This window comes from Typha angustifolia, chromosome 8, assembly GCF_048772165.1.
Source record: "Typha angustifolia cultivar Huaian chromosome 8, ASM4877216v1, whole genome shotgun sequence".
NCBI classification, from domain to species: Eukaryota; Viridiplantae; Streptophyta; class Magnoliopsida; order Poales; family Typhaceae; genus Typha; species Typha angustifolia.
Genome location: NC_133246.1, coordinates 6,272,905 through 6,344,993, shown reverse-complemented (window position 1 = coordinate 6,344,993; position 72,089 = coordinate 6,272,905). Strand labels below are relative to the sequence as shown.

At 38.0% G+C, this 72,089-nt stretch overlaps 4 protein-coding genes across 7 annotated transcripts in view; 1 reads left to right on the top strand and 3 right to left on the bottom strand.

Annotated features, from left to right (window-relative positions):
• LOC140765540 (exonuclease 1-like) overlaps positions 1-2,536 on the bottom strand; it is a 14,522-nt gene extending 11,986 nt beyond the window's left edge. For 2 of the 4 annotated variants that reach the window (XM_073104677.1, XM_073104678.1), the window contains exons 1-4: positions 2,384-2,536; positions 2,271-2,307; positions 2,004-2,178; positions 1,813-1,891 (exon numbers count right to left, since the gene is read on the bottom strand). In XM_073104677.1, the coding sequence (XP_072960778.1) occupies positions 1,813-1,891; positions 2,004-2,178; positions 2,271-2,307; positions 2,384-2,461 (369 nt within the window). In that variant the 5' untranslated portion in view covers positions 2,462-2,536. Of the gene's footprint in view, positions 1-1,812; positions 1,892-2,003; positions 2,179-2,270; positions 2,308-2,378 lie in introns of all 4 variants that reach the window. The other 2 variants (XM_073104679.1, XM_073104681.1) reach the window with 2 other exon arrangements.
• A 1,006-nt stretch (positions 2,537-3,542) lies between these two features.
• Positions 3,543-5,751, bottom strand: LOC140765818 (putative E3 ubiquitin-protein ligase SINA-like 6). The gene is made up of 2 exons (XM_073105071.1): positions 5,317-5,751; positions 3,543-4,303 (listed from the first exon to the last, which is right to left on the bottom strand). Exons 1-2 carry the CDS (start codon positions 5,662-5,664, stop codon positions 3,647-3,649), a joined length of 1,005 nt encoding a protein of 334 aa, XP_072961172.1. The 5' UTR covers positions 5,665-5,751; the 3' UTR covers positions 3,543-3,646.
• Positions 5,752-9,357: 3,606 nt separating this feature from the next.
• On the bottom strand, positions 9,358-9,843 carry LOC140764513 (uncharacterized). The gene has a single exon (XM_073103110.1). The coding sequence runs from the start codon at positions 9,841-9,843 to the stop codon at positions 9,358-9,360; it is 486 nt and encodes a 161-aa protein (XP_072959211.1).
• Positions 9,844-19,578: 9,735 nt separating this feature from the next.
• LOC140764245 (uncharacterized) lies at positions 19,579-48,134 on the top strand. Its single transcript, XM_073102707.1, has 6 exons — positions 19,579-21,120; positions 39,793-39,860; positions 41,061-41,398; positions 41,489-41,659; positions 41,788-44,477; positions 44,746-48,134. The coding sequence occupies exons 5-6, from the start codon at positions 43,839-43,841 to the stop codon at positions 44,767-44,769; spliced, it is 663 nt and encodes a 220-aa protein (XP_072958808.1). The 5' UTR covers positions 19,579-21,120; positions 39,793-39,860; positions 41,061-41,398; positions 41,489-41,659; positions 41,788-43,838; the 3' UTR covers positions 44,770-48,134.
• The last annotated feature ends 23,955 nt before the right edge of the window (positions 48,135-72,089 follow it).

The window sequence follows — 72,089 nt, the reverse complement described above, 5'->3', positions numbered from 1 at the left end:
TCCTAGGAAGTCTGGAACTACCCATGGTCAATAGTTGAAAGGAGTCTTCGTCACAAAACTTTGACAGAATATAGGCTAATGTGATATGGACCAAAAATCAGCCTAAATCACCACTCTCAAGTCCAAGCATTTGAACGCCTGGGCCGGACATTCAAACATTAAAACCCAAGAACGAAAAACCATCAAGGACGTTCGAACGCCTTTGATGCCTATTCGAACGCCCAACAACAAATTCGATTTCAGCCTTGTTTTCATATTGTTTTAGCACATGGGTTAGCCTATAAATAGGTGTTGAGGCAACCCATTTGGATTATACATTGATTATTTGAGGATTATTTATATTTATCTTATCTCTCTCACTCTTTTTCTCTCTCGTTCGACTAACCCTAAATTTTGGCCAATCTAGCTTTAATCTAGTGGCATCACTACTTCCTTCCTCCTCCACCGATTGCCCCCCTTGACCCTTAAAAATGATCCAACTTCTCTCATCCTATCTTCCGAACCAAGTTATCATCACCTACATAATCTGCCCTAGTTTACCATGTAACCTTTACCCATAGTTATTATCTATTAAATTATATCCTTCACCCAAACCATCATCACCAACGCATTCCTCCCGTCTTTCTCATCAATTTAGACTACTCATATGCCGAAATCCGTCACCGATTTCATATTCTATGGCTTGCCCTAGCCTACCTACCATAAAATCTAGAATTGAAATCTAGATCAATTGAAACCCTGATATGTTCTTAATCGGAACGTACCATAATGCCTAGTATCTCATTTTAGCTGGATACTTGAAATCTTGATCACAAACTGGTTTGTGCTTATGGAAAATTATCGTGGGAATCAATTGGATAAACCACTTCCTGATTTCCATTCTCTGGTTCTGAATCATCAAAAATGCCACAGCTTTCTGACTATTTCTCATTGCCTTTCCAGGTCTGTCAAATGATCCATATGTGTTGCTGGAATGGAAATGCATTCTTGGAATTTGTATGCTTGGAAGAATCTAACTAGGGCAATCAGAAAATGACAACTTTTACTCATATACCTCAGTTTCTGCTTCTGCTCTTGAGTACTTGTTCTAGAAAAGAGATCAATCTTGTTTCAATACCAGCAGTAAACTAGCTTCTACTAAAATTTAGCAGAGCATTTCCTCAATAATTTTGCAAAGATCAAAAAAATCCAACTATGTTATGACTAAATCAGTTGTGGTCTAATAGTATCTGAATAAAGAATCATCTCATCATCGAGAACCACCCAATGAGATCCACCAAGAACTTTGCTCATTACTATCTGATAGTACCCTCACTATATTCTTGCAGCAAGTTAGTTCCAAATGGCCTTCTGATATAGCATTGGTTGAGAAATCTGTCAAATCAAATGGTTAAAATATGCTTCAACAACATGGAACAGGAAAACTTCTAAATGGAATAACTTTTCATGCAGATATTAGACTCCACTGATTCTGTGATCGTTGCAAAGATCTTTTTGAGAAGTAAAGCTCTTACTACATATCATTGGCCATTATCTAGTACTCTAGCATTCCAAAACGTGGTAAAAACATCTTTATGTAATTCGATTGCAAATTTAGGCTACTCTATAATTTAGGAATCTTTGGTTATGTCATGAGTTGGGACTTCCAAGTTTATCACAGTTTCTTTTGCTTACAATCTAGCTTACAGCTTATTTAGAGTAGGACCAACAAGACTAGCTAGAGAATGGCTTGTGAGTATGTTTATATCTCTAATATTAAAGAATAATGGAATTTTGAATTCTACATAAACTCCAAAAAGAAAAGAGCATTACTTGGAAGCACTCAACGGCAGCACTAACATTCCCTTCCTTGAGCTTTTCTTTTGCAAGCGCAAGATTCGTCTCCCTTCTCCTAAACAAGCGAGAAAAAAAATCCAGTATTTGATTTCAACATGAATTAATCCAGATGGGCCTCCATTCCTCACAGAGAATGAGCTGATGCAGAATAAAGGAATAATACTTGCCTATGGCGCACATTCTCCGTGGCCGCCTTACACGGCATGTTTCCACCATCAAAGACAACAACGGGGATGACCTTGTAATGCCGGAGGAGATTAATGTGATGCATAAAGTACTTCAAATAACGCCTCGCGGCATTACTCTGAGAGTTGAGACACAGCTCCATGCTGCAAGAATAAGCTACAAAAAGTAACGCACAACTTATCAAAATCCTACCTTTCTCAACTAGGCTTGTTGGAAATTGCTCAGGTTCGTAGGTTCTAAGCGCTCACCTCCCTTGTGAAGCCATGAATAGGCGTCAATCCCAACCTACCCACAGAGTAAAATTAGGGGGAAACTGATAAGAAAATTAAAAGAAATTGGGTATTTTGGAGTCTAACTTTACCCGTTCTCCGGCGTATTTCTTGATGTGGACGGGATCGATGAACGGCTTCATGAATCGGAGGAGATTTTGGATACCCATGCCTCGCGAAATGCAAATATTTTGAAGCTCTTTTTCACTCCTTTTTTTTTTAATCGTGCTTATTCCTGGGGCGGGAGCAGAGAAGAAGAGGTCCATAATTTGGGCGTGTTATGTGGAAAGGTTTGGCAAATATTTTTCCCGCGCGTAGTGCGGCTTCTCCCGCGCTTTTTTTAATGGTATTTTTGGAACTTGCTATAAATGATTTTAAAAAAAAAAAGCTTTTCAATCTGATGCAGACTAATTGCTACATTATTATATATCATTTGTTCAACTAGTTACTTTAGTTAATAGCAGAAATCATATAATGGATTTAGGTCGCTTCCAAGAAGAAGAAAGCACAAGGCCCTCTTCTATCCACACCGCTAGCAATGTTTTTTAATCCAACAACCAAACAAACAAAAATGCTCAACCATTAGCATCATTAATATAGAAGCCCAAATGCACCTTCATGGCATCATTAATCTATTATAATCTTTCATCTCCACCGGTCCTATTTTTCACTTCTTCCATCCTTCACAAGCAGCATGAGATTAATGATAAAAGCAACATAAATCTAAAATAAAGACATTGCAGCTCAAGTTGAATCTGAAAAGCTCTCACAATTTCAGATAAACTAAATATATTACAACCGACCAAATCTCTACCTCTACACAAGGATTAGGCTAGCTTGATTACAATCCAAACAACAAGCTGAGTGAGCAATATCCAACAGCTTCCACAAGCATAGAAACTAGAAAGTCTACGTAAAGCCACCAGCAATCAGAAACACAAACTTCCAAGTATTTCAAGCTAGATTCAATTTCCAGCAAAGATCATCAAAGGAGTCTCATTTTCATTCAGCATTCAAAAAAGGTTCCAGGAAGTAACTCTGGAAGCCAATCTTCAAAAGGAAGCAGTTGTTAAAACAGAGAATAGAATGAGCACGCCTTCAGAACCACTAAGAGAGGAACAAACAGCTTCGGGAAAGGGATGCATTGTTGCTAGTTGCAGAGAAGGCGCAACCAAGCTGGCTAGTGAGAAAAGTATATAGTAAAACTTGTTTGCTGACACTTGACTGATAATGCGAAGATTCCTCAGCACATTTTCCATAGTAAAAGAGCATTCATATGTGTGATTCGACATTATTTTCAAACAATTTACAACACTTTTACAAAGCTGTGAATGTAAGATCAATGTTAATTTACATCAACATCTTATATTCCGTATAATAATATTAAGTGCCATATGCCCAGAAGAATGGAAATCATTGGGCACCAAAAGAAAAGCATCTGTAGGGTGGATTCCTTTCCACTCCCTAGTATTTGTTACAGAAGCCTTCAACCTTACAGAGCTTCCATCATGGGATGTTGACTTAACTTCATAGGAGAATTTCCAACGCAAATCTCCAGGCCGGAGGCATACAATGGAGAGAGCATTCCCCATAGGCACAACACACTTGTTAAGGAGGAGGAAGAGATGGTCATCATGTCCTATAAGAGCTAAAAATGGCTCAGTTGCCCTTAAATTCACTTCAAAATATTGGTTGTAACTGAATCTCTTATAAGACATATTATGCTCCCTAATGAAGTGGTTTAACCACCATCCTGTGAAACCCTTGTAAGTGCAGTTGGGGCATGGGCAGTTGGATGAAGCATAGATGCATGCTTCTTCGTGCGCATGCCTTTGCGCATAAGAAATAGTTTTTAGGCAACCCCATTTGGCATATGAGCAGGAAACCTTGATCGACTCGACGATCTTCTCAAGAGCAATATTACGACTAGATTTAACTTCGCAAGAGCAAAGATGGCACCTATTATGAAGCTTGGACCAGCAAGAAGAACATGCTATGTGGCCATATTCACACTATAAAACAAACATATCAGTCTGGATGAAGCAGATGTGCAGAAGTGCTAGAAACACCAATTTGAATTCAAATGAAGCAAAGTGCACTTTATTATCAAATACATTAGATTTAACGACGGAGAATCAGTTGATAAAATTCATGCAAAACCTCTATATAAGAACTCTAAGATAAAGAAATTCTCGCAAAGTACAACCATCAAGGCTCCAAATTCTTAAAACCCTCAGTTCTCCAAACAAAATCACAACGTATTGACTTTACCAACTTAATACGATAAGGACATCAAAGAGTTAGGCAACCAAACCAACCAGTTAGAGGGGAGGGCACAAGGGCTTGAAGCAAATAGAAAAATAATAAATTTACAAGAAAACTGGTATAAGCTCAGTTTAGTTAATTTAACATAAGTACTTTGAGCATCAGAAACACTAATTTGCACCAGAAAGAAGCAGAAGCAAAACTTAAACAAATTTTGTACAGAAATTATTGGCAAGACCTAATTGCTCTAAATGCGACAAAAATCAGCGAGAAACCGAGATCAAAGAAAGGTAATTACTGCAAACAACCAAATTAAAAAGGCTCACCAAGACCATCAGAAGAGCGAAATAGTTTAAAACCTCAATTACCTAACCAAAATCACACCGCATCCAAATCAATTATTTCCAAATTCCAAAAAAATCTCATCTTTCCCAACAATCTGATGATGGGGGCGAAATGACATTGAAATCGGAAATCAACGTCGGATCCTGGCTAGAAGAAAGAGGCATCAATCAAGACAGCCAAACCTAGCTAAGAGAGGGATCGACGCAAATATAACAGCAACCTATCAAAGATCCCAAATCTTGAAATCCTCAATTCCCTAAACCAAGGTAACACCAAACCTAAGTACCCAATCCATTTTTTCCCCAAACCAAACAAGATCCAAGTTTTTTTAAAAAATAAAAATCTCATCTTTACAAACAAATCGACGATGACCAACTTCACCAGAAGGAAATCAAAAAGGGGCAAAACACCAAACCTGATAGAGAGGTGGGCGCAAGGGCTCGAAGCAAATGGAGCAATCCAGAACATCTGGGTCTATTCTAGCGCTGATTCCATCGCCGTTCTCCTTCAGAGGAAAAGCATTCACTTCTTCGTACTCTTCCTCTTCTTCTCCTTCGTATTCTTCTTCTTCTCCTCCGTCGTCATATTCTTCTTCTTCGTCCTCGAGAATCTCTTGCTCCTCCTCCTTGTCTACTCGTTTGATCTTCAACTTTTTCCCCTTTTTTGAAGAATTCGCATCGATTTCTTCACCTCCACCCCTTACTTTTATGCGTTTCTTGTCTCTCATCTCTTCTTCTCCTTCCTCTAACGAGAATTTTGCCATGATCACAAAAGCCGAACGAGAGTGTCAATGGTGGGGGCTTAATTGCCGCCTTTATTCGGGGAGATCGGTACGTCTGCCACGCGTCGATGGGCGATTATGGTATCAGGCGAGTGGATGTCTTTTTTTTTTTAACCATTCAAGAGCTTGAAACGTTGACAAGAGTTGGAGTAAAGAACCCTCCAAAAATTAGATGTATTTAGGCTCAGTTAATCATCTATTGCTACGAATTGAATATCAGATATATAAGTTGCTATTCTAAATTCCTATATATTTGGGTTAGAGTCTGACCTTACAATCTCCTTACTCATATGAGGTACCTACAAGCTTTACAATAGTTAGTTAGTGCAGAATGGATGACTCTTTTTGTCTATTAAAATTGAGAGTTACATTTAGCTTAACACCTTACCCAACGGGAGTTAGAGAGTCGTCCAAATGAAGAATATTATAGAAATCATGGGAGACTGAGCCCAATGGCCTAATCATAGTACAATCCAAACCTAATTGCCTAGTCACCTACCCGATTTGCCTCACGAATTCTTTTAAGAGATAGACACACTCATCTGCTAGATTCTTGATTCTCCAAGTACTAGATAACTCATCCCAAGGTATTATAGACGCCTCTAGCAAGTCTATATTCAATGATGACATCCACCACCAAATCCATAGCCCTAGACCCATCCTGATAACCCAAATTTTTAGGAGGAGGGCGAAGGCCTTAGGACTTGGCTCCTTGGCTGCCCAAAATAGTTCCCCTACTTCTTTCCTTGAGATCACGTTGGTGCTGCCTTAGTAAGCTTCCACTGTTATCGTGTCATCCATATTATTTCTTTATCCACCCCAGATCTAGCACCATCCCCTTAGCATCCTTCCTATCATAAGTCATGGCAGGTTTCTTATGACACCTTTCATATTTTCTAGCCAACTACTAAGCCAACTATACCACCATCCTCGAGCTCACTAGAGTCTCGCTGAAAGCCGCCACATTCCATTACTTCTACATACACCACCACATTGTAGTGATAAAATCTTTCATCCGCATTGTATGGCTCGATTCCCCATGCCATGCAAAAGTAAGCCAATCTTGGCCTATAGCCAACCCAGACTCTTGCATGCTTTTTCATGTAAGTGTTGCCACACTAGGCTAAATTTATAGGAGAAAAAGAAATGATTGTAAATCTGGCTGAAAAGACCACACAACATGCAACTCTCCACCGACTAAATATGCATGGCTTGGAGAGAGCTTTTTATCGGCAACCTGTTCCAGACGATCTTCTAATAAAAAGTGTGAATCCTTGGCGCCCCTGACAACATCTTCCACCCATTCCACCGATCTGGGTGCGATGGTGCAAGGAAGGCTTAGATCGACTGAGTAATAGGTTTCCTCTTTGAGTGTGACGACCAATTTCAATATTCGGCGGTGGTGATAGCATCCATTGGGAGCGATTCGTATGCTATCCAAGATCCCTCCTCCCATAATAGTTGCTATGGCCGCCATTTGAGTTCATCGAAGAGGCTTGCCACCATTGGGTCTTCATCCAAAAGCTCCACATGCATGACCCAAGGTTATTTGCACCAAGGGACCGCTGACAACTATGGGGGTAGCCGCCTTAGTTGTCTGGTTGTTACCAATCAAAACTCAACAATAGCTTAAGGTTTCCTATTGTCCTTGTTAAATCCCGCCACAAACAAGAGGCTGTAGTAAGCACTTTTGGTTCCCATGGATTGAGGTTGCTATATTCGGCTAGTAGTTACACTTACGGTGTGCTGCCTAGTTCAACACTTTGAATACAATCTTGCCAAGCAAGGCCTACCTGGCCACCTTCAACGAGCCAACACTATCTCAGCTCAACTCAATTATGTTTTCGAGCTTAAAATATCAACTCAGCCTCAAGAGCCCATAATCTTTTTTAATAATCCTACTTGAGCTTGTGGATGGCCAAGCCACCATCTTATTTAGTGCGACTGAGTCCCAATTGACAAGGTCCGCAGGCACTACCATTGTCCCAAAGGAAAGCCCTCACCTTGTTCGTGATTGTGTCGAGGACGAAATTCGGCAAACGTGTGCTAACTAGCCAGTAAGAAGGTATGGCTGAATAAGTGTTTTAGGTTATAATAAATAAATAAATAAATAAGTCAAATAGGGAGTTTTTTTTTTATTTTTTATTTTTAAAAGTGATAGAATATTTTTTACTCCATTAGCTGTTGTTGTTAGTGTTAATATTAACTCGTTATTATGTTATTGAGACATTAAAAGCAAATTGTCGAATCCATGTATTAGGGTGTGAACAATAATAATGTCAAAATTATGGTGTTGTTAATAAATTAATCTAATTTTAATATCAAATCAGAGGTATTGTAGGTATGTGGACTTTTAACTTTCAAAATAATAAATATTTCTAATTTTATTGTTTTCAGGTGAAAATTAACTCACAGGTGTTTTTAAGTTGTAAGCAAATATATCGGATAATAAATATCCGTATAGTAAAATGTGAAAGATAATATAAGGAAGTTAGGGTAGTTTTTGTAATTTTGATAACCTAGTCCGTCTCGAACTACGATTACAGTAAATTAATAGAGACAGAAGATTAGTAAATTTTCGAGTAACAGTTTTTGACTTTCGGCGAGCAAGATTTCCGGTGCCAATCCTTCTCTCTTCTCGGTGGGTGTCAAGATGATACAAAGGGTGGCTGCCGGCGTCGTCACGGACGACGACAAATCTTCGAAGGGCAGCTCTGCGGCTACTGTTGCTCCACTCTTCGTCGATTCGCCAAGACCCGTTCTTGACGGAGGACGCGACGAAGCCGTCAAGAAGGAAGAGGAGATCGCGGCTTCGCCGCCGCCGGCCCTCCGCGGATCCAAACGACCTCCTGAGTCGGTCGAACCTCTCGAGTGGGGCCGCAGAAGGAAACGAAGTGGGCAGAGGAAGAGAAAGCTCGCTGCAGGCAAAAGCGATGTCAAAGTTATCTGCCGTCGGGAAGAAGAAGGTCCTGCGCCGCAAAAGAGACGTCTGATGACGTCGGCACAGGAGGTACGAGCGGAGGAGGCTCATTCTTTGGAGCTGAAAGCTTACAGCTATGCCGTGAAGGCGGTGTACTTGTCGAAGGAGCCCCTGGCTAGAGAGCAGCAAGCTTTGCTGATGTCTTTCCGGCGTCTTCTGCACATATCGCCGGAGGAGCAGAGAGCGGAGCTTTTGCGGGTGATGATGTCTATCCAGAGGGAGCGTGTCTGTCATGAGTTGTTCGGCTGTTAGTTTTGTCAGGAGAGAAGCTGTTGTAGTTGTTAGCATTGATAGGTTTGGCATGATGTTCTGTTAAATTTTTTAATAAAGAATGTGTATATGATTTCGACTTTTTAGTTTAATTCGCAAGAACTTCGATTTTGATGTATGAAAATTTCTTAAATTTTCAATATCTCATTTGCCCCACTTATCAATATATATATAACTTACCATGAGAGGAACAAGCAACTCGTGTTGAATCTTGTTGGTCGCAGAGGTGCAAAAAGGACCACCGGTGAGATAAGTACACAACTAAGCTGTCATACTGGTACTACTTGACATATTAATATTTTAGCAGCAAGTTTCCCATACGATGAACAGCATTTGCATCTACCACCAGAAGACAGCAATTCAAGAAAGAGAATCAAAATTATCTTCCAAACAATTCATTAAGAGCTGTCGATGTAAAAGAAAGGTTATACATCATAAGATATAATTTTCCGAATGAGAATAGTGAGTGCCATTACGTCAGAATACAAGAAATTATTGGGAATCAAAAGAAAAGCATATTTGTTGTTGTCGATATCCTTCCAATCCTTAAAATTCATTACGGAAGCCTTCAACTGAACAGAAGATTCGCGACCGAATGCCATAAGATCGTAGTAGAATTTCCACTTCAGATTTCCAGGCCGAAGGCACAATATGGAAAGGCAATTCCCCATGGTATCAGCACAATTGTTGTTGAGGAGGAAGAGGTGGCCATCCTGTCCTAGAAGAGCTAGAAATGGCTCATATCGCTTTAAGTACAACTGAAAGGATTGCTCGTAACCAAATCTCTTGGCAGACCTCCTGTGTTCCCTAAGGAAGTGCCGCGACCACCATCCTGTGAAACCCTCATAGTTGCAGTCGGGGACAGGGCAGATCGATGGAGCATACAGGCATGTGTCTTTGTGTTCATTCATTTGTGCATAGCATAGAGTTCTTCCACACCCCCACTTAGCATATGAGCACGAAACTATTATTAACTCAATGACCTTCTCAAGAGCAATATTGCGACTATAATTAGCTTCATGATGGCACTTGTGGCAATAATTCTGGAGCATGCACCAGCAGGAAGAGCAAACTACATGACCACTTTCGCACTAGAAAATAAACATATCAGTCTGGAGTAGCGCAGGACTGCAGTACTCATAAAGATGCAATATTGGCATGTCAAATCATCATAAGAGAAATAGGAAGAAAAACTAGCACTCGTGAGTTTTATAAAAAAAATGAATATGATAATAATGGAGTGTATCACTGGGAAGCATGTTATTTAGATCTAAGGCAGTTTGACAATTTGGCCGCAATGTAATTAAAGAAATACTTAATATGTTAGCCTTGCTATAATAAAAGGAGTAGATGCAGATTATGAGGTTGCTCAGATGTGTCTGGTGGAATTCTGAACAGAGCAAAGCTCATCTGAGGCTTGCCTCATGGGAAAAGTAAAAAGCTCTTGTTGGAAACTGAGACTTCGATAAAACTCACAAGGGCTTCGCAAAAGGTGCCCACACCTTGCATCTATATTTTACAGGAGTCAATGCTCCTCTTGCATAGTTTCCATGATTCTGCATCTCATTCTCACAAAGAAGAAAGAGGGTTCAACTTAGGAAGAACAAGTTATTTCATAAACATATGATGGATGAAAGTGAAGTTTGGAGATATAATGACTCTTGATGTGTGTCATCATTCATAAGCCTGAGATGCTAATTGCCAATTATAGAACTCAGTGATCTTACCTAGAATTCACATCATTGCAGTTAAATCTTACTACTAGTAGCCATATGTTACATAGAATATGAAGAATCCCGGCTAGGAATTGACAATGCAAAGCATTTCTAATGCATCATCCTTCTCAATACTGAACCAAGCATAACAAGAACTGGTAAGAGAAAAGGATCCATCTCCTCCATGCATCAGATTCACATATAATAATAAAAGACTATTGAATTGTATGGTTGTAAAGTATCTATGCAATCACGTTTAAAATCTTACTAAGACAGTTATCATGCACCAGCATCATGACTTGAGCACATCAACCATAAATGCAACACCTGAGAACCTCATCTTCTCAAATACTGCCTAGTTTTGGGTGTCTAGGAAAACAGTGAGACTCACTCATGGCTTTCTATTACACTTCATTTTTTTGATAGTCCATATATCTGAACTCAGAAGAAGTGTAGACGCATTAGGAATGATCCCTTTACGCCTTTCTCCAGGTTTTATCAACATAAAAAAAATGGAACAGTACAATTACTCCAGACTGACAGGATAACATCGATAGATTGTCTCAAGAGTATGTGCTCAGCGCGCAACACAACAAGACAAGCAACCAAAATCAGCCCTTCAGTGTATTGCAGAAAAAAATTTCTAAGACATGTTCAGCTCACTTTGATTCCTCCGTGAATATCCTTTGGCATTTTAGATATTGAGTAATTTCTTTCAAATTACATAGAAACTAAAAACTTTGGAGATATAAAATTTTGTAAGTCCAAGACTGCCCTTATTGAATACTTCTACACACTGGCTTCATAACATATTCAGCTGATGTAAGTCACCAATTACTCTATGCTTAAACTGTTATGTAATATGTCGTTATGTCAGCATGATGTATGAAAACAAAAAATCCTCTTATATGATTGAATGCGATATAAGATATGACAAACTAGTTGAGGTATCAAGACACTGATAAGGAAATGCATCAGTTTAAAAGAGCTAAAACCACTGGAAAAAGCTTGTCTTAGCAAATCTCCCAGATAGAGAATACTCTAAACAGAACATCTCTAGAAGATCACCGAGAAGAAGCCAATAATAAGAAAGCCAAATAGAAAACCCTATCAGCTACGAGCCTACGACCTCTCAAATATCAATCAAAACCCTGAGTTGCTAAATTCAATTATCCCAAGATAAACAAGACGCAATTCCAAAATCTCTCTTCCCAAATCTAATGATTACCAACTTAACCGTAAGATAACCAATAGAGAGGTAAGCCAATCAAACCTGATAACATGGCGGGAACAAGTGATCGGAACATTCTGAGCAATGAAGAACATCCCGACCTATTCTAACGCTAATCCCGTCATCGTTCTCTTTCGGAGAGGACTCATCCAGATCCACTTCCGCTTCTTCTTGTCGTACGTCTCCTCCATATGGTTCTCCTCTTCGTCTCCTGCGTCGTTCGTCCTCATCTCATCCTCTCCTCGTTCCTCGCGGGAGATCGTCGCCATGACATCGCAAGCTAATTGAGTCGGGGAAGAGCGATGCTAGGTATCAGCTTTATACGAGAGGCGGGTGCATACGTTTACCGCGAGTTGGTGACTGGCTTTCTACATCGCGCTAAGTAAATTACACAAAAGTTGTGCTTTTGATGGGATTAGCCGTTGATGTTAGAGTCTAAGCAATGCACAAACTCAAAAAATCTATTCCCAAGTTGGACTGTCAAAAAAGCCCTTGGGCTTGTGATAGAACACAGGGATCTTAGTGGAATGATAGAAATTTTTGTTATAGGAGACCAAAGAATAATGATTCAGTAAAGAACACAGAGTGCATTTGGTTAGGGGATGAGATAGAAAGAGGGATTAGTTATCCCTAGGCTTATCCCATGGGATAAACCATCCAAAAGGATTATTAATCCCTTGTCCATTTCTTATCCTATATTTGGTTAGAGGAGGATTGCGTATGGGATATGATGTAAGAAATCCAATCTCACATTCGATTAATTATCTTGGATAAGTATTACTAATATTAATTGACAAATATGCCCCCAACGTACAAAAGGGATGCTAAATATAGAAACTTATAGAAAATAAAATAACAAAATTACTTCTAACTGTGAAAGTAATATTTAATATAATGAAAATTTATATATAATACCGTATCTTTTAATAAAATTATGGTTTACACTCTACATTTTTACTATTTATAAATTGAGCCTTATGATGTAGCAAATATGTGCAAAAAAATACCTCATCGTTAGATCAGTTAGTTATACTTAATCAAATATCTAAGTTAAGTTAATTAAACTAAAAAAATTATGAAAATACCCTCAACTAAGTCATTAAAAGCATTTTAGTTATTTTAAAAATAAAATATCTCTACTTAAAATGATATTAGTTCAAATCTAACCCATGGTTTTTTCTGCACATATTCACTAAATTAGATGGCTTAATTTATAAATAGTAACATATAGGGTGTAAACCACAATTATGTTATGAAATAGGGTGTTGTATACAAATTTCCCTTAATATAAAAATAAAAAAATTATATTAATGTCAATTTGACATAAATGTTCGTATTTATAAAATACTTAAACTAACAAAATGTGCATAGACATTAACAATACCACAAGAATTTCAATATCTATATCTACAATTACAATATTATTCCATCATTTGAAACACAATCTAATAACTACTGTAATATTTTTTACTAGTATGATATATCATAAGATAGTTTATATAAAGTAATATAAGAACCCAACTCACTTGAGGCAAAAACCATCAAAACTTTTCTTTCCCTATAGAGTGGCTACCACTCTCTAAGATTTTTTGAGATCACTTTGCGACTAATCTCAATTTTGAAGAAATACGGTGTAAATTTTGACTACATGAGGATAATAGGTTGTCAGACTTTTTTAAAATTTGGTTTATGGTTGCTATGCTGTCTTACTTTGGCACATTATGAAGTATATGAATATAATTACTTTCCCTATAAAAGAGAAGAGTTATAAAATTTTGGCTTAGATTTCTCTTTATCTAACAAATACCATGCTCAACTATATGTCGAAAAATTAAAATCTAGCCCTGCCACCATTTCTATTAGGTGGGAACTTTCACCCAATAGGTGAGTCAAATTAAATTATAATAATTCATTTTTTAACAAAATAGATGTTAGTAGTGCTAGATGTTAGATGTTACTCCAACATACTAATGACTGTTCTCATTTTTGCAAGTCACAGATGTGGGTTTTACAAATCGGTAATCATAGCTAAAATTCTAGCAAATGAAAAAATTGTTTCTTTGTACTATTCAAGTAGGATATTCTAATGTGTGGCTTGAGTCAGACTCAATCCTTTTAACCAACATTTTGATGGATAGTCAACAACCACCTTGGTCTATCGCATTAATTATTAATGACATTAAAAATCTAACTATCAATTTTTAACAATTGTAAAGTTATCCATACCTCTCGTCAAACTAATATTGTTTTTGATTGGCTTGTGAAAAAGTGTAGAAGCCATGGCTTTGGGTGTACTTCAGATGTGGATATTTTTTCAAAACTTATTCAAATTTTGGTATCCGATTTTAGTGAAAACTTTTGTAACTGCCATGTCATTTAATATATTCTAATTCTTCTTTTTTTAAATATAAGAGCCTAGCATAAACATATTTTTTCTGTCATGCAAAAAAATATGTCCGCATATTAGGCATCATGAACAGTATATGCTGCCCCAATCTTTTAATCTATCTCAAGATTTAGTTTTTTTAACTATCAAAAAAACCTTTTGTAGTGCAATTGTTCATGTGCAAAACCGATGTGATGGACGATTTTCTTCATTGTATAATTTACTTTAGTAAAAAAGTTACAAAATTCATCATTTATCTTGTTATGTCTTTTAGTAATCTCTTTGCTTACCCGAACTCTTTTTTTATTTGACTTTGAAAAACTAGAACAGGATTTGTAAACTATCATTTGATAAACTAGAAGAGGATTTATAAACAAAAGGATATGAGAGACTGAATGTGCTTGATCTCCATGAGATAAATATTGCACTTTTAGCAAATGGTAGTGAAAATTTCTTGTGTCAAATAATTAATTTTGGACTCATATCATATGAAAGAGATGTTATAGCTCAATAAGAAAAAATAACTTTAGATTGGAGATTTTAAATTATATATCTCTTTTTTGGTGATGAATTATGCAAATTAAAGGTCCTTTTAAAATTGGTTTAATTAAGAAAGTGGGCAATGAAAACACAATTAATTTTTGGATTGACATATGGCTATGTGAATGTTTTTTAACCAAAGTCTTTCTAAGTTTGTTTGCTATTGCATGGGATGAGGATTGTTATGTGGTTGATATATGAAATGGTGACAGCTAAAAGGTAAATTAAAAAAGGTATCTGAATGATGATCTAGTAGAGAACTAAACTTTTTCACAAATGCTAAATTTTGCTACTATTTGCAAACATCAGACAGATATTGTTGGTTGGAGATTAAGTTCTAATAGAATTTATATGGTCAATTCCTTATATACTTTGTTAAATAATAAGAAAAAAAAATATCTAGAATAATCCCTAAGCTTCGGAAATAAGGATTTCCTTGAAGAATAAAGCTTTTATTTGGCTTTATTGTAATTATAGGTTTTTTACAAGAGAACCTGATTAAAAAAGATTAGTCAGAGAACATAATTTTGTCACTTCTATAATATGGAGAAGTTGATTCTGCACATATTTTTACACTGAGAATATGTAAAAGAAATGCTGAAACAACTAGAGAGTATTGAAGGTTATTCAAATACCCTAAAAGGCTAGTGGAGATTTGGACCATGGGGAATGTAGAGGTGTTAACAAAAATTTTATAAGTTCATAGAGGATTTGGATGATTATTTACTTATGATATCTATGGATTGAAATGAATAGTGGAACTCATACTATTCGTAAAGATGCTATAGACATATTTTATCATATCAATAATATCTTTTATCTCCTAAGTAGCACTTAGGAGTAAGAGGGGAGAAAACACTAAAGAATGTTAAAACCAGTCTATTGAGAAAGATGACTCTTATTCACTAAGACAACTCTTATTTTTAACAAATATTTTTTTAAAAAAAGACTAACATTCAAAATACAATCGAACAGCACTTGAAATGACTTAACTCAAGCACATTTCTAACCAAAATGGCTTAGAACTCAGACATTCCTAAGCCATCTCAATAAAAAATAAAATTTATACATTTATTATAACATGCCAACCGGTGAGCATCATTATTTGCATCATGGTAGATTTTAAAATTTGTAAAAGCAGAAATCAAGTGCTTGCAATCATCTATGATTCCTTTATGTTTCCATGAACTTAGTTATTTAATTAAGAAGCTGAATTAATATTTGAGAGTTGGTCTCAAAGACTACCTTTTCAACTCCAAGCTCTTTAGCTCTTATCATGGCTTCCTTCACTCAACGCCCATGCTTTAGAATAAATTGCTTCAATGAAACAGAGACTATTCCTTTTTGTTGTCTTTCTTTTAGAAGTTGTGAGGTTTTAGTTTATTTTATTTCGTTGGTTTACATATATTTTATCTTAGTTTATTACTGATAGTTATAGTATGGGTGAGATGATATTTTTCTCAAATTTTTTAATTTGGTATAATTTTTTGTTCTAGTAAAATATATGTATAAATATACTTTGTGTATTTACAATACTACACAGTTAGGGTTTCAAAATGAAATAGAACTATATTTTGGCTTTTTTTGAAAAAATACATTACTCCTATAGAAATTGATTGATTATGGCTTTACTAATTTTAAGTATTATTTTATGATATTACGAAACTTAGAAGATAAAACTATCTTAAAAATAATACATTGTAACAACCCAAAATTTTGTAAAATAAATAAATAAGAAATTAAAGATAATAATTTAGATAACGAGATATTTTGTTTTATCATCTAAATTTTTGGATTTAGATTAAACAAAGCCATTTACTTATTTATTAATTTTATTAGATATCTCTTTAAATAAGGAAAGATATTATAATTTTAGAGAAAATAGAGACAACCAATTAGTGGAATTATTAGAGCACCTCAAAATTTAAAAACCATAATTAAATCTGAAAATCTGATTATTTGAATTTAAAAGATTAAAACAAGTTTTTATTCATGTTTCCTTAAACTATTTATTATTCTAAATATTATAAAGTTATTGAAAGTTCTTTTATTAAAAAATATCTTTTTATATTTATTTAATCACGTCTAATTTGATAAGAGAAATTTTGACATGGATGATATCTATTATACTACATGCATAGAAGATTAAGAAATTTATCGTTTAAAAGTTTTTATGGAGGAAATAGAGATGTAAAGATTATATGCGTTTTATAGAGAACTCAGTTCTACTATATTTTTAATTTTGACATGGATGATATTTATTAAGTTATATATATAAAAGATTAAGAAATTTATTGTTTAAAAGTTTTTATCGAGGAAGTAGAGATGTCAAGATTATATGCATTTTATAGATAACTCAATTCTACTATATTTTCAAATGAAAAAAAGGTCATTATATTTTTATTTCTAACTAAAAAAAATTTGATTACATGGAATTTCATATTTTATCAATATTATTTTTTATTTTTATTTATAGGAAAAAATAAAATAGAAAGAGATTGCATTTAATCTTTGTTCATTCTGTTTCCATAAAAGGCTATTTATGAGATCAAATATTAGGCTATTATTTGATAATATTTTTTATACATGACTTATAACAAGAATTGAGATATATATTTTAGAAAATATAGATATTCTATTTTATAAATAATTTATAAATAAATTGTATTAAGAAGAATTGAGAATTTTAATGATAGAATGATTATGATATTTGAAAATTAGAATGAACAGTATAAATAAATAAGTGAAAAAATGAGATTCAAAACAAATATTATTTTACAAAGCAAGGTCTAGAGAAAAAATTCTTAGAATATAATATTACAATGTGATACGAATGAAATCTTTTTTCTATTCTTGTCAAAATTACTTAGTACCAAAAATGATGCAAAATTAGTCATCACTATTCAGTTTTAGGATCTTTGAAGAGATGGAGAGATGATTTGAAGCCCATAGAAATTGAGGTGGATACAAATATAGAGAGGCTTATGATGGAGGTACGAGGATAAATGTTTATGATGGAGAGATATAAAGAGTTGTGTTCATATGAAAACTTATAAAGTACAAAAGGCAACACATGACTGTAATGCATGAGATAGAGTTAATATTAATTTAACATATTATTTAAATTATACCTAAAAAATATGTCTCCATTAAAGTAATTATAATTATAAATAACTTATCGAAATTATGAGGATATGGCTATCAAAATAGCTCCGTGGCTTGTGAGCCACTTGAACTTGGCTCGAGCTCTAAATGAGCCAAGTCGAGCTGGGTTTTTAGCTCCAAGAATTATCAAGCTGAACCAAGTTAGACTTAGCTAACTCGAGCTCAACTTGATTATTTAGCTTTAGTATATATATATAATTTGAGCTATTAGAACCCCTCAATCTTAAATCTAATAAATAGTAAGATGTATATATATACTTTTAAAAATACCTTAAATCTCGCTATGCCAAAACATATTTTGTCATCTCACCTAAATTTACACTCAATAAGGCAGCTTTGGTTTTGTATTCATAAGCTTTGATCAAATTTACATTTATCCAACTCAATATAATTTAATCAAATATTTGTTGGTAAAAAATAATACTTTTAAATCAAATTTGAAATAAATTAATAAATTCTTATAACTTGGAAGATAAATGATAAATCCTAGGTTTAATTACATCTAGATCCTTGAACTATAGTCTATTTTCACGTAAGCTCCCTTATTTAATTTTTGTGACATCTCCGCTCCATTTATTAAATATCATTTCCTCCTAATAATTTTGATAAAAAACATCAAATAACAATTTTACCTCGACTTTTTGCCCTTTCCTCTAAAATAAGATTTAAATGGTATCTAAAACGTCAAAAGATATTTATGTGATAACCACGTAATATTCTTTTAATAATAAAATCCAAAGGCCAATAGTTAGACATGATAACCGGGTGGGCCGGGCCGGGTTCGAGCCGGGCTTTTCGGGCCAAGCGGGCTTAAGTCTTTGTTCACGGCCCGACCCATTAATCACTCGGGCCGGGCCGGGCTAGAATAGTCTAGCCCGTTACCGCCCGTTGGCCCGTGAGAGATCGGGCCGGGCCAGCCCAACCCATCAATCACTCGGCCCAACCCATATTTCAGCTATTTTTAGAATTTTTTTAACTATTAGTTTATTTATTTTTAAATATTTATATTCCTCTATTTAAAAAAAATTTAAAAAAATTAAAATTTTTTAAAAATCTGCTTAAAATAATGCAAAATGGTATAATACTAAAATATTTTTTTACTGTAGCAATGGTAAATTACTGTAGCAAAACAGGCAAATCACTGTAGCAGACGGGCGGGCTTAGTTGCGGGCTAAACGGGCGGGCTTTCGGGCCGGGTCGGGCGGGCAAAGGGCTGGCCCGTGCCGCCCATGGGTAGTTTGGGCTCGGACCGGGCCGAGCCTAAACCGGGTCCGAGCTGGGCTTAGCCCGGTCCAAACCGGGCCGGGTCGGGCCGGGCATGGGCGGGCTGGGCCATTTGATCATGTCTACCAATAGTCCACTTGTTGAGGGGTGATTTAGAAAAGGCCACACTGGAGAGGAAGCCATGAAGGACATCATTGCACTATGTTTCATAATAATTAATGGCAAGAATATTTTAAATATTTTATATTTAAAATTTAAGGGGTCAATGTGTAATGAAAAATAAAAGAAATTCTAAGTAAAGATGAGCAATAGTTAGGAGTCTTAGGTGTAATTATCGCTAATTCTATTCAGACTTCAGCATTTCTTGAGGTGATGAAGCCAAATTCCAGGCCCCGGGGTAAAGGCTCCTGGGCTTCAGCCTTCAGAGGCTTGGGCTGGAGAGAGGTATGGGTAGTTTGGCCTTGGATCGTGCTGGAATTGGATAAATGGGTTAGGTTAATTAATCCCTACTCGCCGGCCGCCACCGTAAAAGAAATTGTGGCAGACCTGAATCCCTCGCCGCTCTCTTTGCAATTGTGCCCTCCTCCTTGCGGAGGTCGACCAGATTAAAGTCCCAATCCCAAATTTCTTTCTATAATTTGTCTGTTCTTGTAGTAGAACTAAATCAAGATGCGATTCTTTTTTCGGTCCTTTCTTTCCTTGATTTGCCGAGTTGAAGAAATGCTCCGGTGATGAACCGAATCTTCCGGTGTTGCCTTATTATCGTTCCAATTCCTGAATGCACCCTCTTGGGTGTTGTATTCTCTGTGGAAATGAAGGGACATCTGAGGAGCTTCCTTTTGTAAATGTGGAGTCTTGGAGTTTTCAGCTTTTTCTTGGTTAAATTTTTTGGCTTTTTTTCCTTTTCATAGGCAGTAGATTTATCTGCTCTCCCTGCATTCTTTTATGTGGTGTTTATTTTATTAAATTAGCTTTCTTGATTTATTTTTCTTTTGGCATTTTGGTCGAGTAAGCTGACTAGAATTGGTGCTGCCAATTAGAAATACTCAAATCTGAATTGCATTCAGGATTTTGGGTTCGTGATTTAACTGGATTAAAAGCTCATTTAGCGAAAGCTAGCAGGAAAAAAGAACAGGTGCTTGATTAGTCCATAGTTGATTTGGTTTAGCCAAGCTCCTAAAATAGGCATAATGTAAATTTGGTTGGAGGAGGTATCTCAAGTAAGGTTAATTCTATATATATGCTAAAGAGTAACATGTATCTAATTGTTCTTTAATCTGTCAGAGAGGCGCAACATAATTGTAACTTATATATGAAAATTGTTCATCCTAAGCATTGTTCATCTATACTTATCCATCCTTTTCATTCAACTTCAGGGTCATTGGCCTGATAATTCTTGTTTTCACTAGCTGTGACAGTGTTAGAACTTTCACGTCAAACTTTGGGTTATCTGTTTTCCAGATTAAGTAATTGACAATTTGATTGCGCATTTAAATTCCGCTGATGAGCTTCAAAAAGTCATTGAGGGTTATCTATGGTGTTCTTAGACATTTGTGAAAGCGCTAGAACTCTGATGTTGAATGGTTCAATAAAAATTGGTTGGTGGAATCAAGCAAGCAGCTCAGCTTGGATCAATTATTGCTTTCTGTCTCCATGATCTTGAGCTACATATCTGTTTCCAAGACCTAGGACACGTTCTCCTTTCCTGCTTTCAAGTTCTTCCACAGAAATATGAAAGATGGAAATGCTGCATTGAATGACTTAAGGCATCATCAACCAATATTACTTCTCTTGTTTTTTTTTTTAATCTTTGTTTTCTATGTTAGCTCTTATGTTATGCAGGCATCATCAACCAATGTTAATCGCTCTGTGGCAGTAGGGAAACCTCCACGGTGTGACCATTGCATTTTCCTGAAAAACTATAAAGGTAAACCTACTTTCTTCTCTCTCTCAGAAGATAAAATTTTAGTCTTTTGTCTTTCCTACTGAGCTTAAAGTATATGATCTGTTACTTGATTGTTTTGAATCTTTAATTTGGTAAGGATCTTCAATGAAGATGCTATTCTTGGTCAATTGAATGTTCCCTCAAGAGATAATCCTGCAATTCTGCATGAAAATGATGACCATGAGTTAAGCAACATTGAGATTCGAGAAGCTACCTTCTTGGAACTTCAAGAATCACTTAATCATCTGCTAAAAAATTTCCACTCTCCAGCAGCTTAAAAGCTTATAGTATATGAAGAGAGTAATTATTGTTCAGTTTACCTAACTAAGCTGATTTTAGTAAGGTCTGGCAATAGACAATATATGATTCAAATGATTCCACAGAAGACTGAATGAAATAATGTGAATAACATTAGTTTAAGAGCAAGGTAATCAGCTCTTGAAATATGTTATAATCCACAGGAAACTCTTTATAAAGTCATGCTGTGGCTTTATAACTGCATGTCGATTTTGATATGTCCAAATTCATTTGTTCTGATTGTGAACTGTACCAGAAGCAGGGCAATTTGGTAATGGGTATCTACGAGAAACTTATTCATGTGATTAAGCAGGTGGCCTACTTGTTATCCTAGTTCATTATATAGTTCCATCCTTCCTGTTCTAGCATACATGAAAACTCATATGTAGTGTCATTGAATTTTGATGATCTTCTGAATTTTTCTGCAGATGTATAATTGTTTTATGCTAAATATAAACTTTCAACAAGTATCATTTGGCAGCAAATGATTAGTCTTTTCATGTTACAATGGTTAAATCAAAATTTAGCAGCTTTGCAAGACAGTAACACGTCACATGTTTTCTGATGTATTGTACAGTGTACAGTAGTATGGGTTTAGACAGAAGCATGAAAAAATGCTTGTGTTGGTATAGCTCAACTAAATGACTATGACCTTTTTTTCCTGGACTACAAGGTGCATAACGTTCAGTTTTATTAGAAACTCCCAAGTAACTGTTTTTTTTTTTTTTTTGACTAAGGTGCCATAGTAGGATCCTCAATTTTGCGGGCCAGTAAGACAAACATGATGAATTCTTGATTTTGCCTCCTTTTCAAATTCCTTTAGGTTTATGATCTGTGAGCCCCTTTTGTTAGTCACATTCTTGTGACATATGTTAGTCAATTTAGGACGCAAATGACTAATCTTGATCTTTGTACCTTCCAAGATGAGAGGCACAAGTTTGAGCGTTTAAAAGTGGTCGCATCTTGATCAAAAAGCCATAGCCGACCCAAGATGATAGATTCAGGGATAGTCAAATTGCAACAATATGAAGATCAGCCCAAATTCTCCTTAGGGCAGAACTTTCGAGGAGATTTGTGGAAGATCTAACCGTCCAATAGATTTGTAACTTGGATAAATTGTTCCTCTTGAAGTAATGAATCCAACGCAATCGAGATTACGTCGATCGGACTTGTAGATCAAAAGTTATGGAAAAAATATTGACCGTGAGTCAGATAGTGGTGTGGGGATAACGTGAGTAATGGAATAGAGAAATAATGGTTAGGTTTTGTGGAAGATGGTGGCTATGTGATAAGAACGAAACGTCCTCTTCGATATCTAGATTGGTTGCAGGAATTAGCCCACGCAGTTGAGGGAAAATATTCATCAAATATTTTCTCGTAGTCAGAAAATTATAAAACTAAGGGTGGTCGATCCATAAATTCTTGATCTGCGTTTTTGGTATTTACGCCTTTTGCAGATTCAGATTGCAATGGGGACGAAAATACGCAAGAGTGGGGGTGATGATGACGGTGAAGGGTGGAGGTGATGATAAGGTTAGGAATGATAATAGAGATGAGGGTGGATTGTTTATGGAGTTTAGGGGATAAGGATGAAGGGGGAGAAATGGCCGAGACTCCAAGGAGGAGGGAGAACTTGACAGACGAGGGAAGTTAGAAGATAGATGAGACCTTACCAACGAAAGAGGTGGCTGATTGGTAAAGAAGAAAAATGGAGATTAGGATTGAGAGACAAGAAAGATAGAACCTAATAATCTTTCTACATAATGTTTATGGTTGCCATCCACACCTTAGGAGGCTAACTAAACAAGTAAAAAAAAATAATTATTAACCCTAGAAACAGTGGTTTCTTGCTGATCGCGTTTGAACGGGGTCGACCGCGTTAGAACGCATAATTTGCGTTCGCTGTCGATGCGAACGTCTGTAGGAGTTTGCACGTGGGGGTTCAAACGTAGCTTATCACGTTCGAACGCACAATTTGCGTTCTTTGTCGATGTGAATGCTTGCAGGCGTTCGCAAAGGTGTTCGAATGCGCTCTTTCTTACTTTTGAATGTGACATACAGAAATCTTATTTTTTTTGGAAATAAACAACTAGTACAATAAGAAAAGACTCCAGCAAGGTGTATTAGCTCACCACGCTCTCCCCACCTTGTCCTCAAGATATAAAGTTGGGGAAACTCTCCAAGATGTTCGTCTCTAGCTCCCATGTCGCCTCGTGGGATGGCTTGCCATGCCACTCGATTAGGACCTCAATCTCCAATCTGGTACCACGACGTCGACGGTGCCTTGCAAGCACACGAATCGGCTCAACAACCGCTGTCTCCTCCAATGGCTCGGGTAGAACTGATCTCACGATGTGGTGATCTCCAATCCGCTCCCTCAGCAATGAAACATGAAAGACCGAGTGTACTCTCGACCCCTTGGACAGCTTCAAATGGTAGGCAACTGGACCGATATGTTCTAACACTCGAAACAGACCGAAGTAGCGATGTGGTAACTTTTGGTTTCATATCGGATGCAGCGTCATCTATCCGTATGGTTGCACCTTCACGAACACTGAACTGTCCATGTCGAACTCCTTCTCTCGATGGCTGCGATCATAAACTTGCTTCATGCGGTTTTGAGCAAGTTTAAGATGGGCACGCAATCTCTTCAATGTAGCGTCTCTATCCATCAATGCCAAGTCCATCTCTGTTTGATTTGCAGATGCCATAGGGTTATATGCGTGTAGTATCGGTGCCGTATGCCCATACACCACCTCGAACGGAGTCATGCCACTACTACTGTGGTGGACGGTGTTGTAAGACCACTTCACCCACGGTAAAAACTTCAACCAGCGTCTCAGCATCTCCCCCACAAAGCACTGCAAATACTGCTCAACGCCTCGATTGGTTGCCTCGGTTTGGTTGTCCGTCTGTGGATGGTAGACCAAACTAAGACTCAATCGAGTTCCCTGCAATCTGAAGAACTCCATTCAAAAGTCGCTAACAAATACACGATCACATTTAGAGACAATCGTGCATGACATGTCATACAACCTAGTAACATCTCTTATAAAAAATTTAGCCACCGACTTGCTGAAAATGGATGCAACAATACGAAAAAAATGCGCATACTTGCTTAATGTCAACCACCACAAAAATAACTAAGTAGCTATGTATCAGTGGAAGACCTTCTATGAAATTCATAGATATGTCTTTCCACACGATCCAGTATCGGTAGAGGCTGAAGTAATAGGGCTGGTTTTAATGTGGTTACATTCGCCCTTTGACAAACTTCGCAACAATGGACAAGAATTTTTATGTCTCGCCTCAGTTTTGGCCATGTGCAGCTCTGTGATAGCCTTCTATAAGTCCTTAAAACACCCTCATGATCGGCCTTTGGAGTTTGGTAGAAGTGTTCCAACAATTTCTGCTGCAATTCGTCGTTCGCGGGCACTCGGATGCAATTGTGGTCCAGTAGCAACTCGCCTCGGTTCTCTAATTCCGGATGACGCTCTAGATCATCCAACACCTCCTATAACAACCTTCTAACATTTGGGTCAGATGTACATGCATACTTCAGCTTGTCAAGAAAAGAAAAAGTGGGAGAAGAAAAGGCTACGAGCTTGGCGGTATTGGGTTGTCGCGATAGTGCATCCGCCGCTCTATTCTCCATCATACCTTAGCAATTTTGTGATCCACCTCTGCTGTGCCGGAGTGTGAATATGCTGTCCTATAAAGTCTGGAAGACTCCTTTGATCGGTTCGAATAATAAATCGCCTACCAATCAAATAAAGCATTCACTTTGTCACAATGTGGAGGACTGCTAACATCTCCATCTCGTAAGTCGATAATTGCTAGGATTTTTGTGATAATGCCTTATTGAGAAAGGCTATGAGACGTCATCCTTGTATTAGTACAGTTCCTATGCCAACCCCCGATGCATTGCATTCCATAATGAACTTTTTTGTGAAATCTAGTAGAGCTAGAACGGGCGCCGTTGTCATTACTGTTTTTAGTTCTTCAAATGTTGTAGTGGCTTCATCCATCCATCTAAAAGAGTCCTTTCTCAGTAATGAAGTGAGAGGAGCAGCGATCTTGCCATATCCTGCAATGGAGCGACGATAATACTCGGTCAGCCTCAAGAAATTACGCAATCCCGTGGTGGAAGTAGGGATCGGCCAAGCTGTCGTACATGTCACTTTTTGAGTATCTGCTGCCACCCCTTCCGTTGTTATGATATGGCCTAAATACTCCACTTATGGTACTTTTTGTAGGCACTTAGACTTCTTAATCTTCAACTAGTTTTGTTTCAACAAATTTAATACATCCTCTAAATGCCGCAAATGCTCCATTTCAGTCTTACTGTACACTAAAATGTCGTCAAAGAATACCAAGACATACCGTCGCAGCATAGGCCGAAAAATATCATTCATGAGGCTTTAAAAAGTTGTTAGAGCATTAGTGAGGCCGAACGACATTACCCGAAACTCGTAGTGCTCGTCCGGAGTCTAAAATGCAGTTTTGTTCATATCCGCTGGATGAAATCTAATTTGATGATACCCGACCCTCAAGTCAAGCTTGCTGAATTTATCCAATGTAGTAGCTCCTCTATGACCGGAATGGGATACTGGTCCTTGACGGTGATAGCGTTTAATACTCAATAATCGACACAAAAATGTTATGACCCATCTTTCTTCTGCACCAATAATACGGGCGATGAGTAAGAGCTATGACTTGGTTGTATGAAGCCTTGCTCCAACATCTCGGCCACCATTTTGGAGATAACCTCCTTCTGCACATGTGGATACCGATATGGTCTCACGTTTGCCGGTGTAGCCCCGGGCACAATCCTTATGCGATGGTCAACCGTCCGCGTCGACGGCAACTTCTTTGGTTTCTCAAACAGTCCAGCAAATTTATCCAATAAATTAGACAAATTAATTGTAGTACTTGGACTCATTCGAGGCTCATCACCAGCTGGTCTTAACCGAAGAAGATAGGCCCAATCTCTCACACAAGGTAGCCTCACTATCGACTGCATCGCTAGAATCGGCAGGGACCGAACGCCGTCAAGCCGCATCACTTTGTTTATTTGCTAAAATTTCATCCACATACTCCAAAAATTAAATGTGACCGAGTGATAAGGACAATGTTCGCTCCTTGCAGCACCAACGGATACAAGTCCACAATGATGTCGTGTCCTTGCACTTGTATATTGACCCGGCGACACAAGCTCTCCGCCGAAGCTTCGTGCCGTCTCTAGTAGCAACCTCAAATCTCGCGGTCGGTTCAGCGTCCAAGCCCATCTTATTCACCAACCTCTGGTCTAGAAAGTTGTGTACTCCCAGAATCGATAAGAATGTGCACACAATGCTTTTTAACGAGTCTGTCAACCTGTAATGTTCTCGGGCGGAAGTACCAGAATATGTATGCATTAATATCTCAGCTTGGATATCTTCCTTTGCGCCCTCTATGTCCTTGCCATGGACCTCCTCTGCATACTCTATCACCAACAACCTCATCGTCATCCTCAAGACTGTCGATGAGCATCACACTCCCGATCGATTTGGAACACCGATAACCAGGGGTGAAACGTTCATCGCATTGAAAGCAAAGCCCCTTCGCCCTTTGCTTCTCCACCTAGGCAGGTGTGAGTGTTCGAACGGGGTGTCTTGTGTCTTCTCTAACATTGGAAGATGGTCCCAAAGGTGGTTGTGCCCCTGTACTAGCAGTCGCTGCCTTTAAACTCGTAGAATTTTTAGTCGGCGTTCTCGGTGCAAATCGCCCATCTCGCACGGGCTACTAACTCGTTCAAATTCTACTTGGTACTTCGACATGGTTGTCCTCTGAACCATTTTGCTTAATGTGGCAACAAAATCTTCATACACTACTGTCCCAAATTTGTGTGTAATCCTTTTATAAAATTCTGCCCAACCGGTAAATCCTCCACCTTGAACGGCTGATTAGTACCAATGCAACGCCGTTCCATAGAGGTGGAAGCTTGCCATTGTCACCTTTGCGTCCTCTGTTGTTCCTTGATAATCAAAATACTACTCTACTTGAAACAATCAATTCGTTGGATCCCTGCCTTGGAATTTTGGAAAGTCCAAGCGTGCGGTTCTCCCCTGGATAGCATTGTCGGGCTTACGAAAGATCCTTGGTTCAGGTCTGAACCTTTGTGGTTGTTGCTCTCCTTCTCGGAATCCTCGCACACATCCAACACCATCTCCAAAGGGATCGACATAATCATTAAAGTTTTAATCTTCTTCACTGACGAAGCGCACCGGTGTCGTGCACCTCTCAGGTTCCACCACCGCTGGCCTCGGGTTGTGTACGAGAGATGGGAGATGTTGTATAGGAATAGGTAAAAGCGGCTCATTGATATTAACATGACGTATCTAAACCTGTGGGGTGTCGGTTTGGTGTGGTTCCACCACTGGTCCTTCTTGCGGCATCGATCTTTGTCGAGGAGATGACGAAGCTGATCAGTTTATGATGTATTCTTTCAAAGCATTATGATCGTTCTGCATTGCGTCCACCCGATGCAGCAACGTTTGGAACATGCCCCTAAGTTCATCCGCCAAGCCCATGCTCACACCCATGGGCATCGGTGGACTCGGTCCTACCACGACTGCACCAAGGGGATTGGTCTCTCGGTTAGGGTTTTCGCGGGTCGAGTCTTCCATTGTCGGTGTGCCCTCCATTGATCTCCTTGATGATGCCATCTTCCTTGTATACACCATTAATGGAGATTTGAGGTCTGCTGGGCTCTGATACCACTGATAAGAATGGAACGTCCTCTTCCATATCTGGATCGGTTGTAGGAAATTAGCTCGTGCAGCCGAGGGAAAATATTCACCAGATATTTTCTTGTAGCTAGAAAATTACGAAATAAGGGTGATCAATCCGTAACTTCCTGATCTACATTTTTGGTATTTACGTTCTTCGCAGATTTAGACTACAATGGGGACGAAAATACATAAGAGTGGGGGTGACGATGGTGGTGACAGGTAGAGGTGATTATAAGGTTAGGGATGATAGTGGAGATGATGGTGGATGGTTTATGGAGTCTAGGGGATAAGGATGAAGGGGGAGAAGTGGCCGAGATTCCAAAGAGGAGGGAGGACTCGACAGACGAGGGAGGTTAGAAGATAGATGAGACCTTGCCAACGGAAGAGATGGTTGGTTGGTAAAGAGGGAGGAGGGAGATTAGAGTAGAGAGACAAGAAGAAAGATAGAACCTAATAATCTTTCCACAATGTTTTTGATTGCCATCCACACGTTAAGAGGCTAACCAAACAAGCCCAAAATAATAATTATTAACCCTACAAATAATGGTTTCTTATCGATCGCGTTCGAACGAGGTTGACCGTTCGAACGCACAATTTGTGTTTTCTATCGATGCAAACGTATGCAAACGTTCGAACACACAATTTGCGTTCTTTGACGATGTGAACGCCTACATGCATTCGAACGCACCCCCTCCCGCATTCGAATGCGATATACAAAAACCTTATTTTTTTGAAAATAAACAACTAGTATAATAAGAAAAGACTCTAACAAGGTGTATCGTTATGGTGGTGGGGTAGAGCATTAAGCTAGACGAAGGGGGAGATAGTGGATCAATTTTTGAGAGGCAAGGGGGCACGGTCAAATGGAGGGAGGAAGAAGACGTCCAATATAGGATGTCGTTGGAGGAAAGAGAGAGAGTTGGGAAGGATAACTTCAATATTTCATCATATTTAGAGGCTAATCTATGAACAAAATAATTAAAAGATAACCCTAAGATAATGCAGTTCGCTCAGTCGTTGCAAATGTGTGCAGGTGTTCGAACAGCGCGTTCGAACACACTAAATAGGTTTTCTATTTTTGTGAACGTATGAGGCGTTCAATAGTCCCGTTCGAATGCTAGGAAGTCATGTTCGAACGCGATTGCCAGAAATCTTATTCTTCCAAAACAAAAGTTATTTCTAAAACAAAAAATAAACAAAAGTCACAACTAGCTGAATTGTAATAGCCCACCACGCTTCCTCCACCTTGCCTTCAATGTGTGAAGTCGAGAAATCGATCGACGATCTCGGACTCAAGCTCCCATGATGCCTCATCGAATGGTTTGCCTAACCATTCAACCAAGATCTCTATCTCTAGCCTCGAGTCATGTTGCCTCCATCGTCGTTTTAGTACCCATATTGGTTCCACCTCTTGCAAATCCTCCTCGGGTTCGGGTAAAACCGACCCCGCCACTTGATCTAGCCCAATCCTTGCTTTCAGCAATGAAACATGGAACACTGGGTGTACTATAGACTCCTCTGGTAGCTCAAGCTTGTAAGCGCCTGATCCAACATGCTCACAAACTCGAAATGGACCAAAAAATTTGAATGCCAATTTCTAGTTTTGAGTAGGACACAAGGTGATTTGACGATATAGCTGAGCTTTACAAACACCATATTGCCCACACTGAACTCCTCACAATGATGTTGATCATACATTTGTTTCATCCGATTTTGGGCTGCTCTCATATGCATCTGCAGCCTCCTAAGAGTAGCATCACGATCCATCAATGTTATATCGACCTCAGTCCATTCCGATGAAGTCACTAAATCATACCCTCGTAATGCTAGTACTGTCCGTCCATATACTACCTCGAATAGGGTCATGCTGGTGTTGCTGTGATGAGAAGTGTTATAGACCACTCAGCCCATGGAAGATACTCCAACTGGCGTTTAGGACGATCACTGATGAAACACCGAAGGTATTGCTTAATTCCTTGATTAATCACATCTGTTTGCTCATCGGTTTGTGGGTGGTATGTCGAACTCAAATTCAGTTTTTATGCCTTGGAACTTGAAGTATTTAGTCCAAAACTCGTTGATGAATATATGATCACGATTTAAAATAATTGACGACATTTTGGATGAAACATTCGACTACCGATTTGGCAAAAAAAGGGTGCGTCAAGGCTGAAAAATGGGCGCATTTGCTCAACTTGTCCTCAACCTATCCACCACCACAAAGATAACTGAATACCCACATACTAATAGTAACCCCTCCATAAAATCCATAGAGATATCCTCCCAAACATGATCTGGTACTGGCAAGGGTTGTAGAAGTCTAGCGGGCTTTAAGGTCTCCTTCGTCTTTGCTCTTTGACACGTCTCGCATGCCTTCATGTGTGCCTTGTCGTTCTTCTTTATTTTGGCCCAGGTACAGCTATAAGATAGTCTCTTGTAAGTCCTTAGAACACCTTCATGATCTGCTTTAGGAGTGTTGTGGAAGTGTTCCAGCAGTTTGGATTGCAACGGTGCATCCGCGAGCACTCGGATACACCTATGGTCAAGCAATAAACCGTCTCTGTCCTCCATCGGGATGATGCTCTAGATTAGCTCGAAACTCCTTCAATAACTCCCTTATGCACGGGTCAGCGGCACTTGCGCTCTTTAAATCCTCGAGGAAGGGAAAAGAAGGCATAGAAAAACTCGCCAACTTAGTTTCAATCGGCTAGCGCGAAAAAGAATTCGTCGCTCGATTCTTCGTTCCCTTTTTGTATTGTATCTCATAGTCATATCCCAAAAGCTTTGTCATCCACCGCTGCTGTGCCGGTGTGTGTATCAGCTGACTCATAAAATATGGCAAACTCTTCTGATCAGTGCGGATGATGAAATGACATCCCACCAAATACGGCTTCCACTTTGTCACGGCATGAATAATCACCGATATTTCTCTCTCATAAGTTGAGAGTTGTTGTGATCTACTGGACAAAATTTTACTCAAGAATGCTATAGGTCTGCCATATTATATTAGGACAGCGCCTATTCGCACTCCGGATGCATTACATTCAACAACAAACTCTGGCAACACCAAAACTGAGGTTGAAATCATAGCAAATTTTAAGTGGTGCTGCAATTTTACCACACACAGTAATAAATCTGCGGAAGTAACCTGTTAACCCAAGGAACCCATGCAGCTCGTGGACATTCCTCGGAATTGGCCAATCGGTCGTACTCTTCACCTTGCTTGAATCGGCTACTACACCTTCTGCTGAAAAGATATGCCCTAAATATTCCACTTTTCTCTCACACCATAAACATTTAAACATCTTGACTTTCAAAGAGTTTTCTTCTAGCAGCATTAACACTTCATGTAAATATTTCAAATGATCTTCAAAACTTCTACTATACACCAAGATATCATCGAAAAACATCAACACATACCGGCGCAAGAGTGGCCCGAATATGTCATTCATTAAGCTTTGAAATGTTGTCGAGGCATTGGTCAATTCGAAGGGCATGACTCGAAACTCATAATGACCGTCATGAGTTTGAAAAGCTGTTTTGTGGACGTCTTCGGAATGAATTCGGATTTGGTGATATCTAGCTTTAAGGTCTAGTTTGTTGAAATAACTCTTCTATCACCGATATTGGGTATTGGTTCTTAATAGTTATGGCATTGAGTGCTCGATAGTAGACACAAAGCATCACGAACCATCCTTCTTGCGCACAAGCAAAACCAGCGAGGAGTAAGCACTATTGCTAGGATGAATAATTCCTTGTTCAAGCATCTTGGCAACCAGCTTTGTTATCTCTTCTTTTTATATATGAGGATATCGATATGGTCATACATTTGTTGGCTCAGCTCCTAATACAATGGCTATCTTGTGTTCTTAATTTTTGCACGACAGCAGTCCTTGTGGCTCTTCAAACAACATAGAAAATTTAGATAATAATTATAACAATTCTTAGGGTTTACCCGAGCTTAAGGGAGGCTTCGTTTCTATTGAAGACATCTGAAAAAGATAGGCCAACTCCATTGGCTGTGGTAGCCCCACCATAAGTTACAATGTAGTGTTAGATTATGTTTTCACCCTCATTTAGCCGCACCACCTTGCCATTTCTCCTAAATGTCATTCACATGTCACAAAAATTGAACATCACCGATCCTAACACTGAGTACTCAGGACAATATCAGCACCCTACAAGGCAAGTGGATACAAATCAACAATCAATTCGTGTTATTGGACTCAAATTTTCACTTGACGACAAATTATTAGCTTTCAATTTTGTTCCATTGCCAATTGCTACCTCAAATGCATTGGTTGGCTCTGCTTCCAACCCAATCCTCCTCAGCAAGCGCTTATCTAAGAAGTTATGCGTGCTTCCCGAATCAATGAGGATGTGCATGCAGTGCTTTTTGACCAACCCGTCTACCCGAAGTGTCTTTGGTGCAGCGGTTCCGGAGTAGGTGCGCATTGAAATTTCAGCTTGGATACCCTTCTCTTTATACACCTCTAGGACCTTCTCAAGAAGCTCTTCTACAATCTCTTCCTTGGCTAATTCCTCTTCTGGATCATCTTGACCATTAATCAACATGACGCTCCCTGTCGCTTTGGCACACCGATGATCTGGTGTGAAATGTTCATCGCATTTGAAGCATAGGCCTTTTACCCTCTGCTTTTCCACCTGGGCAGGTGTGAGAGTTCGGACATGAGCTCTATAGTTTCCCTTCACATCAGTGGAGGGTTGGAGTGGAGCTCTCGGTCCTAGATTTCCAACAGCCAACTTCGGAGTTGCTGTTGCAGTACTAATTGCTTTTACTGGCCGGTAAGGTTGTCGCGGTTCTCGGATGGACCATGAGTTTTTGCCTTGGTTCCTCAAGCCTTGGTGCTTCTTCTCCATAACGATGGTGTCCTCATATGCTTTCTCTAAGGTTCTTGGACACAAAGCTTCAACATCCATCTACAAAGATTTCAGCAAGGCGTCCGGCCATGTTGGATCACAACGTGCACTAATCCGATCGAACTCTTGGTACGCTATGACTGTAGTTTGCTATACTGTTGAAACACCCAAATCTCCAAATACACGTGTAAACCACGTGCATCACATGACCTGTCAGTACAAGGATTTCACAAGGCACACAACAGCACAAATTCACCATAATTAAACTCAACCATAAGAGTTCGGATACAAGTTCCACAGGCCACAACAAGCCTTCTTAATATACATCCAAAATACAATGCTAAAGTCCAAAATACAACATCATCATAACGCCCTCGCAGGGACTTAATACAACTAACATACAGAAAAGAAAAGCAGCTACTCCTCGCTACCCGCACCTACGTCCCCTAGCTCTGAAATAATGCCACCAAGAGGTGGTGAGCTTACAGCCCAGCGAGTAGGATCCATACCATTTAAAATAATGACATCGCATGTGTATATGCATGGTATGCCTATATTTGCTACTTGTTGAGATGACTTAACATGAGTTACTAAATCATTACAAATGATAAAAATTATCAGTCACTGTCCTGGAACATGCTAGTTCTTAACGTATCAAGATAAGTCCACACAGATATAAAGCTTTATGCAATCTCTTATTTGTACACATCTCAATCATAGTGTTTACATGTCATGTATAACAATAAAAGAGCAGTTTAGTCATCTTATGCTTACTAAAGCATTAATTATACTTATCATCGCTCACCGAGCTATTCACCACACAAAGTAAATACTCTCAAGAAACAATCATCCATCATCTTATACATCGAGGGGGGATATATACACATCTAGCGGTAATGCCACCTATACGTGTATGGCGACACTACAGGTGACCAGTTATCTGTGGCCATCAGACTAAGGACCCCGATCGTAAGCCCATATCTCACTCTCTCTAAATCATCACCGCTCTCAGCGGGAGAATCGGGAGCTCTCGGCTCATCAACAGATGCCCTAACCCTGCGTCGTCGGGTACCGCTAGAGTTATATCCCCACCTCACAATCATGTTCTTCTATCATCATAATCGAGTTCTGACTATGCAGTGTAACTACCTGAATGCCATACATGCTTCCGACTTCAGGTGTAGGCCGCTAAGTATAGTCATATAAAATATACTCTGCTCTTAACCCTAGGCTGAGTGAGTAAGGGTACTGCCTAGTCAGGATCCGACTACTAATGATAGGTGGAAGTGGTGCAATGTCTATGAGTGTATAAAGCATGTCATAGTCATCATGATCGTTACATTTTATATTCACAACAGGTATACATATAGAGCATCATCACACTAATGTTTATGCTACATTAACATTCTCATGATATCACAATGAGCAAATCATCAATAACTGCATATGTAAAGACATAACATGGTATACTAAATGCATGTATTAATACCGATACTTCCTATAGTGTCATGGCAGGTATAATGACTGAAACTGCATTATTCTAAATTTCGTATAACTCTACTCGCTTGGGGGGTCTCCACAGTATGGTAAATCTCGTCAGCTAGCCGGCTCCTCCAGAATCCCAAAATCTCCCTCACGCGATGTTAATCCTATTAATTCACGCAAGTAAGCCGTAAAATTAGCGAACTAATAGAATTAATTATCTTATTAGCGCATTTATGTTTGGCAAATACATAAGTCAAGGGTCTCTTAAAGCGGGTCTTATGTTATCCTAAAAATTCACATGATACTAAATTGTCATTACAAGGGATCGGGTAACTAAATCAGGTGCAAAAAAGATGAACAGGGTGAGGGAGAGAGGCGAGCTCCATGGCCGGCGGCCATGGAGGTCCTTCCTCCCAACCAAAAGGGCCCGAAGCCCGCTTAGAGAGCCCCTTCCTCGGAGCTCTCGGACCGACGGACGGACGCGGGGTCGTCGGCCGTCGAGGATGATTAATTATTGCGTTTTAACAGGGCTGAGGCTTACTGCGATCTGCGCGCTCAGCTTCTTTGGCTCTGGGGCTTCGGCGTCGGCAACCACGAGAGAGAGGGAGAGAGGTAGCGAGTGGAGGAAAATGGCAGTCCGGGGAGGGGAAGGTGGAGGTTAATGGAGGTGGGGGATGGGGGATGGCAGGCGCCTGTGACGCACGCGCTCGATTAGACTTGTAAGTTGGACAGATTGTTCCTCTTGAAGTAAGGAATCTAGCACAACTGAGATCACGTCGATTAGACTTGTAGATCAAAAGTTATGGGGAAAATACTGACCATGGGTCAGATGGTGGCATGGGGTAATGTGAGTAATGGAATAGGGAAATAATGGTTAAGTTTTGTAGAAGATGGTGGCTATGGTGATGGGGGTAGAGGATTAAGCTAGACGAAGGGGGAGAGAGTGGACTGATTCTTGAAAGGCAAGGGGGCATGGTCAGATGGAGGGAGGAAGAAGACAATGTCTAATATTGGATGCTGTTGGAGGAAAGAGAGAGTTGGAAAGGATAATTTCAATATTTTATCAATAATCCTCAATTAGGTTGTCTTCTACATATTTAGAGGCTAACCTATCAATAAAATAATCAAAAGATAATCCTAAGATAATGCAGTTCGTTGATTGCGATTGAACGCAGCCGATCGTGTTCGAACGCGGATTTTGCGTTCTCAGTCGTTGCAAATATGTGCAGGTTTTCGAACACACTAAATATGTTCTCTGTTTTTGTGAACGTATGCAAGCGTTCGATAGTCCCGTTCGAATGCTATAAAGTCACGTTCGAACGTGATTGCCAGAAATTTTATTCTTCTAAAACAAAAGTTATTTCTAAAATAAAAAATAAACAAAAGTTTAACTAGCTGAATCGTAACACAAGATGATGGCAATAGATGAGTAATTAAACCAAGATAGCTTAATAGAGTTCCGGTGAGGTGTAAGCCTTGGGACACAACATTGGAAGAAATCATAATGATGCAACTACCACTATTACTAATCAATCACCTTGAAGTCTTTAGTTCCACACTTGATGTATGTGTGAAAAGTTATGTTTCAACATCAGTCCTCAGCCTCCTTCGATTGGATCAGCACATAATTGATGACTCCTACATAATGTTCATCACTATCTTGTGCGTCATCAGGGTCAAGTTTGCAGATTTTCTCATTGGCATCATCCCCCTCAAGCGTGTTCTCTTGCTCCCTTAAGGCAAAAGGCCTTATTAGGAAAGTTCACGGCCACATGCCTCACTTGTTGACACCTATAGCATCAATGATGATTGTTGGCTGACATAACATTATTTGTAGGTACTTTTCTTTGCTCTCAATTGACAGACACTGCATTTTAATTATTTCTTGAGAGTGCAACTATCATTTTAAGTCTAGTTCCAATTGGAGTATCAGGAGCTCGACCAGGGAGACAGTTGCTTTTTTGACTATTTCATAGTTTAGTTCAAAATTATAAGCCTAGTATTATAAGGTTATGATAGGTTATGAAACGATTCCTTCAAGATCTGGATTGATTGTAGGAAGCAATTCGCGCAATTGAGAGAAAATATTTTTCAAATATTCTCCTGTAGTCAAAAAATTATGAAACCAAGGTTGATCGATCCGTAACTTCCTGATCTACATTTTTTGTATTTACATCATTTGCAGATTCGAACTGCAACTGGGACGAAAATCCGCTAGAGTGGGGTGATGGTGGTGGTGACAGGTGGAGTGGATGTTACGATTATGGATGATAATGGAGACGAGGGTGGATGGTTGATGTAGTTTAGGAGATAAGGACGAATGAGGAAAAGTGGTCGAGATTCCAAGGAGGAGGAAGGACTCGACAGACGAGGGAGGTTAGAAGATAGATGAGACCTTGCCAACGGTAGAGGTGGCTGTTAGTGAAGAACGAAGAGGGAGATTATGGTAGAGAGAGGATAGAGGAGGGTAGAAACTAATATTCATTCATCATAATAATTTTGGCTGCCATCCACACCTTTATAGAGGCTAGCTAATAAGTCAAAATAATAATTATTAATCCTAATTCTAGTGGATTCTCGCTGATCGCGTTCGAATGGGGTCGACCGCATTCGAATACACAAAAGACGTTCTCTGTGGATGCGAACTGATGCAGGCGTTCACACACGGGCGTTCAAACGCGCCCGACGGCGTTTGAACACATATTTCGTGTTCGTAAAGGCGTTCGAACGCGCCGCCTTCTGCGTTCCAACGCAACCTACAGAAAGTTTGTTTTTCTAAAAATAAATAACTAACGCAATAAGAAAAGACTCTAGCAAGGTATATCTATCCACCACACTTCCTCTACCTTGTCCTCAAGGTTTAAAGTTAGGGAAACTCTCCAAGATGTCTGTCTCCAACTCCTATGTCGCCTCGTCGGATGGTTTGCCAAGCCACTCGACTATGATCTCCATCTCTAATCTGGTACCATGACGTCGTCGACGCCTAGTAAGTACTCGAACTGTCTCCACAATCTTTGTCTCCTCTAATGGCTCCGGTAGAATTGATCTAACGATCTGATGATCACCATTTGCTCTCTCAACAATGAAACATGGAAGATAGGATGTACTCTCGACCCCTCAAGTAGCTCCAAGCGATATGTAACTAGACCGATACGCTCTAACACTCGAAACGTATAGAAGTAGCGATGTGCTAACTTCTGGTTTCGCATCGGACGCAAGGTCACCCGTCGGTATGGTTGCACCCTCACGAACACCCAACTGCTAATGTCAAACTCTTACTCCCAATGGCTATGATTATAAACTTGCTTCATGCAGTTTTGAGCAAGTTTAAGATGGGCGCACAACCTCCTCAATGTGGCATCTCTATCTATCAATGCCAAGTCTACTTCCGTCCGATCTATAGATGCCACAGGGTCATCGGCGCGTAATGTCGAAACCGTGTGCCCATATACCACCTCGAAAGGAGTTATATCAATACTGTCGTGGTAGGCGATGTTATAAGACCACTCCACCCATGGTAAGAACTCCGACCATCGTCTCAGCATCTCTCCAATAAAGCACTGCAAGTATTGCTTACAATTGACCACCTCAGTTTGGCCGTCCGTTTGTGGATGGTAGGTCGAACTGAAGTTCAATCGAGTTCCTTGCAATATGAAAAACTCCCTGCAATATGAAAAATTCAATGCAAAAGTCGCTCACAAAAACACGATCATGATCGGAGACAATCGTACGTGGCATGCTATGTAACTGAGCAACATTTCTCACAAAAATTTTAGCCACTGACTTGGCTGAAAATGGATGTGATATTTGCTCAATCTATCAACCACTACAAAAATAACAGAGTAGCCACATACTAGTAGAAGACTTTCTATGAAATCTATAGAAATGTCTTCTCAAACACAGTCCGGTATCAGTAGAGGCTAAAGTAATTTGGCTGGTTTCAATGTGATTGCCTTAGCCCTTTGACAGACTTCACAAGCACGGACAAAGCTCCTCACATCTCACCTCAGTCCTAACCACGTGCAGCTCTGTGATATCATCTTATAAGTCCTCAAGACACTCTCATGACCAGTCTTTAGAGTTTAGTGGAAGTGCTCCAATAATTTCTGTCGCAATCTGTCATTTGTGGGCACCCAAATGCAACCACGGTCCAGCAACAAACCGCCTCAGTTCTATAACTCTGAATGACGCTCTGGATCATCTAATACCTCCTGTAACAATCTCATAACATCTGGGTCAGATGTACATGTGTACCTTAGCTCGTCAAGAAAAGGAAAAGTGGGAGAAGAATAGGCTATGAGCTTAGCGGTATCGGGTTGGCACGATAGTGCATCCGTTGCTCTATTTTTCGTTCTTTTCTTGTATTGAATTTTATAATTATATCCTAGTAATTTTATGGCCCATCTCTGCTGTGCCATAGTGTGAATACACTATTCCATAAAGTACGAAATGCTCGTTTGATCGGTTTGAATAATGAATCATCTATTGATCAAATAAAACCTCCACTTTCTCACCATATGCATAATTGCCAACATCTCCCTCTCGTAAGTCGATAATTGCTGGGATTTTTATGATAAAGCCTTGCTAAGAAAGACTATGGGACGTCATCCGTGTATTAGTATAGCTCTTATGTTAATTCTTGATGCATCACATTCCATAACGAACTTTTTGGTGAAGTTTGGTAGAGCTAAAACGGGTGTGCTGCTCGGCGTGCCCGGTGTCGACCGGCATAGCCATTGTTGTTGGAGACTACACCGCCCACTATGTAGATTCATTGTGTTTTTATTGTGATGATGCAGTGAGAAATGCAAATAATTGACGCAAGAAATGCTATGATAAGTCGATAAGTCAAGAAATTGGCAATGAATCACAACTAGTAATCAACACAACAACCTAAAACAGATTTCAAGTAATTACTATTTACTGGGAAAATTTGCCAACATTCAACAACTAAATTGCAATCAAGTAGTTCATGCTTTTGTGATTGAATTCATGGATGGCCGTGCTGATGGCGTACCGGCATGTGGCACGAGGGTTGCCACGTGACACCCCTCCTAATAATTTTGCCGCTCGATATCGACCTTGTCATCGAGCTACCCGTCGTCGCTTGTCTTTGCCGTCGCCCGAGCTTCATTGGGTGCCTATCCGGATCCGTAACTTAAATTTTTAATCCCCATTCTATCTCTCTCTCTCTTGATCGATCTTTCTTCTCTCTTAGGTTTGGGCACCCGACGAAGCTCGGGCGACGGCGAGCGGCGATCGGTGACGACGATTGTGAAGGCGAAGGTTAGTATTTCTTACATTTTTCTCTCCTCTTATGGCACGGCACGTGCCCCGGTGATCAGCACGGTTCGTGCTTGTGGCACGGCCATCGTTGGTTGAAATGGTGACCAGATATGTTAAGATTTTCTTGTAACCTAGCTAGTTATGCTATTAATATTAAGTTAGTGCTTAATAGGAATCTAAAAGCAATGTAATTAAATATTAAGTTTAGTGCTTAATAGGAATATAAAATCAATGTAATCAAATTTGAACATAATGGCGATTAAGATCCTAGCTATTTAGGCGTGAGGTGAACAATTCCACAGAAGAAATAAGACATACCTTTAAAGATGATTAGACAACAATAATAAAGAAAGATGTTATATGTTCCAATGAATCCACTAAAGAGTACATTGTGGGGGATTGTAGCCTTTCGGTGTGACAAAGGCGGTGGGTGCCAGTGACGGTGGGATGTACTAGCAGTGTGCGGCAAAGAGGTTTGGTGTAATTTGATGTACAGTAGCATGAAATATCTACACATTTAATGCTAGCAGATTGACAGTTGACAGTTAGAATTATATAGATTTATTCCATATTAGGATATGCTAGCAGTGTGGTATATTTAGATAGATGTATATATGCTAGGGGCTGAAAATATTTAGATAGATGCATATATAGTAGGAGTTGAAAATCAGTTTGTATTTCTTTCCAAAGATAGCTTGTAAATCGTCCATATAATAGGAATCGTTAACGAAGAAAAATAGATTATTTTTCAAAAACTCTAAACTGTCACGATGTCAGAGCTACAACTCTAAATTGCCATTTGTCTCGTGCTCTCAAGTTTCTTAGTCTCAGTTATTTTTGTTCAAGTTCTCTTGACCTCATGTCTTCGAATAAGTCTGATGTTTCTTTGATTCGTTTCAATGGTAAGAATTACTCTGTTTGGGCATTTCATTTCAAGATTTTCATCACAGTTAAGGAGCTACGAGGACATGTTGATGGAAGTAACCTAGCTCCTAACAATAACAGAACATGAATTGTCCACTCTTCAATAGGATTGTCTTTCCATCTTTGATTTTTACTCTGGATTCACTAATCTTTGGGCTGAATACACTGATATAGTTTATGCTGGCTTACCATCTGAAGGTCTTAGTTCTATTTAATCTATCCATGAAACTACTCAGAGGGATCAATTTCTAATGAAACTGAGACTTGAATTTGAAGGCGTCAGATCCAATCTTATGAATCGTGAATCTGTTCCCTCCTTGGATACATGCCTCAATATATTTTCTTCTCGAGGAACAATGCCTTCTAAATCAAACCATCATGGAACAACATCGATCTATATCTATTCCTGTGACCTATGCAGCACAAGGTAGACCATGAAGTAGGGATATGAGCATTGTTCAGTGTTTCTGTTGCAAGGGATTTGATTATTATGCTGCAAATTGTCCTCGAAAATTCTGTAACTATTGGAAAAAGGATCGCCATATCATCAAGGAATGCACCCCCCCAAAAATTGAAGGCAACACATACTATCTCAATTGGCTCTTCTAGTGCAGGTAATACAATACAAAGTGCTCCTGCTCTTGCTTCTGTCCAACTTGTAACCCCTGATATGGTTCAACAAATGATCATTTCTGCATTTTCAGCTTTAGGACTCTCAAGTAAACCCTTCTCTACATCATCTCCTTGGTATTTTGATTCCGGGGCTTCCCATCATATGACAAACAGGGTTGATTCTCTTACCAATGTAAACAAATATTTTGGGAATCTCAAAATTAATACAGCTGATGGCAATCATTTACCTATCACGGCCACTGGTGATGTTTCTCCCTCTCTTATTGATGTCTTCATATCTCTCGGTCTTATCACCAATCTTGTGTCTATCATTCAGTTGGTTGATAATGATTGTAAAGTAGAATTATCTAAATCTAGTTGTGTTGTGCAGGATCAGCAGTCAGGGTGGATAATCGCGAGGGGGCCTAAAATGGTCTTTTTCCTCTTCAATTCCTTTGTCTCCTTTTTTCCTTTGCCTTTTGTCGCTTAAATTCTGCTCATGTTGATTACCAAGTGTGGCACAATCGTCTCAGACATCCAAACTCTAATATACTTTATGCTTTACTGAAATATGGTTTTCTTGGAAATAAAGAACAACCATCTCTTAGTGCTGTTCAATTTGATTGCAATTCTTGCAGACTTGGCAAAAGTAAAACTCTGCCCTTCCCTATTCACACATCGCATGTAGTCAAACCTTTTGATCTGATACATAGTGATGTGCAGGGGTATGGCACCAGTCGCCTTGCACGCTAATTATAAATACTTTGTCACTTTTATTGATGACTAATCATTTCACATGGATTTATTACCCGCACTAGAAGAGCCAACTGAGACAGTATATGTTGCCTTCGATTTCTTGGGGGGTTGAGTAGGGCATTCCTTGATGATATGGCCATCATTTTTGTAGTAGTTGTAGAATTTTCGAGGACAATTTGTAGCATAATGATGATGGGTTACGGTACCAAAAGATAGACTACGAAATGATTCCTTCAAGATCTGAATTTATTATAGGAATCAGTCCGCGCAATCGTGGGAAAATATTACCAAATTGATGGGTTATAGTACCAAAAGATAGACTATGGAATGATTGTTTCAAGATCTGGATTTATTATAAGAATTAGCCCGAGTAATTGTGGAAAAATATATCAAATTGATGGGTTATAATACCAAAATATAGACTACGGAATGATTCCTTCAAAATCTGGATTTATTACAGGAATCAGTCCGCGCAACCGTGGGAAATTGAAAAAATAAATCCCTAGACACACGTATGTATCTAAACACTAGGCAATGATATCGCTCGTTCGCTTAAGTAAAAGTCCGAAGAAATATTAAGAACGAAAGCAGAGATGAACGCCAAGATTTTAACGTGGAAAAACCCAAAACGGGAAAAAACCACGGATCCAAACTCGGATCAAAACCAATCACTATAATAGTAGCAGTTACAAGACTGACTCACAAAACACCCCGTCGATCCAAACGACTTTGTTTCTCTCAGCCTTGATTGCTAGAACCCACGATTCACTGCTTCTTGTGATTGAAGTCCAATCTCAGTAGCCATCGAGATTGATCTTTCGTCTAGATCACCCTTGAGATAGGGTTTCACAATCCTTATATATGATCTTCAAGGTAGAGACAAATCCGAGTCTTATCCGTGGTTTTTTCCCGTTTTGGGTTTTTCCACGTTAAAATCTTGGCGTTCATCTCTGCTTTCGTTCTTAATATTTCTTCGGACTTTTACTTAAGCGAACGAGCGATATCATTGCCTAGTGTTTAGATACATACGTGTGTCTAGGGATTTATTTTTTCAATTGGTATCAAAGCAGGTTCTCTCACTCTTTGAGAGAGATCAGATAGGCATGGATTTTCATAGAGATGGACAATCATCTATTAGACCTCCTATTCTAGATGGATCAAATTATGGATATTGGAAAGCTAGGATGAGAGCTTATTTGAAATCTATAGATGAGTGAGTATGGATGGCTATTGTGAACGGTTGGAGTCCACCAATGTACATGGTGAATGAAAAACTTATTGAGAAACCGATTGACTCATGGGATAAGTCAGACTATGACAAAGTCGGCTGGAATAGCAAAGCAATAAATGCTATTTTTAGTTGTATTTCTTCGAAAGAATTTAGAAGAATTTCTACGTGTGAGATAGCAAAAGAAGCCTGGACGATCTTAGAAACTACTCACGAAGGAACCATGGCTGTAAAACTTTCGAAACTTCAGAGGTTGACTACTAGTTTTGAAACCCTACGTATGGAGGAGAATGAGACATTTGATGAGTTCTATGCAAAGCTGAGTGATATAGTCAACTCTAGTTTCAACCTAGGAGAGACTTCCTGAAAACAGAATTGTCTGTAAGATCCTTAGGTCCCTTCCAGAAAGGTTTCAGGCAAAAGTTACAGCTATTGAGGAAAGTAAGGATATCGATTCAATGAAAGTTGAACAATTGGTAGGAAATCTACAAATATTTGAGTCCAGTCTTTCAAAACTGAGGAAGTCCAAATGGATGGCCCTATCTACAGTTGAACAAAATTTAGAGGAGTCGGATGATGAAAGTGATTTAGATGTTGAGATGTTGACCATGTTTGTTAAAAAGTTCAATAAATTCTTTCGGAAGCCAAACAAGTTAAATGCTGAAAAACTTGAGAAAAGCAAAGCCTTTGTAAAAAGGAAGAATACTGTGAGTTCAAATACAGGTGGTACCAACAACAATGTCAAACAGAAAAATAAGAATTTTGAGAATAAAGTTCAATGTTTTGAATATTCTAGTTTTGGACACATCGCACAAGAATACCCTAATCGTCTTAAGAGGAAGGGCAAAGCTATGAAAGTTACTTGGGATGACTCAGATGAATCTATTGATGATTCTGAAAAGGACGAAGAAAACTTTGTAGCTTTTACCTCTTCTCTACTTTATACTGACTCTATTGTTGATACTGATAGTACAGATGATCAGGATATGTTACCTGCTGAGGAAGCTGAATCTGAAATCCAAAAGGCATATAATGACTTATACCTAGAGTCGTTTAAACTCAAGAAAAGCAATCTTAGACTACTTCAACGACTCAAGGTAATCGAACCAGAAAGAATTCAATTTGAAGAGATGTACAAATTGGAGCTTGAACGTGTCAAAGACCTTTCTGAATAACTTGACAATGCAAAAAATAAAATGAAGGCCGATGAAATTGAACTAGAGCGATTGCATAAGGAAGTTACATTTCTGAAAGGGAAGAACAAACTTGACGAAATTCTAAAAGCTCAGATCTCTGGAAAAGACAGGTATGGTGTTGGATACACTGGTAATTCAAATAATAATAAAACTGTATTTGTTTCTGCAGGTATACAAAAGGAAGAATACCTGAAGCCATCAACCGCATTTACAAAGCAATCGTGGATGAACCCTTCTAAACAGAACTTGAATATACAAACTGGTGAATCTTCGACGGTACCAAAGGTAAACTCTAATCACTCTCCTCGACATAAGGTGAGTAGAAAAAGGTTTGTTCCGACATGCTATCATTGCGGCATTCTAGGGCATATTCGACCACATTGTAAATTTTTGCAAAAACCTAGAAGTGCTTTTATTTATGGGATGAAAACAAAGGCCATATGGATCAAGAAATCTGATTTGAAATGTTATGTTGTGCATACTGCCTTGAAAGCCTTAAATTCTGAATTGTGGTATTTAGATAGTGGCTGTTCAAGACATATGTCGGGTGACAAGTCTTTATTTTCTAATCTCGAAAAACATGAAGGGGAGTTGTGACATTCGGAGATGGTAACTCATCCAAGGTAATAGGTAAAGGAAAGGTAAGTACTCTAGGGATTCCTAGTCTCGAAAATATTCTTTATGTTAATAGCTTGAAAGCAAATTTATTAAGCATCATTCAATTTTGTGATGAAGGTTATGGGGTAGAATTCTCTAAAAATGATTGTACTATTTTAGATCATGATGGTAATGTTATATGTTTTGGATCTAGAACATCTAATAATTGCTATATTGTTAGAATTTCACATAATCTGAAATGTAACAAGACAAAACAATAGTAATAGAACATGTTGAGATGGAGAAACAGTTGGGTGATTTGTTACAAAACCTTTTGATTTACAGAGATTTCAGTATCTTCGCACTTCTTTAGGGATTTGTGCTTTGGATTGATTTGTGTTTTAGTTTGCGAGTTTCTTATTATTTTGTTTCATTTTTTTTAGGTTTTATTTTACTCTGAAATTTTCTTTGGTTTTAGTTTTAGATTTGTCGAGAGTTTTTGTTATAAAAAAAAATTGATGCACTCCTAGATTCAATAATATACTCTTGACATAAAAATATGATTTTTCTTTTGATTATGAGTTATTATAGTCAATTTTGTCATCTTGTAGTATATTGTTTCAATTTTTGATTTTGTCACTCCCTCGACTTCTATAATAATAAATTTTTAATGCCTCATAACGTATGTGTATTCTTGTGTGAGCATGATATCATGAAATTTTTTTTAAAATAGCTCTGTATTAACTTTGATTTGCAGAGTTTGACCTCATGCTTAGTTATCAAATATATTTTTATAAAAGATCAATGAAAAGGGCTACAATGAGTTAGTGTGAAAGCCGTCTTGTTTCGAGTCCAGTTTGACTTAGTACATTATTTGCAAATTTAAAAAAAAAATGATATCTATGAATTTCTTCTTGCACATTATTTGATTTGTACTACAAGAAAAGGGCTAGCTACTCATGTGTGAAAGCCATCATTGCACATATATGTTTCAGTAAAAAAAAAATACAGAAAAAATTCCTGTTGTGTTATGGAGAATAAGTCGAAAAGTGCAAAATTTCTATACTAAGTCGGTTTGACTATTGTGTTGCATCATTGTTTATATAGTAAAGTTTGTTTAAGAAGATTGGTTCATGTTTTCTATGCTCATCTTGCATATGCATATCGTTATGATCAATCAAGATTAATTTAATTTTGAGTGATGCATTCGAATTGATTATAATATGCTTTTGATGATTTGATTGATCTGTGTATGACTTATTTCATTTGATTATCATATTCTATGTCTTAAATATATTTTGAAATTTTAGAAGTGCATCTCCAAAAAGATTTTTGATTTGTTTTAGTTTAAAATAAAATTAAAAAAAATAAAAAATAAAAAAACCTTCATTTTCTCCCTCCCAAATCTTCAAGATCTTCATCTTTTTCATCAAATTTTTTACTTCAAACTCTTTTAGAGAGTAGTTCTCCTCCGGATCTAGCATCTTTCAGCCGAATCTTTGAGATTTTCTTCACTTTTTGCGAGGTATGATCATTCATCAATTTTCTTATTTTTTATTCAATTAAGTCTCTTGATCTTGATTGATTTCGTGCGGTTTCGAGTTTTGATCACGTTAAAGTTAATATCTTGATGTTTCTTGTGCAATTGAACATGATATCTTAGCGTTTTCATGTGAAAGATGGGTTTCATTTAGGGTCTTCATGGTTTCTAAAAACCATACTTCATCGTCAGTTTCCTCCGAGTTCTTAGTCTTTGGCATTTGTGTCAAAAAGGGGGAGAGTGTCTTAGTGTCTAGGTTAGTGTCTAGGTGTCTAGATGTGTAGGGGGAGTATGTGCATAGGGGGAGTTTATGAGAGTCTTAAGTACTTTTGAACTTTGCTTGAAGTAACTGTGAACTTTGTCTACTTAAGTACTTTTGAATTTATGCTACATTGATAACTTGTGTTTAGATTGTTTATTCATTTCAAGTTATTTTCACTTGATCTTGGATTGGTATATGTTTATTTGCAGGGCTTGATGTGCAAAATATTCTAGACTTGTTGATTGCTCAATTTGAAGTCTTTGTAATATCTTGTAACCTAGGTGTTTTGTCACAAATTGCCAAAGGGGGAGATTGTTAGGTTTTTATTTGTTGGCAATTGTGTACAAAATATTCTAAGTGTATTTTTTACATGTATATGAGCTTTACACAAGTCTAGAATATCTTTGGTCTGAAGAATTGCAAGGTTATTGGAGAAAAGCTGTTGAGTTCACACCGCGTTCACAAACGCGTTCGAACGCGGTGCGTTCACAAATGAGTTCGAACGCGGTGCGTTCACAAACGAGTTCGAACGCGAAATCTGCGTTCACACAGACAGAGAGCCGCGTTCACAAACGCATTCGAACGCGGGCACTGCGTTCACACAGACAGAGAGCCGCGTTCACAAACGCGTTCGAACGCAACCTGAAGAATTCAAGCTGTCGTGTTCGAACGCACTCGAGTCCGTTCGAACACACCAACAAAGTTTAAAAATATTGGACTTTCATGAGTATGGATAAGATTCAGATTTGACTCTATCTTGAAGATCATGAGTACGGATAAGACTCGGATTTGGCTCTATCTTGAAGTTCATGAGTACGGATAAGACTCGGATTTGTCTCTATCTTGGAGATCATATATAAGGATAGTGTTGCCCTAACCTAGGGCAGTTGAAGAAATATTATTGAAGGAGACTTCTTGAGGCTACATCGATTCTTCAACTAACAATGTTCCACTCATCTACAAGAATTTAATCTTTCGTCTTAAGGGTGATCTAGACGAAAGATCAATCTCGAGGGCTACTGAGATTGGACTTCAATCACAAGAAGCAGTGAATCGTGGGTTCTAGCGATCAAGACTGAGAGAAACAAAGTTGTTTGGATCGACGGGGTGTTTTGTGAGTCAGTCTTGTAACTGCTACTATTATAGTGATTGGTTTTAATCCGAGTTTGGATCCGTGGTTTTTTCCCATTTTGGGTTTTTCCACGTTAAAATCTTGGCGTTCATCTCTGCTTTCGTTCTTAATATTTCTTCGGACTTTTACTTAAACGAACGAGCGATATCATTGCCTAGTGTTTAGATACATACGTGTGTCTAGGGATTTATTTTTTTCAGAAAATATTTACCAAATATTCTCCTGTAATCATAAAATAACAAAACCAAGTGGATTAGATCCATAACTACCTGATCTATAATTTTCGTATTTATGTCTTTCGTAGATTCGAAATGCAACTGGGACAAAAATATGAAATAACGCGGGTGATGGTGGTGGTGATGAGTGGAGTGAATGTAGGGTTTATGGATGATTATTGAGATGAAGGTAGATGATGGATGTGGTTAAAGGATATAGACGAAGGGGAAGAATTGGTTGAGATCCCAAAAAAGATGGGGGACTTGACAAACGAGGGAGATTAGAAGTTAGGAGAGACCTTACCAACGATAGAGGTATAATGATGGTGAAGAGGGAGGAGAGAGCAAGAATAGAAAGAAGGTAGGAGGTAAGAAATCAATAATCCAATAGCATAATGAATTTGGCTATTATCCACACCTTTATAGAGGCTAGCCAATAAGCCATAATACAATAACTAACCCTAATCTTAGTGCAATCTCGCCTATCACGTTCGAACGCACCCGATCGTGTTCGAACGCACAAAAGATATTCTCTGTATGTACGAACGTGATGCAGGTGTTCGAATACGGCGTTCAAACGTGCCCGACTATGTTTGAATGCGTTTTTTGCATTCTCTATATTTGCGAATTTGATGCAGACATTTGTAAGGACGTTCGAACGCGATCCCTTCGAATGCGCATTCGAACGCGACCTATAGAAATTTTATTTTAATAAAAATAAACAACTAATGTAATAAGAAAAGACTCTAACAAGATGTATCAAATGACCAAATCCCTTGCAACAGAAGCACTGAACAGTGCTCATATCCCTGCTTCGTGGTCTACCTTGTATTGCATAGGCCATAGGAATAAATATAGAATGATGTTGTTCCATAGTGGTTTGAGTTAGAAGGCGTTGTTCCTCGCGAAGAAAATTATTGAGCCATGTATCCAAGGGGAGGACAGATTCACAGTTCATATAATTTAGGTCTCAGTTTCATTAGAATTTGATCCCTCTAAGTAGTTTTATGGACAGATCGAACAAAACTAAGACCTTTGGATGGTAAGCCAGCATAAACTATATCAGTGTTTTAGCCCAAAGATTAGTGAATCTAGAGTAAAAATCAGAGATGGAAAGACCATCCTGTTGAAGAGTAGCCAATTCATGTTCAAGATGGAACTGACGAGCAGTATTTTGTTGACTGTAGACCTTCTTCAAGTAAGTCGACATTTGAGCTGCAGTCTGAGAAGATTGAAGGTTCAAGATGATGTTGGGTTCCACAATTCTAAAATCCATACCATAACTTGTGTGTCCTTGACTTCCCACTTGGCATGTTGATCATTGTCTTTGTTCTTGTTAGGAGCTGGGTAACTTCCATCAACATGTTCCCATAGCTCCTTACCTGTGATGAAAATCCTGAAATGAAATGCCCATGCAGGGTAATTCTTGCCATTGAAACAAATCAAAGAAACATCAGATTTATCCAAAGACATGAGGTCAAGAGAACTTGAACAAGAATAACCGAGATTAAGAAATTTTGATAGCACGAGACAATTCAATTTAGAGCTATAGCTCTGATACCATGACAGATTAGAGTTTTTGAAAAATAATCTATGTTTCTTCATCGACAATCTCCCATTATATGAACAATTTACAAGCAATCTTTGGAAAGAAATACAAGCTGATTTTCAGCCCTTACTATATATACATCTATCTAAATATACCATATAGCTAGTATATCCTAATTAAGGAAGGAATAAATCTATATAATTATATTGTCAAAGCTGTAAATTTGGCATTAAATGTCTAGATATTTCCTTTGACATTTCAAACCACCGACTAATGCATTTAATTTTAGATCATGATAGTTTATTGTTAAGATGTTAATAAAATATGTATGCATATTTGTGAATTATAAATTTATAATCTATTATTTTTATGGTTGTGAATTGCACTATTAAATTTATAAATACTATATATATATATATTATATCATATACAATTATTTTTAGTTTTTATATATTAAATTGCTAGACTGCCTTGGCATCCACCTTCTGCCTAGGCGCTAGGAGGTTGGATGACTGCCCACAATTAGCGGCCGCCTTTCAATACACTCGTTCTATTTGTAGAGATTCATTTTGCTAAATTTATATGTATTTGACATACAAAAATTTTATTTATTTTTAAACTTTTAATATTTTGTGTTATTGTCTTAAAAAAATATCATAATTTATTTAAAATTTTATTTTGTTTAAGATCTAATTCTCTATTTGAAAATTATCCATGTCTGTTAAGTTAGTATGGTTTTAAATTTGGCTATTTGTCCAATATCCATATTCGAATCCAAATTTGGACATAAAATATTGATCCGAACATAGGTTAAGCACTATTCAATCCGTCTTTAATCTATTTTCACCTCTAGGAGAAGACGTAGAAACCATCTCTAGTTGTGATCTCCGAGACTAATTCCTTAGTGGTGAAGTCGAAGGCTGTCACAGATAATGGAATTCGAACCGACGATGACAGCAGAGCGGAGTTGGTGACGACGGTGGTGGTAGTGTGACTATGGTGAAGGTTGTCGACAATGGAGGTGAATTGGCTTGCGGAGGTGGCCCTATGGAATGGTTTGATGGTGCATCACAACCTCCTCGCGAAGGCGGCCCTATGGAATGGTTTGATGGTGCATCACAACCTCCTCGCGAAGGCAATGGAGTTGGGTCAGTGACCAGAGTCCTCTCAAAAGGTGGGGATGATGCTGGATCAGGCAAAGACAGACCGGCTCAAGGAGGAGAATTGTTGCCTTGAGAAGGCAATGAAGTGGAGGATGATGGGAGAAGCAAAGGGGTAGGGGTAGGGTGGCTTTTCTTATAGGTTTGTTATGTGAGGATAGGGGTGGTTCTCCAAGTGGTTAAAATGGGTTACTTGGCTGTTTTTTATTTGGTAAAAGGAGAGTGCATTAATTAACTGTCTTGCTGGCAAAACAAATCGCTAACATCAGTGTACAAAAGACATACTAGAGGGAGAGGGAAAGAGCCTTCCCAAGTACAATCGTGACTTGTTATAATTTGTCAACCAATCTAGGCAATTGGCTTCTCAGAAGACATGGGAGACGGTGAAAACAACAAAAGAAGAGGATAGGAACACAATATCTTCAATAAGAGTCATTATAGACCAAGGGGTAGAATGGACACTTTTCAAACCGTTCACTTGTAGCAATGGGTCCGATTATGTGGCTTAGGTGAAGGCTTAGGTTTACTTGGTTTTGCATCTTGATAAAGAATATCCGAAGGTGGTGGGACACATGTAAATATAATGGAATAGGTGGGGAGTTTTGATACATTTGTGTGTGGGTAATGCAAGAGAAGTCTTAAGAAAAGATAGATTATGTTGGAGTTGGTCGTGGAAGGGATTCATTAGAAATTAGCTCCCCTTCACTTCAAAAATAACTTTCTTCTTATTTCGGAATACAATTTTTTATTCTAAAATAACAACTAAATATTATAATAATTTCATTCTAAAATATAAATACTATTTATCAAAATTACATTTTATATTATATATTAACCTAATTATTAATTTACCTTTGATATCTATTCTATCAACTTTATATCAAATCGAAGAATATTATGATAATTTCATAAAAAATAAAAAATATTTTTCTCATTTTGTATCCTTATTTTAGAATATAAGTGAATATAAGAATAGTTATTACAAGAATAAAGACCTAATTTTGAGAATAATAAAGAGAATACTTATTTTAGAATTAACTTTATTCCTAAGGGAAAGGGTAAATGACCTAAAATTCTAACATTGAAATTCAGAATTTTGAGGTGGAGGGAAAAAAATCTGGATTTGAACATCAAATTTTTTTTTTTCTTTCAAATAGATGCTCTTTGTTTACTTCTTGTGACAACGGCAGGGAAAATAATTAATTTGTCGGTGCTCGACTATTGGATGATGCATAGATAATTCAATTTTGGTGATCATCAAGTCTTGCTTCATGGTTCTGTGGTGACGATCGGTTCTACTAAGTTTTTAAAGATGGTGATCTTCTCATGCGACTCGGGACTTGTGCTTGACGTGCGGTAGAGTTGGCCACAATCCAACATTTGTCGGTGCGAGCGAAGAACAAATGCAGTGCAGTGTAGAACCTTGGAGGTTGACCGTCAATGTAAATAAAATTGTAGGAATTTTGCCTCTTGCACCACACTTGGCAGTAAATTGTTATTACTCAATCCAAGTCGCTAGATTTATTCACTCTCAAGCCTCAACACACATTAACTAAGAAGTAAAGTTGGTGCAGTAAACTAGAATTTGGCCACCTTATAGTTAGTTCCGAGACTTTATGCATCCCATAGTGCAACTATGACAAAAAATCAGTTGTCAGATGGCTCCAGATCTTACATTGTAGCTCTTTTGATGTTAATGGTTTACACCAAATTTCTTCTAATGTACTTCCTTCCATAACTTTTTTTGTAAGTTTTCTAAACCTTTTGGATGCGATTGCTCTCTTAACCGGTTAATACACGGAGCTTCTTCCATGTAGTCATGTAATGTTGCAGTGTTTCATTTGTTACCCATCAAAAAGATGTTACCATGAAATAGCTTCTCATATAATGATGTAAGCTGATACAAAGATGAATTCTACTATTCGTTGGTTCATAACTACTGCAAGTCTTTCCTTTTGCATACTTTGAATTGTCCCCTTCTTTTATCTTACAGCACGGGGGAAATCTTTATATGCTGGCTGACAGTCTTTGTTGCATGAGGCAGCATTTCAACTTTTGAAGGCGCCTAGGTTTGGAGCTTGACAGTGTCTATGAAGGGCTAATTGTCTTTTTTTCTTCTTCTTCTAAGCCATCCTTTCATCTTCTAGAGAAACTAGCAATTTTGCTTCACAGCGTTCCTTCAACGACCTTTGGGCATTGAAAATAAGCAGACTTCCTTCACAGCGTTCCTCTAAAGCCTAATTATTTTACAGGCAAATAAGCAGAGTTTCCGCGGCAACAAGCATTGAAGTGCACAGTAATATGTTCTTTTTATGAAACCAGTTATATGTTGTAAATTTTCAACATAGCAATTAATCTGTCAATAATTCTAGTCCTGTGAGCAGTTCATTGTTCCCTCAAGTGAGATGAAAAAATAATACTTGCATGGCCCCCATTCTCTTGTATGCGTCTCTCTCCGTGCCTTCATTCTTCCAACAAACTACTATTATTTGGAAAACTATTCTATCTATATTTTATTAGAATCACAACATAAATTTCTATAGATGGCACTAATTGGGCCCTCCTGTGATCTAAAAATGCCTTCTTATATATATTGTTATACGAGTACTGTGAGGGTGGTTTCAACAATATAGTTTGTAGTCCCAACAAAAGCATTAGCCAAGTATGGAATGCACATTGTCTTTAAGTAAGCAAAGTCCAAACTCTAATTAAGCCGAGCTCATACGTCGGTCGCAAGCAGACAAACATATTTGGCAGCCCCCCTACCTTTGATATTACGAGACATCCTATTTGGATTTGGCATTAGTTGCTTCATATTTAAGCTACGATGATAATTGACAAAGAAGCGGGCCAGATATGATCCAGAAAAGAGAAGCTGACCAGCTCCTCGTAGTACAAAAAAGGAATCAGTATACCAAATGAACGACCGGAAATACCGCCACTAGTACAACTTCCTTGTTTGGAAACGTAGACGCTTAAATGGGATTACTCCAATTTGCAGGTCAAACAGTAAGCAGCAAGTAGTGCTCTTGTGACTCACAGCTACCGGGCTGGGTGGCCCCACGCGCTTTCCCGCCCGCTAAAACTTGCACACCAAAAGACAGAAGAAAGATTAATTCCTCGCCACATGCCCACGCAAATGGCAAAACCCCTCCCCTGCACCTTCCCAATCCCTTATAAATAGAGAGACCACACACACGCATCTCCCAAACAAAATCCAGCCTCTTTGCTTCTCTCTCTTGCCCGTTACCAATTTTATTTATTTATAAGTTGCAACATAACAACTACTCCTCTCTTCTATAAGCAAAATGGAAGCCACTTCTCTCTCTTCTTCCATCGCATCCTCCGTCCACCGTCTTTCTTCCTTCCCGGCCGGACCACGACCTGGCCTGGTCCGGCGCCCCTGCCTCAGGAAGAAGGCGTCGAGCACCGTCGTACTCGCCTACGGCTCCGACTACGGCGGGGGGCTCGTGGACGAGAGCATGATCGTGCTCCGTAGGAGGATCCACGAGACGAGGATCGCGGAGAGGAACTACGAGCCGCCGTCCGATTGGATGAGTTGGGAGAAGCAGATGTACACGAGCTACCCTTCGGATGTGTGCGAGGTCATGGGACTATTGCAGACCTTCTTGATGAACACTAGGCCCAGCCTGGGCATAGGAATGATGGTTCTCGTGATGCTGAGTGTACCCGCGTCGGCTGTCATGATCTTGTACCGCTTGATCGATGCATCAACGTCCGTTCTCTCCGGGATGCATCTGAATTAGTTGCACTCGTTTGTTGTTCATTATTTGGTATACTAGTATAGCTCTCTATGTACGTAGCATATATAGAAACATAAAGAGAAGTGCTTTCAGATTTCACATCACCTGGAATCCTAATCCATAGTGGGTTCTCATTAAAGGACATGGAAATGGCTGAAAAAGCTACGAATCTCCTCTTCTCTATAAATTCGATGTCTCTCTATTTTAGTAGCTTCATTCTTAGTGTTGCAAGGAGTTTAAACTCCTCTTTGATCCCATCCAGAAGCGCAGCGCACTACTAGCTGTGCTCTCAACTTATTGATGCCAATTTAGTAACGAATTGAAAGAGTAAGAAGAATTGATGAAAAACCATTGCTAGCTATTGGATTTGTTAGTGCTTTGCTACCATAAAAGAAATCTCTTTCTTCCCGTACCGGTTTGATGGGTCTAAAATTGAGGATTGCAAATTCCTTTTATGCCCTTGAGTCAGACAAAAAATTCGGTCCCTACGTAACAGGCCGGCACTTGAACTAGAAAGGAGGGTAGGAGGTTACCGAAAAAGAGCTCAAGCATACCATTATGTACTCGATTTGATAGGATACACAGAGAAGAAAACTACATTTTTACTCCCACGTGTTTAAGTTTAAATTCGGTTCATTTTTATAATTTATTTGTGTCACTTTATTAAATTTAAAGGTACTTATTAGTTACAAAAAGTTGTATAAAATAATATCAATTAAATTTTAAATAATAAATATATTAAACTTAATCAGTATTATTTTAAATACGTTAAAAATATATCTAATTATTTATAATTTTATCTTTAATAAGTACCTTCAATATATTTGTCCTACAATTTTATCAAATATGATTAAAAAATAAATATTTCTATTTGAATATAACAATAAGAAAGTGAAATGATATAAATTAAATTATAGAAAATAAACTGAATTTAGACCCAACAACAGTGTAAAAATGTAATTTAAAAAAGAAATAGATTGAATTCAACTATTGATTGTTCGTTATTATTGGCAAAAGATGATTGGCGAAAGATGACGATGTACTATATCTGGCAATGCTAGTTGACCCAAAAAGTTGTTTCTCTACTTTTAAATATTATATCCCTTTTGGCCGGGTGAGATAAGATCCGGCCAACTCCATATTACAAGACGGGCACCGGCACGGCCGGTAATTACGCCAGCATTAGTAGTATAATATCTTCTTGGAACCGTTCAATGAGACTTGAGTGATTGACTCCATCCAAATATAAATGTTATTCTTAGTGCGAAGCACTGGTGACTCACAGCTGCCGGTGGCCCCCACACGCTTTTCCACCCGTTTATCTGCCATCTTAGTATTCCTGATCACATGCCCATCACAATCCCACCACCTCCAAATCCCTATAAATAGAGATTATAAACTTCCATGCCATCATTATTAGCAGTACTGAGATTCTGAGCCAACGCTCGTGTTTATTCGAGAATTCTACGCCCTCACATACTATTATATTTTTCCGAGGGCAGTGAGATAAGCTATGAAATATCGTTATCGATACGTTAGCTGACATTCAACGTATCTTAGCTTGTACTAAGTAAGCACTCTTAATTACAACTTCCAACAAAACAACTATTTCTCTCCTCGCCACCTAATCCTCCTCTCATTGCTAGGGCTCAAAATGCCGTGAGAACACAAACGAAATTCCTATCATTATCAAATTTAAAGAATTTCGACACACACGTGTGTATTTAAACTTTAGGAAATAATTTTAACTATTTACTTAAGTAAATATGCAAAATAACTATCGAAGAGGCAAACAAAGATAAACACTAAGATATTTACATAAATAAACTCTAATAGGAAAAATAAATTATAAACTCGAATTAAAACTAATCACTAAACTTACAGCAGTTACAAGATTGACTTATAAAACAACTCATCGATTCTTACGATTTGTTTCACTAAGTCTTACTCGCTACAGCCTGCGATTTACTGATTTTCGTGATTAATCACTAATCTCAGTAGCTATCGAGATTGATTCTTCGTCTAGATGATCCTTAAGATGAAAGTTTAGTGCGTTGAAGAAAAGACGGATCTTGTTGATACAAGAACGTTGTTACTTTAAGTATTTTTTTTTTTCCAAAAGTAATCACTAACTCTCACACAGGGTTATGGCATCCCAATTCTCATGTAGATTAACAAAATAAAGTCAAATCTAAGTTAAAACAAAATTCACATAACTCTAGAAATTGCATGTTATATGGACGCGTTCGAGTACGACCCGAATGCATTCGAACGGCCAAAACACCCCTTCTATATGTGTGAATGCTTAAGTCCGTGTTTAAACGTGGTATGAACGCGATGACTTATCTTCTCTAAACTTGGAAAATTTTTAATTGGAATTCTATCAAAACTTATACATATGTACATATGTAAAATTACTTAAATTATTTTGTACACATTTTTTGACACCAAAAAGCAAACATAATTAAATGGGTACGAGTATAAGTGTTGGAAACCGTCTCCTTACCAGAAAGCAGGATCACATGGATATTTATAGTGACAATTATATGTCTCAACTATGATAGTACCTAAAGCAACCGAAGGGATAGATTGGAGTGTCTTTAAGTTCCTACAACATGGGTTGTTCGGAATCCCTGAGCGAAACAATATTAGTAAAGCAAATATCGTTTAAATTTAAAGCGATTATTTTTTATTAAAAAAAAAAATTAAAGCAATTGTTATGTCGTAAATATCAACATCCGTCACAAAACATGACTACTTTTCCACTATTGATTTTGCTCATACCAAATGATGGTTTCTTTTGGGACCATCTTATTAAGTGACATGATTTTCTTTAGATTTGTTTGTCGGGCAAGTTTAATCTTTCTTTCCATTAATAATTACACAGCACCAAGGAATAATCTCTCGCAACCTCCTCCTCCTCCTCCTTATTATTATTATTATTATTATTATTATTATTATTATTATTATTATTATTATTATTATTAATGAAATTTCATAGACTAAAAATCATTCAAATGCTAAAGCGAGTCAAACATAACCCTATGTAGTTGAGATGAGCCAACGTGATTTGCAATCCTAAGCCCCATCAGTAGAGCTTGGGACTTCCAGTTGTAAGCATTGTAGCAGTCTTTGGAGGAAGAAATCTATTGGGATTAGAGATGACATATATGCGAGCCCCACCTTTGGACCCACCATGCCACACGTCCGAAAGGCTCTTCCATAGAGATGTCTTCCACTCGAGGGATGATATCTAGATCTTTGCAACTTAAGGTTAAAGGAAGAGGAGGTATACTTTACCAATCTCCATTGGCTGGAATGTGTTAGGACGACTTAGCAAAGAAAGTTCCAGTAGGATCTAGAAGACTTCCAGATAAGCTTGTCAGGGCGAGTAGGGCCAAGGATGCATGATATTGCAAATGCTGACGGCTATCTCGGGGTGTTATGTCGATCATATTGCCATCCCTACTATCTCTTGAATGTTTCTGCTGAGTAGTTTTAAGATTCCTTGAGCTTGGTCTTGGTTTTCCAAACAGAGAAGGGAAGTCTATGACCTTCATAACAGGAAGCCCAATTGCTACTTTTAGTGCATCATGTGATCTCATGCATGGGATCGACTTCTAGAGAGGTTATTTCAACTCTATTAACCGTCTATACTCTCTATCATATATATTGTAACCTCATCTTAACCTCTTGTAACAAACTACATAAACATGCTTACATAAGGGCATTGAAGAGCCATCGAGTACCATGTCAATTACTCTTACTTCCACCTCATCTTCTTCACTCTCCTCCACATTAGCTACTCCCAACAAATCTCCCATTTGCTTAAATGTTAAACTCGACAATGGAAACTTCCCACTATTGCGTTCCCAGTTTCTTCCTAGATCTCTGAAACTCTGTGACTTCGAAGGCCTTATCAATGGTACCTCTCCATGTTGAGACCAGTTCCTTACCCCTCCTAGGAAGGATGCCATGTCGTCAGCCTCACGACCTCTTCTAATAGTGAGCCAACCCGGTTACTAACACAGATGAGGTGGAAGTAAGACTCATTTGCCACCTCCATAAACTTACGAGTGAATCCTACACCATCAGAAGAACTCATTGGTCTCATGGTCGCATCACCATTGCACCTGATTCCACCATGCTCATCCCTCCATCTCCTACAATCCATGTACATCACCTCCCATGTATTACTCACGTTCAGCTCATAGGGGTGCCAACGAGCCAATGGATAATTTGGCCTGCTAGATAAGTTCGTGTTGGGTGGAGTTCTGTATGTGAAATATTGAAAACTTAATCCAAAACAAAACCCCCTTTAATAAATAACTGCTATTTTTCAAATAATATATGCTTAGGAGTCTACGTGCTATTCTTAGATTATATAATTAGGACTTGTGCTAATATATATTAGAGCTGATCAAACAACCAAGCCCGCCCATGCCCAATTTAGCCCAGTTTGGATCATGCTAAGTGTGGCCCGGATCCGATTTGGGCACGGCATGTATCTGATTTGGGCCCAGCCCGACCCGAGTCTGAATTACCAATGGCGGCATGGGCCAGTCTTTTGCCCACCCGGCTCGGCCTGGAAGCCCAACCATCAGCCAGACTCAAAATCCTGGTTCGAAAACCCACTCATAAGCTCAACTCGAAAGCCTGCCTTCTAGTCGGCTTGCCCACAAGCCTAGTTAGCTATAGTAAAACCTAATGGGAATTCGTCTACTATGTACTGTTTAACTCCTCCCAAACCTACATCGTGCCGGTCAAAGCCAACATCTCTGATCCAGTTGGAGTCCGAGCCCTCTTTGATAGAGTCGAATCCTCCTTTGGCTGGTCGGCGCACATCCTCGTGGTTTGCGACCGAGTTCTTGACCCTAGCTACCCCTTGATCGCCAACACAGATCTCGAGGATTAGGACTCCGCCTTCGTGGTCAACAACCGAGGGGCCTTCCTATATTGTCGGGTGGAGGAGCGGCGATGGGTGGGTGGTGGTAGTGTCGTCGTCACTAGTGGCGGCTTAGCCTCTAAGTACGGGGCATACATGGCTTCAAAGGTGGCGATGGAGGCAATGGTGCGGATCCTATCGAAGGAGCTGAAGGGGATATTGATCACGGTGAACTCTGTGGTGCCGAGGCTAGTGGCGACTGATGGGGAACTTTAGGGAGATGTCACATTAGACGGTGGAACGAGGGGAGGCTCCAGCTTGCTCTCTGACAGGTGGTCAAGGGTTACACTTTTGTAGTCCGGCCCGAACCCAGTAGGGCTTGACCTACTCGTGAGCTTGGCTTGGACCACTCGACCATCACTTATAGTATATATAGATTAGACAACTTGATCTATACTATTAAAAGATGAGTCATAATGAATTCAAACTATACAAATATAGTACTTTAACAAAAAAAATTATTAAATTTTAACGCCAGAGTCCACTAATGGTTTCGAAACCGGCAACAACTTTGATATTTAGGTATACATTATGATAAGGACAAATGAGTACCAGGTAAACAGATGTCTTTATCATTGGATGACTGCCTTTTTTTTTGTCCTTTTTCGTCTGATACACCTTTTGGCTTGATCTAAGATATATAAACACATGAACACCAAAAAAGTTCTCATGATCAGGTTCAGGAACTGTGGTAAAGGAGGCTTATCCTTTTCACATTTATAGCCATAAGTTACATAAAGTAGTGAATTAAGATAAAAAATTCTTTGATGGACTTAGATACCTATTTGTTGTCCTACATTTATCTATATATGAGGGATTAGTGATGTCAGATAAGTACATCTAATTTTTATTCATTCTTCATTAATCTAAGCATCATCCGTTGCGGTCACTGGACAATTTATAAGGCTTATTACAGTTTATTAATTGGTATTAGATCAAGATTATTACTAGATTGATGAAGAAGTTAAGAGCAATTAATTATATTGATCAACAAATTATATATTTTAGGATTTAATAAATTATGATTTTGTTTGAATGATACGGATTGGTAATCTAAGGAAGTTTTATCTTTTTCTCAATAATCTCGGCAAGATATACTACAAATTGGCTTTGCTAGGAGAGTTTTTGATCAAACTAGATCTGTTTTTAATCTTATTCACCGAAATGACTTATACCCTAATTAATATCATAATGAGTCTACTTTATTGTAACCCTAAATAAAATGGTAAACTCCCTAGTGTTTTATCCAACCAAAAGTTAAATGTTAATCAGATCAGTATTTTTTTAAGTAAAATACTGATATAATTAGTATTTTTATTAAAAGAAAAAATACTGAACAATTTAGTGCTTTAATAGAAAAAGAAGATACACATAAAAAGCTGAAAAGCTTAACATTTTATTATTAAAAATATTAAATAAGAAAAGGAAAAAGTTTGTAACGTCATAACTTTGTGCTTTGTTATCTATTTTAGTCATAAAATATATAGTTGTGTAGATGATAGAAACCAAATCGAGATCGATCTATTTAAAAATTATAATATTTTATAGGTAGTAGTCTCGTGAGTTAAGAATTTAATAACTCTAGTTTGACATGATTCCAAGGTAGGGTTCAAAAGATATAATCAAAATAGAGGGGAAAGGTTGAAACTCGATAGATTGGTAATTATTCGATGTTGCGGCAGTTGTCGGGAGGGTGACGGAGGGCCAATGATGGTGGTGGATGATTGTAAGATAAGGTAGCTCGTGGAGGAAGAATGTGGTTAGGATCTAGAAGCTTGTAAGTGATCTAATATTAAGATCTACTTTTATAAAAATAAAGACAGTTTAACAGCTATGATAAAACGATAAATGCTCAAATAAAAAATGGCTAAACTTAATATTCATTCCACGATGATAATTAATCCATGACCTCTTCTATTTATATGAATAGAATTATAGCAGGTCAGATCCAATTTGCCCTGTTGGGCTTACATCCATTTTATTTGAAATTAAAACCAATAAACAAATTCAACTAACTCGACTCGAGTTGACTCGTCTCAATTGACTTAATCCCACGTGGTTGAATCATATCAGTCCACCATGCTTTCGACACTGTCCTCAATATGGCTAATCCCTGACATCCTTGTACTTATAGAGCCGATCATGCCAATCAGTGGGCTTAGGTTCATTCTCTTTAAGACTGCCAACGTGGCTAATCTCTTCTTCCTTCTCTCCTCCCTCAGCAGCAGCCACTATCCTAGCTATGCCACCTCTAACTCTCGTCGATCGGCTTACCACCCTAGACTCTTAGAGGCAGCTCACTTCTCTCTCTTCTTCTACTCTCCCTACCATCGCCTTAACCACAATCCACCATCCCTAACCTTCCACCACCATCATCCCTATTGGCACCACCCCATCATCGCCGACATATCACCATCATATTCCACCTAGAAGTCCGGGCCTCCACCCACGCATCTCAAATCTAACATCTCAAATCCCACTTAGATTTGAATCCAGTATTTTTGACCTTCTGACCTTTGTACACTATTTTAAAATTTTGTTGGAAAGCTCTTTCCTAGTGCTACAGTATATCAAAATAGTATATTGATCCAAACTCTTTCCTAGCGCTATAGTATATCAAAATCTCTCGAAAGCTCTATAAATTTTTTTGCCTAGACCTAGTTGCAAGTCAGATCAACTCTTTTTAAGGGGAGATTGTATCAAAGTCATTGGGTACAAAGCGACGTGTGATCTGCTAGCAATTAGGTTGAACCATCTTTGCAAGCTGAGTTGAAATAGGAGTTGGCTTAAGAGGGTCCTGGATGTGAGTTGCCTTCCTCCTCTCTTCTTTATGAAGCCAATTTAGTCAGTCCAACTTCAACTCCATCAATACAGCTAGGGAGAAGATCTTATCAAAAGTAGTGAGCTTTAGAGTCTTGACCTTAGCCTGAATGTTAGATCTGAGCCTGCTAATAAAGGTACCCTTCAAGGTCGAGTTTAACTAGTTGGTGACTCGGTTGTAGATACATTCGAACTACTCTTGGTAAGCTCGAATTATTGTTAACTGAGCAGCTTAGTCAATACAATAGATGGAAATGGAGTGAAAAAATCTAGTATTGCGATTATCGTCTTGAAGCCACTTTGTCGAGAAATGCTAACAATAGAAGATTTCACCGTTGAGAAGGAGACTTTCATACTTAGAGCGCAAAGTATTCTTCTTGGCAAGGTTAGCATCGCTCTAGTCAATTTGAGTCTACAAAGAAAGAATATTATTCTCCACCTTCTCAATCTCTTTCTAAAGGGTATGAGCATTTCAGCAGGCCCAACTTTTGATTCTATGAGTAAGGATTGGAGAATTTTCCGAAAAGGATCATCTAGCCTGTACCTAGTAGTCCAGGCTTGCTAGTAGAATGGGATGAAATGTTAGTGCCAAGTCCACCAGTGTTCGAAGTGAACATGACAAGGGTAACGTTGAGCTTTTGGCTTTAACATCAAGAGAATGAGATTATGATCACTACTGATAGCTAAGAGAGGTGAAATACACGAGCTGGGGAGGGAGGAGGCGCACCAAGAGATCGAGGCTAGAGAAGAATGTTTTTGGGATAAAGAAATGATCAAATATTTTTGGGAAGTCAAAACTATTCAGTCATGTGAATTCTAAAGTATACAATAAGAAGTTTGTGAAACACTCTACTATAGCATATTTTTTCTATTCGAAACTCGGGCATATGAAGAAAGAATACAGAAAGTATCAAAATGGCTTGCAAAACAACAATCAAAATTAGATAGTGATGTTTTATTAATGTGCTTTGATTATAATTTAGTTGATGTTCCATCTAATATATAGTGGTTTGACACTGGAGCTGTTGTTTATATTTCAAATACTATGTAGGGACTTCAAAACAGTAAAAAAATTGGTAACAGAGAAAGAAAGCTATACATGGCCAATAGAGATGAGACACAAGTAGAAGGAATATAGATTAGTTTTATATAGTGGCTTTGTTCTAGATTTGTCAGTGTCAAAACTTGATGCATGTGATTTTAGTTTTTAATGTTTAATAGATGGTTTACCTTTCTGTATCAAAATCGTGTTATTGGTTTTTAAAAAAAATATATGGATGCATTATATAGATTTGGATCCCGTGCAGGTGGCTTCACTCTCTTCTCCACGTCCAAACCTCCCTAAACCTGGTGGGTTATTTGGTCGGCTAGATAAGTTTGTGTTGGGTATATTAAATATTATATTTGATAAGTTAATCCAAAACAAAACCCATCTTAATAAATGAATGATATTTTGAAATAATAAATTCTTTTTAACAGATCATGAGTCATGGGCTAATCTTAGATTAGATAACCAGGAATAGTCCTCAATATATATTGATTATACAACTTGACCTATGCTATTAAAAGATGAGTCGTAATGAATTCAAACTATTTAAGTATAGTAATCTATTTAAAACATTATTAAATATTACTGCCAACATCCATCGATGGATTTGAAACCACTCGGCAACAACTTGATATCTTAGATATGCATTGTGATAAGGACATGGGAATATCTGGTAAGTAGAGGTCTTTATCATTGGATGACTAGCTTTGTTTTTCTTGTCCTTTTCTATCCGATACATGCATTTGAAATGATCGAAGATAAAAACATGAACACCATGAAAGATCTCATTATCAGATTCACGAACTGTGGTAAAGGAGGCTTATCCTCTTTCACATTTGGAGCCAACTTAGTCATAGGTTACATAAAGTTATGAAATCAAGAAGTTAAAAAAATCACATTGATTTTTGAGACAAGATCCATGCAAAATTGATAAGATGTAAGTTCTTATCACCCTATGTAGGTTTCATCTCCTTTCTAATAAGCTTTATCCTCGAATCCATTCAGTAAGTAGAAACAGTATGAGGGATCGTAGAAATATCCATACATTATTAATTCATCCAACTATGTTAAGCTTTGCGAGCCGTCTTCCCAACTTGACATAGCCTCCTCTCACACTCTTTCTTGTCGAAGGGATTCAACGGGGAGGAATTATAGTAGCATCACTAGAGAAAATAGATCCTACCACCCAATTTGCTGATGACTGTTCTTGCCCTATGTGTAGTTAAATTCTAGCATGTAATTACGGTTTATTACTTTTTTTTTATAATCATCCGAGAAGCTCCGCCCCATCACCCTCTTGCCATGGGTACTTCATTATGGGAGTTTATACCATGTGGCACTTCAATGCTAGTTTTTCGACTCCCTGACCATTACCATCGACCTCTATCATGTCCTTCTGCTCCAGCACGTTTGTCTTTTCAAAATGACTATTTTGAAACCTTTTAAGAGGACTCTTTCATTTAATTGCACCCCTCGACTCCCTCGACCTATTTGAGTCATCTCCAAATCCATACTTGGATGGGTGGTTTTGATACAATACAAGGAATGGGAGGGTTGGCCACCCACCTAGCTCTTGCAGTCTTCTTAAATGGGCTGTCTATTGGGCCCTTAAGGTAAGTCCTGCTTGTGGGCTGCATTTAGACCACAACCCAGCCTATTCCTTTGAGCCACAGGTTGGCCCAAATTTAGGTTAATTGTTCATTTTGAAAATTTCAAATTATTTAACATTAATTTTTATCGGATGTTAAATTTAGAGAATCTAGATATATAACTATTGGAAATTCCAAATCATGTTATATTCAAACACTAGAATAAATGACATTTACAAATTGTTAACAAGATTATGATCTTATTATTACTCTTGATCATTGCTATGTATTGTTGTTACATGAACCTAAGTTAAACATATCAAACTTAGAGTGACAACACATGACTTATTTAATTAACTAATTAGTTCTAGGTCATCTTATTTATGTATCGATTATTTTTGTAAATGGTTAGATTCGTCATTGGGCGAGGAATATCTCAAGACATAGGAGCCCAAGATTTGATGAGAGCTTGCCACAGTTTGGATACATTTTTGATGAATTTAGATCTTATGTTAGTCTATGAGTAATATAGATGATTGATGATGATTGTTTATGTTTTTATTGCATTTGATGATTGTACACTGTTAACTTAATTGTTAGTTATTTATTATTTATTGCTTTATTCGTGATATTTGTATAACTGTATCATGTGAAACTTGATGATCATACTATATATTATGATAGGAAATAGTGCACCATTTGTATGTATCAAGTCCCGTCTATGCTGTGTCATTTACTCATTCAGCCTGAGGTTAAGGGTACTGCATATCATGTAGTACTTATATTATTAGCGACATATGCCTGAGCACGATTAGCCTATGTAGCATTCAAACGATCACATTATCTTATAAGGAGACTATACACTTAACTATAATAGAAAGATGATTGTGATGCAGGTATCATGGCTTTAGCGGTATTCGATGATGCAGGTTAGAGCGTCCACTTAGGCTGTATGCTCATGATCCCATTATATGAGATAATTCTTTTATAAATGCTGATAATAGAGATGGAGTATGGGCTTACTATTAGGATTCTTAGTTTGATAGCCACAGACAACCGATTTATATAGTATCACAACGTATGTATGAATGATAATATCGCTAGATATTTATTCCTCCTCGATATTTTGTTGTCACATGACTTAGAGCTCTAAAGTGATTTATAATAATATTGTGGCTTTGTGTGAGCATATCACGTGGATTGAATTTATGACTTGTCGTAAGATGAGTTTTATATATAAGAATTTATCTAAAATTTTGTTAGTGACAATTTATTTTATAGTAGTACTTATGAGCATTATCATAACATTTATCATGTATTTACACTAATTTTTTTTATAATTTTGGACTATACTTGTTGGCTTGTATTGCTCTATCATCTATTGGTGGAATATTCATAGATATATGAGAGGATGATGCTTACCTCGAGGAGTAGCTGCTTTTATTTTCTTTCGTCTAGTTACTTTGTTTTGGACTAGTTGGCTTATAACTCCTACATTGGTTTTGTTTTCTTAATTATTTTTAATAGATACATATTTTTGTAAACATATTTACACTAATTTTCGATAATTTTGGACTATACTTGTTGGCTTGTATTGCTCATCATCTATCAGTGGGATATTCATAGATATATGAGAGGATGATGCTGACCTCGAGGAGTAGCTGCTTTTATTTTCTTTCGTCTATTTACTTTGTTTTGGACTACTTGGTTTATAGCTCTTACATTGGTTTTATTTTTTTAATTATTTTTTAATGGATATGTATTCTTATAAACATATTCTATCCATATAAAGGACACATATATTTTGTGGAGTGTTTCGTTAACACTCTTTAACTTTAGGGCTCAATACATGTTTGAGGTTTATTTTTGTACGTGTACCCTCTAAATTTCTTGTTTATTTATATACCTATATAAAGTTGATATTTATATATATAGATATCGTAAAAATCAATCAATATTATTAAATTTTGATCTATTTAATAGTAAAAGGACAAAAGTACCTTTATTTTTTTAAAAATATTTTCTCACAAATAAGAATATATTTTTTATTATATGTAAAAATAATATATTTTGAAATTTATTTGCGCAAATACGAAATTTTGAGTGGTATAGTAGCAAATAAAAAGTTTTTGAGGAGCATACATGTAAAACTGCTATATTTTATACTAGATAATTAATTAATTAAAAGCTTAGGTCATTAGAAATATGATTTTATTGTATCACACTCTGCCCTCATTGATTATTTATTGTCCTAGATTAGAGAGTAAACGTCAAATTATTTCTACTCTAGATTAAACGTCAAATTATTTCTACTCTAGATTACAAATATTATTCATCTAAATTAAATTTTATACTACACTTAAATCTAATTATAATTGTTATCATTGATTTGACTAAAAATATTTTTACAAATCCTCTCTCGTCTGCCACCACACACCTATATTATTCCACAAATTAAAAGTTTTCACTCAATTTTTCTTCTCACTTTTTTCACATATCTCATCTCATATACAATTCATTGCATACATAGAGAATGTTAACATATAGCAATTGCACACATAGAGAATGATAATACGTAGTCATTGCATATATATAGATATATTAATATACAGTCATTGCATACACAACGAATATTACCCATTGCATAGATAGAACATTGTTAAATAATAAAATCAAATGTTGCACATATAGCGTTAGACCTCTCAAGCATGGCACACCTAGGGACAACGATGTCTCAAGCATTACACATCTAATGACAACCTTTCAAGTATTGCACACCTAGCGCCCCCTCTAAATTATTTCACATCTAATTGTACAGTATTATAGACATAGAGTAAGATAAGATAGTTCAATAGTATTTGTTTTATCAATCCACTTTATATCATATTAAAAATTATTTTCATAAATTTATAAAATATAATTAAAAACTCGTTTTATCCTTTTTTTTTTACCTCAAATTTATGGTACATGAAAATAATATTACACCATTATTCTAGATTACAAGTGAATGTTACAATATACTATCCTAGAATAGAGATTCAATTTTAGAAATAATTATTCAAAATAAATATTCTAGATTTTTCAGCTTTATTAGATAGAGACGGGGCAGTGGAGACAAAGGTGATGCTTTGGATTCATTTTCAACTAATGTCCAAAAATTCTAATTAGCAAGAAACTTCTTTTACATCCATCTTCAAGTTGCTATGTAAATGAAGATTTGAAACTTTCACTATGATTTGGAGGAGATCAAATCAATCAACTTTCATTATGATTTCCCACATTCAAAGTTTTTCTTTGAGCAATAGTCTATAGACTAGTAATCATTCATTGACCTAATTACACAGTTTCGAGAGGTGGGTCAAACTAGGCTCTACAACCATTGAGGGAAAGAGTCTGTCTAGCAAAATTATGGGCAGCAATGCTGCTTCGTCTGCCCGTAAAGCAGACTCTAATAGAAGGAGAGAGAGAGAGAGAGAGAGAGTCACCTAGTGCACTCTTGGATGATCTGGATTACCATCCAAGGAGTGGAGCTGCCAAGACCATTTAGTAGTTTTACAAAGATTAGAGAATCACTGACGTAGGATTTCCTATTCATCATTGAGTAAGCAAGCCTTTTAATACTCTCGCAGAGTGTCAATGCTTCACCAAATAAAGTGTTTGGATAGTGGTCAACTAGAATAGAGAAGTCTTCAGTGATGACGTGAGTTAAACAGCCATAAACAATGCCAACCTTTGATAATGAAATTGGCCACAACTCTCGGTTCATGCACAATTCCCTTGAAGACTCTGGTGTCACGAGTGTTCTAGAGAGACCAAATGACTAAGAAGGCGTATGAATGATCCAAGGGAATAAGAGCGGGAGCGATTCCAATTTCCCAGCAATGTGGTGTTCTCACCATTTCTTTAGGCGAGCTTACAAGTGAACCAAGCTGCTCAAGCAAAGGAGCAGTTGAAGAGTAAGTGGTCTACTAAAGGTTCGATGTTGCTAGTGGAGAGCTGCTCTTACTAAAAGGGCACGACAGAGTAGCTGGATAGTTCTAGATACATTTTCACATAGTTGAGACTAATTTAGAGGAGGAACTTTCCTTGCAGTGGTTTGAGATGACATTATAGGTTGATTTAGCTAAGAAAGTTGTTGCCGTCCATACTAGCAAAGTTGATAGGGATACGCCGAATACTTTCTAGTGCAGAGTGAGGTACGGTTAAGCAACACGTTCCAGATGTTGTTCCTCGTAAGGTTTTTGACAACCTAGATGGAGTGGGGTAGTCAGATATTGGAGCAGTCATAGCAACAGAGCCATGGGTCATTGGAGATGGAGATGGAGATGGAGATAACATCGCCCATAATCCACCTGATATTACTACGAAGAGGGTCTCTCACTTTTATGATTGCCCTCCACCTCCAAGAGGATCTCGACTTCAGTGTTGCACACTAGAAAGATGTTGACCTAAAGTATTTGCCCTTAAGTAGATTAGCCCAAGGGTTGTCTAAATAATTGACTAATTTCCATGCAAGGTTGATAACCAAAGCCTTATTAAAAAGAGTGAGGTTTCTAATTCTAAGACCACTACTATGGAGAAGTCTAGGGTAGCACATAGTATGTTACAATCTGACTACGTGGGTTAAGTCAAGTCAAGTTGAGTTGAGTCTATTTATCTTTTAATTATTTTATGATATAAGCCTTTTAGATAAGTCTAGTAATACGAGTTATTTAGGCAAGTTAAAATAAGTCATGACAGCTGTTAAGATAAGCCTACTTAAGGCAAGTCAAAATGAGTCACGACTGTCTTTAAGGCAAGTCTAATTAAGCCAAGAAGCCAAAAATCCAAGAATCCAAGTATCCAAGTATCCAAGCATTGAGAATTAATTTTAGTTTCTGATAATGAGCCACCAGCATGGACGAAAGCGTTATTCAAAGAACTTTTGGCCGAATTGAAAGAGAATTCGAAGGAGATCCAAATTGCCCTCAAAGACTCATTTCAGGCCTTGATAGAGATCCTACTAATCGCTCTCCACCTCACCATTTGCGCTGCCGGCCACCGCGGAACAAGTGTCACCTCCACCTTTAAGTACTAATAATGGTGAAATTGTGGAGACCATTCAAACCGCGACAACCAACTCTCCAGTTGCAGTGGTGCACCCTCCATCCTTGCAGATCGAGCCCTCTATTGTAGCAACACCGGAGCAGCCCCCAACAATGGTCGTGATGCTATCTTCCCCACCTACGGTGGAAGCTAGGGCCAAAAACTCTAACTTTTCATAGGTGGTGATCTAGGCACTTTCAATCCAAGCCACCATCGTCAGCATCTTCTTTGGACTAGCTACACCTGAGCCATAGCCTAAACTGCATGTTCTAAGACCTTGGCTCGAGCCACCCATATCTAGGACGGACAATGGCTCAAAACGATGGGCCTAGAGCATAACCCACCATGGGCCCCTCCTCTATATCGTAGATGAGATCCATATGAAGATCGAGAACATAAAGTTCGAGAGCAAATGAAGGTTTGAAAACCACCAGGGACACCTTGAGGACAAAGTGGTCGGAAGCGTGGTGGATTGTTATGATCTGACCACGTGGGTTAAGTCAAGTCGAGTCTATTTATCTTTTAATTATTTTATGATGTAAGCCTTTTAGGCAAGTCTAGTAACGTGAGCAATAAAGGTAAGTTAAAATAAGTCATGACAGTCTGTAAGGCAAGTCTAGTTAAGGTAAGTCCAAATAAGTCACAACAACCCTTAAGACAAGTCTAATTAAGCCAAGAAGCTAAGAATCCAAGAATCCAAGTATCCAAGTATCCAAGTATCCAAGCATTAAGAATTAATTTTAGTTATTTTCTTATTACTGTATTTACTATTTCATCGTAGCCGTTAGATCGTCTTTACCTTTTTAGGGGTAGATCATAGCCGTAGATCATCCAAAGCTTCCAAACCCTAGCCACCTCCTACCTCCAACAGACACCCTATATACAGCCATCCACCACCAATCTTGGCCGTCCCCCACTCTTTGACGACCGCTACAATGTTGAATATTTATCATTTTGCGCTCTCTGACCTATCTTCACTATCTTATTTTTAACTTTCATCCCGACCTTCGATTTATGTGAAATTAGAGCCATTAGAACCCTAACTCATGAGGCTATCTTTACTTAAATTTGTATAATTTTCTTCCGTTCGAATTGGTCCAGATCTGGTTCGTAACATAGTAGAATGGATGACGACATGAAATAACAAGGAATCCCACTCAAAACAAATTGGCTAGTGTGAGCGAGTAGCTTACTCTTTCACCGAGCAAGCTTGCTTTGAAAACTCTTGAGAAAAAACCTAAATGTCTTGGATTTGGATTTTCAATAGAAAGAGAGGCAGACCTAGATACTTATCCTCTTCCTTCAGCTGTCAGACTTTAAGAGTAAAACTAACACGATTTTTCTGGTCACCATTCGTCCCTTATTGGAGTGAATTGGGGATTTTTCCAATTAGTTTCTTGGCCTAATATCTTGTTATAGAATTCAATAGCCTCAACTAGGGCGGTAGCCTCCTTAGTAGTAGCTTTTCCATAGTATTAGGTTACGATGAGCCTAGGTCTTAACTGATGGGGAGGTAAGCAGTAACAATGGGTTGCGGTCACTCAAGGGTGGGAAGGTAGAGGACTCGATAGTTGGGAAGGTAGTACACCAGGGAACATTGGAAATGGCTTGGTCAAGTCGTTCTTTGATGAGGTTGAGATGAGACCTCATGTTGGACTATGTGAAATATAGACCCACAAAGCCTAAATCCATTAACTTAACATGATTAACCTTATTAGTGAAATCATATATTTTGGAGGGACTTAGGTGGAGGCCACCAAACTTCTATGCTAAGTTTGTAATGGAGTTGAAGTCTCCAATATAGAAG

What these genes read in the sequence shown, in the direction of transcription:
- LOC140764513 (XM_073103110.1), bottom strand. Translation starts at nt 9,843, where the DNA reads ATGAATGAACACAAAGACACATGCCTGTATGCTCCATCGATCTGCCCT.
- LOC140764245 (XM_073102707.1), top strand. Translation starts at nt 43,839, where the DNA reads ATGAAAGTTGAACAATTGGTAGGAAATCTACAAATATTTGAGTCCAGT. An exon ending in GACTACTTCAACGACTCAAG is followed by an intron (nt 44,478 to 44,745) that starts GTAATCGAACCA and finishes TTGTTTCTGCAG; the next exon opens with GTATACAAAAGGAAGAATAC.
- LOC140765818 (XM_073105071.1), bottom strand. Translation starts at nt 5,664, where the DNA reads ATGGCAAAATTCTCGTTAGAGGAAGGAGAAGAAGAGATGAGAGACAAG. An exon ending in TGCGCCCACCTCTCTATCAG is followed by an intron (nt 4,304 to 5,316) that starts GTTTGGTGTTTT and finishes TTTGTTTTATAG; the next exon opens with TGTGAATATGGCCACATAGC.